Genomic DNA, 72,089 nt, shown 5'->3' with positions numbered 1-72,089 from the left:
ATAGCTTGTGGATGCATGTTGTACTTGCTTTTAGCTTTGTCATAGGACTCGTGACCTTCTCGACACTACTTGATGTTCTAAATATTTTTCCCTTGATGTTAGGTAGATGAGCATTTGATGGACTCACCCCATCTTCATAGGTATGTGTGGAATTGCACTTTAACTTTCCCTTTAACCACTTTCCCATAGTCAGACCCTTTGGAGAGCCTTTGGATTGGTCTATTAGGTGGGTACAAAATCTCTTAAAATTTTGTTTCTATGTGTGAAAGTAGTAGCCAAAGATGGCTCATTGTGCTCTATCTCTGCGTCACCATGTGTGTGTCTATACACCTTCTAAGTGAACTACATTCTCTTCTACAATTTGAAACACATGCCCTAGGCTTGCTCGATAGTCTTCTCATTCATGTTGCCAACAAAGGTGCAGTTCATTAGTGAACTTGAGTGTAGATTCACGTCTTTTGAGCTAATTTGATGACCACGCCTATAAATTATCACTATAGTCTACATCCACAAAAAGAAAATGAAGTGTCACCCTGGTCTTAGCTTGACAATCTTCTCATGTTGTGTGCTACCCAACAAAGTTGCAGGCTCTTCAGGAAAGAAAAAACGAAAAAGAAAAAAAAAACATAAACAAAGTTGCAGGCTCACCAGTAACATCTACGCAAGTTCACGCATTCCAAGCTTATCTAATGGCCCAACCTGCATATTATCGATAAAGACTGCATGCAAAGAAAAAACTTGTCAAATTTCAAATGGAGATTTAAGCTTGTATGTAAAAACACATACAAAGCAGTGCCAAAACACATAAAGTGGTCACGCAATGCTAAAACACATGCAAGCATTGAGAAAGCAATCATAACGCACATGCAAAGCAATCACAATGCAGTGGCATGCGACAAAGAAAAAAAAAACTATGATTAAGCAGTCAAATGCAGAGTTAAAGCAACAATTGTGAGCATAAAGTAATCATTTAATAATAATACAGTGACAAAACATTGCCAAAACACATACAAAGCACTACCAAAGCATTGACAAAGTAGTCACAAAGCACATGCAAGTAGTCACAAACAGAAAGCAATGATGAAGCAGTCAAAGCAGTCTCATTAAGCATAAAGTAGTCATGCAATGACAAAGCAGTGCCATAACATAAAGAAATGCCAAGCGTTGATAAATCAATCACAAACCACATGCCAAGCAGTCACAAAGAGGCAAAAAGTAGTCACAATGCAGTGGCATGTCACTAAGTAGTAGAAAGCAATCAAATGTAGAGTTGAAGCAGTCATTGATAATAAAGTAGCCATGCAGTGAAAATGCAATGATAAAGCTGGATCAAAACACATAATAAAGCACTACAAAAGTATTGACAAAGCAGTCCCAAAGCACATGCAAAGCAATTGCAAAGCACATGCAAAGTAGTGACTAAGTAGTCACAATACAGTGGCATGTGACAACACAACTATGTGAAAAGGCGATCAAATGCAAAGTTAAAGCAGCCATTGAGCGTAAAGTAACCAATGCCAAAGCATTGACAAAGTAGTCACAAAGCACATGCAAAGCACTTGTAAAGACAAAGCAATCACAATGCACTAGCACGTGATAGAGGAGATAGAAAGCAATGATAGTCAAAGAAGCCATCGAGCATAAAGTAGTCATGCAGTGGCAAAGCAATGCCATAATGCATACAAAGCATTCCCAAAGCACATGCAAACAACCACAAAGCACATGCAAAGAAGTCACAAAGCACATGCAAAAAAAACACAAAGCATATGTAAAGCAGACACATGTAGGGTCAAAGTAGTCATAAAATAATAACAAAGTAGTTTGATATTTTTTGGTTGTAAAACTTAGGGAACTCATTTCCCAAGCAGTCAATTTCAACAAAGCACATGCAAAGCAAACATATGCAGGGTCAAAGTAGTCATAAAGCAATAACAAAGTAGTTAAACGTTTCTTGGTTGTACTACTTAGGGAATTCATCCTTGAAATGTTAGCTTTATAAATCTTAAATCACTTGCAATAGATTCAAGGTATGGTTGGTGGCTTCTAGTTATTGAAAAATCATGGTCATGCATGGAGATATCAAACTGTCTAGGGGAGAAGAGACCTAATATTTAAGTGAAAACGTGGAGGAGATGGTATGGTAGCCTATAAGGATACCATGAAAAATAAAATTATGCATGTTCATAATGAAGGATATGTCGATCGCATGTATAATCTCAAAATCAAGAAAGGCTAAAGTATTCCTTCATCATGTTCATATCCCTGTGAAGATAAAAGAAATTATCTCGGTTGATTTTTACACATATTAATAGAAACACCTTTGTAAGTCTCTGAATGTATGGTGATTGTTTAAGCACAGTGCCTTCATTTGTTTGCATAAAATGAATGCCCAAATAATAGTGTAAATGTCCCGCATCAGACATCTTAAATGAAGCTTCAAGATCATTCTTGAATTCTCCAATTTTCTCTTCATTTGTGCCTGTAAGCAATATGTCATCCACATATAGGATGGCAATCAACAAATCCTTTTAGACCTTTTAAGGGTACTCTTAGTTGGACTATTTTATAGACCTTGATTGGTAAAAATGTATGAATTTTCTCATACCAAGCCTGCAAGGCTTGCTTTAGCTCATAAAGTGTCTTATGGCGTCTTACATACTTTATGCTCTTTACCAAGCATCGAAAAACCAACAGGTTGACTCCCATATACTTCTTTATACAAGTCCCCATTGAGAAAGCTTATATTTCTATCCAACTGATATACTTTCCAAGCCAATGAAACAACATACCTGACTGTAGTCATCCAATCTATCCCCTTTTGCTGAGAATAGACCTTGGCAACCAACCTTTCCTTGGAGCTGTCAATGATACCATCAAATCTCCTCTTGATCTTCTACACTCACTTTGTCCCAATAGATCTCTTACCTATGGGAAAATCCATTAGTTCTTGTTTACTGCTCTTCAAAATAGAATCCTCATCCCATGCTCATTATCTTGAGCATCCTCAAAACTGCTTGTATTGTATAGTGAACTCATTGAAGTTGAATCAACAAAGTTTGCTCCATCTGTTCTTCTTGAACCAGCCCTTGTTCAATTGGAGAGGGATTGAAAGTCTGCTATCCTGCAGAGTCCGTTAACAACCAACTAGAATTATTCTAGCTCTGTGTCTGGAAGATCAAGGCATCACTCACATTGAGTGAGGCAACCTCATGGTTGGCATCACACTTGGCATCATAGCTGCAAACCCAAAAAAAACCAGTCTTCAATAACAAAGTTTGCCGAGCACTCTCCTTGTTTGAATCTGATGCAATGGAATATGAAACTGTCATTCTTACTTCCTTCATTTTTCTTTGTTTCTCCAACCTGGTTTTGCATTCAATGATGTGTGTAGAGGCTTCTTGCATAATAGCATTTCACTCTTTTTCTTAGGTTGACCTGCATTTTAAAAATTTTTCTTTGATGACCAAGTTGAACCAATCCTGAATGAAGAGTCTTCAAACTGAGGCTTATTTTTGCCTTTAGATGACAAGGCTTGATTATCACACACATTAACAGACATATTTTTCTTTGTCTATGCTTCCTGCAACAATAGTCCCACAAGTTCCTGAAAAATACGCAGAACTATATTACCCCTCATGGACAAATTATAAAAGTATAAAAAGAAAATAGGTCTCTGACAAAGAATACAGAGTTGTAGACATAAGCTCACTATTACGCATAACTTGATCAATGTTCCATAGACGTTCTCTAAGATCTTAAATCTTAGTCAAATAATCTGACATGAGTCACTCTTTAGCAACTTCACATTACCAAGTTGTTCTTTTCAAGAAAGAGACCCTGGCCTCTTTCCTTGCCTAATACATTTTCTCTTAGGTATCCCAAGATTGCTTGGAAGTCTTGGAGGAGGGATGTGAGGTATGATGAACCTCTTAATAGACAAGACAATGAGTGACAAAGCCTAGGTCTCTTTCGCATCCCATCTCCTTTAATTTTGAGTAGGGACAATCAGTGCAACTCGTAAAACTGGCTCCACCTATGCTTTTTGTCTATCATGAGGATTAATTCGTTGCTGACAGTTTGAATTGTTCTACTGTTGTCTATGTCTTGAACTTGGAGCTTGTGAGTTCTTTAATTTTTGAATTAAAGCATTTCCTTCTCCTCTCTAATATTCTTCCATTGCACACACCTTATCCATTTCTATTTTTGTTGTGTGCGGAAACTAGCCAAGGGTCTAGGTTTTTCAAACATGCCCACCCTAAAATGCATCCATACAGCCCAACCGTTAATAAGCTCTCCCTAGTTAAAAAACCTAGGGCCAAGGTGAAACATAGTGAGATGTAGAGTCTCCAATCCATCCAACCACCAGTAACAAATCTCCGGGTTTCTCCCAATATTATGATCTATGAAATCTACAAATATATAACTAGTTGGGCATTGATCGTGTACAACTTATTAGTATTGCCATGTCCATGTGATGAATTGTATTATTGACATTATGATTATTGGGACAGCCTTATGTTAATCTCGATCCCAGCTCTTGTCAATACTAAGCCTTGCAGATGCTACCAACAAATGATCTAATACTAGCCAATATTTATTAATGAAGATATGCATTGACATATCTAGGTCCAAGGGTGTATAAGGGTACATAAAATGGTAGGTCAAGAGTCATAACTGAAGATAAATTTAAATGAAAATTGACTGACCTTAAGGGTCACGAATGAAGGGGTGTCCCTCTTCATGTATGAGTGTTCATTATTGCATTCATTCGTAACTTCTTTCAACGTAGAGACAAATTCTCGCACGAGGACACTCCTCCATTAGAGGGCCAATACTATGTCAAATTATGCATCATTGCACACATGAGCATGCATTGAACAATTTCCAATTCATAACACCCTAGAAGGAGATGCCCGTACCGGTGGTGAATATCTGATTGTGACAACATACACTTCTTTAACATAAGAACATGTAAGGGCCTCGGACCTCCCACTGAGACTACACTCTAACTCATGGGGAGGAAGAGGGTAGCGAATAGGGCCTTCCTACTACTCAAGGCCTATGTGGTGATAACTAAACGAGTGGACTTCACTCAAGGTTTGGAGGGTGACTAATCCAAAGCAAGGTGGTGGTGGCCTCACTTGCACAGTATACACATTTCATATACACATACACATACACATACACATACACATACACATACACATACACATATGCATATGCATATACTGCTGGGCTGTACGGAGAGGCTGACAGGCGCTGGAACTGCGTTGTACGGAAGGACTGACGAAAGGCGTTTGTACACACAGGAAAAAAGAATCATAAAATGATTGCTACAGAGATCGTTTGAAAAAGATAAAGGATGAAAAAAGAGGATCACCAAAGACTCTATGATTTCTGTCCATCCATAAAGTCCATAGTGCCCGGTAGCGTACCCATATAAAAAATAAATCAAAACCCTATCTCAGTGGATGAAAACCAAACAACCAGAAAAGCCTGCCAAAAGTAGCAGTAGGAAATCTCGCTCGAAGCCTCTATCGGATGAGAGCGATGAAGGTGCAAGTATGTGGACAGAACCAAAAAATGTGTAGCGTGCACACACACACACACACACACACACACACACACACACACACACACACACAGAGGCAGATGGGCTGGGCTGGTCCCAAGAAGAGGCACCTGATAGGATCTTAAATATACCAATGTACGTCAGGGAAGATCTGCCATAGATAGGGTTGGCCCAGTCTATGGGCTGGTCATCCAGCTCAGTCTGCTGGTGTATATATATATATATATGCAGACGGGGGCTGGGGCTGGTCCCAGCAAGAGGTGCCTGACAGCCTCAAGCCACAAGGACTTGTTCCCATAGACTCAAGTGGCAGTATGTTACCAGTATGTATTTTTTTTGGACGTTATGACCTGGCAAATCTAGAGGGGGTCTTCTAGTGTTCTGCTGTAGCTGTTGTATGATGAGCTACTGGAGATCCAGATGGGTTAGCAGATTGCCAGTGCGAGAATCCAGACACAATTGATTGATCCTTGTGAGCTGTTATATGGCCGACGTTATTGGAGCACTGAAGTTCATCGATCTGGCGACAGTGTCCTAGTTTGAACTTGCGAGGGGGCTATCTAATTCTGAGATACAGGTGCCCATGCAGGGAGCCCTTTATAGAGGGTAGAGAGGGGTCGGTCCCCTAACAGGTGAGTCGGCCAGGGAGAGCAGCTGAGTCAGCTCTCATATGGCTATATATGTAAACCGACTAGGGGGGAGCAAGGGCTATATAAAGGCCCCTCTCCTCCCCTTGTTTTTTATCTCTCGGTGGAGGTTGTTGAGCAGTTGTACCCAGCTCCTTGAGCAACCTGTTGTGTAGAGGTTTTTCCCCAATTGTAGAGGGGTTTTTGCCAAAGATCACTTGCATTTCTCCCCTGTTCCTTTCTCTCTCTCAGTGTGGTGTGTGTGAGGTTTTCTCTCTCTCTCTCTCTCTCTCTCTCTCTCTCTCTCTCTTTCTGCTCATTTCTGCTGCACTTCTCACAAGTCCGTGCCCTAGGAGGCCTATCAGATTGGGTTGAGAGCATGATCGGAGTGAAGCAGGGATGCCCCCTTTCACTGACTCTTTCCAGGCAGCCACTCAAGTCTCCTAGATGAGGGTGACATTGCTTCATTTCAATGCTTGAGAACTCCAGTATTAGAACATTGCGTTTGCATTATTGTTAGTCTTGGCCGAGCTAGAAGGAATGAAGCACATGACTTGATCTACAAAATGCATCTTGAATTTTAAGTAAAGGTGTGAACGGCTTTGCTTTGCGCCTATAAAATACCTGGAGATGTAGTGCAAGGTGAACATGCTAAAAAGCACTCTTTTGAATTGGATCCGGAGAGTGCTGCAACAATCATATTGCTTTCAAACATGTAGACTATAGATGAAGGCGGGATGCTGTAGAAAACCTTAAAGAAACAATGTTAAAGAGTGGGGTCTAAAGGCTGCAGCTGGCAGAACATGGATTTTATGTTTTGTCACTAGGTGCATAAACAGAGACAATGTAAGCGAATTGGACAGCGTGATTGTTATGCTCTAGCCGAGATAACATGACCTCGGATAGATCGGTGGGCATTTTCTCTTAGATGGCCAACTTTTGTAATAATTAATGTGCGTAATTAAATGGTCGAGAGAAGTAACTGCCAAGGTCCAAGGTGAGGGCGTAATGGCATTGACTAGATAGTTCTAATAGGGCTTGGGTCTAGGTGCATCTAATATGTGAATTGTCAAGGGGCAATTGTTTTGAAAGGGAACTCCAAGAGAGGGGTGAAAAAGGATGCATCTAAGTAAGGGCCTAGAATGAAGACATGTGGCCAGGAACTATCTAGGGAATTGGGGTCTCAAGGATAAGGATGTGGGATAATCTAGTTGAATTACGAAATAAGTCGAATCCTTCCTTGAGAGCTGGCTGGGAGGAAAAAACCAGAAGCCATCGCCCGTGACAAATATCAGCGATATTAGAGACTTATGGTATGAGCAGAAGAGATAACGGGAAGGTCGATAACACTTGGTATCAGAGCGCAAGGAATAGGAAGCGTTCGTGAGTTTTGAAGAGGGAAGCTACGGACGAACAGTAGAAGTTTAGTGGGAAGGTACGTCATCGAATATAGCAGTTGGAACTTCTCATACGGTGGCTGGATCTAGAGGGTCGCCGTGACGTTGAGAAGAGCCGTCGCTGACGAGTCGCCTATCGACGTGGTCTACGAAAGACTTTATACTTAGGCCAGCGCAATTACTTCGACGAGGAGCGAAGAAAAATTAATTGAATGGAACGTGAAGCGACGGCTTATACAGCGCAATATTTTGGTCGTGATAAAAAAGGAAGCAAGTGCGGCAGGTTATGACGTATTTCCCCTTTCAAGAGCCGACGGGCTGACCTGACGGAATACGAAACTAAGATCAGTTCCTTTATGCAACTTGGAACATGAACGGTGTGCAGGAGCAGCAGTAGCTCGTGAACGGTGTGCAAGCAGTGGGATTCGAAAAGCCCAGGGAGCAATTTTTTCCGTTCGCTGCAGTTTGTCGTTTTTCGCAGAAAAAAAAGAAAACCAGAAAAGGAAGCAGTATATATTTTCCTTTATATTTATATTAAAAAAAAAAAAAAAAAACCCCCTCTAATGAAATGGAACCAGAAGGGCAGAGTTCAAGGGTGAATCCTAGTGAGTCTAGAGCTCAATCTACACAACAGATGTCACATCACGCAACACCTACATTGATTGGTAGGATCTCAATATTAGAGGATGCTTTACAGCAGATTATGAACCAGCAGCTTCAGGTGAATGCTGGTCAAAATGAGATTAGGGAGATGGTGCAAGCCTTGTCGGCTAGACCGTCTAGGATTGACAAGGGCAAAGCTCCAGCAGAGCCAGAGCCCAGTGTACATTCCTTAGAGCGCGCTAGGGTCAAAGTGCCCAATATTGCTAATTATAGACCGGAGAAGTACGCTGGTCGGATGACCGAGCGCAGCTCTGATGTGATCGAGGTTTGGTTGCACAAGTGGGAAGAAGCCTTCGCCATTTGTGAGATTAAATCCGATCTAAAGAAAATCCGCGAGGCCACACACTTGTTTATTGAGGCAGCGGATAGATGGTGGATAAAGCAACAGAAGGATCAGGTTGCTCCAACCACCTGGGAAGGGTTCAAAGCTGAATTCAAGAAACACTTTCTCCCACCTGATGAAGAATCCCGAGCTTGGGATGCTTATAGGAATCTTCGTCAGCGGAGCTTGTCAGTGGCAGAGTACACTGACAAATTTAGGGAATGTGTTATGAAAATAACAGACCCTCTCCCTATGTCGGTTCAGTTAAAAGACTATATCTATGGACTGAACGACAAAATAAAAATGGAAGTTCGGGCTAAATATGTGACTACACTAGATGAATCTATAGCAGTAGCCCTGAACTATGAGGATGCCAGAGGCAGGTCTGGTGGATTTGTGCAGGCAGGGACTCAGTATGAGCACCCGAGGAAAGGGGGATTTCAGAGGAAATGGGTTTCAAAGACAAGTGTCTCGCAGCCAAGTGGCCAAACCAAGCAGGTGAAGCCGGTTGAGGGACCAACAAAAACAAGTACCACCGTTGGGGTGAAAAGGAAAATAACTCCAATGGCAGCCCGGGCTTGGTCAAAGTCCTCATTGACCCCTGAACAAAAAGAGAAAGCTAGGAAAGAAGGATTGTGCTTCGGCTGCCTTCAGCGACATCAGTGGAAGGATTGTCCACTGAACAAAGATCGTCGCACGGCTAGTATGATAATATCTGAATGCGACGTGGAAATGCAGGAGAGTCCCAGTGCGGAACATATGCAGATGCAACTGGCGGGACCTTCTCAGAGGTTAGTACCTTGTTTATTATGTGTATCTGTTGCTAAGTTAGTGACGAGTGCACCTGATAACATCCTATCTAAGCCCGCAGCAACGGGGTATACAGCCTTCAATGATACGGAGTTAATCAAGATGAAAGGGCAAGTGGCCAGTCATGATGTCATTGTGTTGTTTGACTCAGCGTCAACTCACAATGTGATTAACTCCAAGCTCGTGAAGAGGCTGAAATTAAAGACAAGTCCATCGGACTATGCGTATACAGTCAGGATGGCAGATGGAAGTTCAACTGAAGTATGGGACCAAAGGGTTACCCAGTTGGAGCTTCGGATTCAGGACTATGCTGAGAAGCTTGATTTTGAAATGACCAAGCTTGCTCATGCAGATATAGCCCTGGGAATGGCGTGGCATTCTAGAAAGAATCCAGCCATTGATTGGAAAAAGCACGTATATCAATTCAAGATGAATGATGTGCTTTATGTCTTGCGAGGTGAAAAAGATATACCTCAGGGACCGTTGGTTTCCGTGATGGAAATCAGAAAGGCTCAGGTAGAGTTTTTATACCTTTGCACAGCATCGGTAGAGTCAGCGGATCAGTCTTCGGCTAGCACTGATGTTACGCAAAGTGGTGAGATGGCCAAGTTGGCTAATCTTATAACAGAGGAGTTCTCTGAGTGTTTTAGGGATGAACTACCTTATGGGTTACCTCCAGAGCGGAAAGTTCAGCATAAGATTGAACTGATCCCGGGGGCAGAACCTGTAAATAGACCTCCCTATAGAATGAGTTTCACGGAAGAAGCGGAGGTGCGTAGACAACTGGAAGAATACCTCAAGTTGGGGCAGATTCAACCAAGTTTCTCACCTTTTGCTTCACCAGTGATATTAAAGAGGAAAAAGGATGATACGTTTCGCCTCTGTATAGATTACAGAGCATTGAATAATATCACTGTTAAGCACAGGTATCCGATGGCTCGGATTGATGATTTGCTAGATGCATTACATGGAGCCGTGATTTTCAGCAAGATAGATCTTAAGTGCGGCTATCATCAGATCCGGATTAGAGCCGAGGATGTGCATAAAACCGCTTTTAGAAGCAGGTTTGGTCATTATGAGTTTTTGGTAATGCCCTTCGGACTTACCAATGCTCCAGCGACCTTCGTCATGCTTATGAACGATTTACTACGTCCGTATATCGGAAAGTTCGTAGTACATTTTATTGACGATATCCTGATATTCAGTAAAAGTATTACTGAGCATCGTGAACACTTAAGGATAGTGTTCAGTACTTTGAGGAAAGCCAGTCTTTACGTGAATAAAAAGAAAACTATACTATGTATGGTTAGGCTTGAGTACTTAGGGTTCATAATTACTCCACAGGGGGTAGAAATGGATCCGAAGAAAGTGGCTGCGATACTAACTTGGCCAATCCCTCAGAGTCTGACCGCGTTGCGATCATTCTTGGGATTTGTCCAGTTTTATAGAAGGCATATCAAAGGATATTCCGAAATAGTATCGCCATTGACTGATCTGACCTCAGATAAAGTACCTTTTATTTGGGGACAGAATCAACAAGAAAGTTTTAACACCATAAAACAAGCTGTGGTCTCAGGACCGGTGTTAAAAATAGTTGATCCCCAGAAACCGTTGTTCCTAGAAACCGATGCAAGTGGCATTGCGGTAGGAGCAGTCCTCCTTCAAGAGGGAAGGCCAGTAGCCTTTGAAAGCAAGAAGCTTTCTCCCTCTCAAAGGAATTGGCCAACTCATGAATTGGAGTTGTATGCAGTTATCCATGCTTTGAAAACATGGAGGCATTATCTGTATGGTTCAGAGTTTTATGTGGATGTAGATCATGATACTCTGAAACATTTTTGTAAACAACCTGACTTGAGGGGCCGCCAAGCTAGGTGGGCAGAGCTCATGCAGGAGTTTAATCTAACGATTCGGTACCGAAGAGGAAAAGACAATAAGATAGCTGATGCGTTATCTCGCATTATGCACAACCTGAGTTTCACGGTATTAGAGAGTGCTCTAATGACCGAGATAAAAGAAACTCAGAAGGTGGACGAGTTTGTCCAGAGCTTATGGCCTAAGGCTCATGTGTTAAAACCCGGGGAAAATGAAAAGGATGACCTGGCATCCAGAAAGGGCCAAACTTATGCAAGATATACCATAAGGGATGGTATGCTAGTTAGAAATGGCAAGGTTGTAGTACCTGGTCAGAATGATCTCAGGCAGAGAGTCATTCGACAATGCCATGATAGCCCGTGTGCGGGACATCCAGGGGTCGAGAAGACATATGATCTCGTGAAGCGAGATTTCTTTTGGCCAAAGATGAAAAAGCATATTCATGAATATGTGACACGGTGTTTCTCGTGTCAGGTAAGTAAGGCCGAGCGGGTGAAGCCACCCGGACTTTTACAGCCCTTGGAAATACCACTAAGCAAGTGGGAGAGCATTTCCATGGATTTTATTGTAGGATTACCTGCAACACAAGGAGGGTATAATTCTATCCTTGTGGTGGTTGATCGTCTAACCAAGATGGCTCACTTCATTCCGACTAGAGAGTCTGTTAGTGCCCCGCAAGTAGCGGAGTTGTTTATTAGACATATATTTCGTCTGCATGGATTGCCTAGATCCATAGTGTCAGACAGAGATGTCAGGTTTACCGGTCACTTTTGGACAGCGGTATTCGAGACACTAAGGACTGAGTTGGGAATGAGTAGTGGGGATCATCCTGAGACGGATGGTCAGACGGAGAGAGTCAACCAGACTTTAGAGGATATGCTGAGAGCATATGTGTCATTGAGGCAACATACATGGGACAAGTGGTTGCCATTGTTGGAGTTTGCCTACAATGATCGAAAACATTCATCTACTGGGTTCAGTCCGTTTGAGCTGAACTATGGTTATAGGCCAGCCAATCCGACTATAGTTGGAGTACCTCAGAAAGTGCCTAGTGCCGCGAACTTTGTAGTTCAGATGCGGGAGATGCTAGCACTTGCGAGAGCTAACATCCGCCAGGCTATGGATAGAGCCAAGGTGTATGCGGATGAAAATCGGTCTATAAGAGTATTTGAAGAAGGAGAAAAAGTTTTTCTCAGAATTCCTTCGCACTCGAAGTCGTTGACTTCAGGAGAGTGTGCTAAGTTATCACCTCGATACTGTGGGCCGTGGTTAATTCTGAAGAGAATAGGCAGTGTAGCCTATAAATTAGAATTGCCACAGGGGTGTAAGGTGCACCCGGTTTTTCATGTTTCGCGTTTAAAGAAATTTTTACATACAGGTGACTCACTAATCGAAGGTGTGGTTTTGTTTCAGGAGATAGAGGATATTGCAAGGCGCAAACCAACAAGAATCCTGGATCGAGGAACAATGCAAATACGAAATCGAAAGATACCCACGGTGTTGGTTGCATGGCATGGTCAGCCTCTATCGGAAGCTACTTGGGAATCCGTGTACCAGTTACGGAGAGCATTCCCAGATTTCATCATCGAGGACGCTGATGCTTGAAGAGGGAAGGAATGTTATGCTCTAGCCGAGATAACATGACCTCGGATAGATCGGTGGGCATTTTCTCTTAGATGGCCAACTTTTGTAATAATTAATGTGCGTAATTAAATGGTCGAGAGAAGTAACTGCCAAGGTCCAAGGTGAGGGCGTAATGGCATTGACTAGATAGTTCTAATAGGGCTTGGGTCTAGGTGCATCTAATATGTGAATTGTCAAGGGGCAATTGTTTTGAAAGGGAACTCCAAGAGAGGGGTGAAAAAGGATGCATCTAAGTAAGGGCCTAGAATGAAGACATGTGGCCAGGAACTATCTAGGGAATTGGGGTCTCAAGGATAAGGATGTGGGATAATCTAGTTGAATTACGAAATAAGTCGAATCCTTCCTTGAGAGCTGGCTGGGAGGAAAAAACCAGAAGCCATCGCCCGTGACAAATATCAGCGATATTAGAGACTTATGGTATGAGCAGAAGAGATAACGGGAAGGTCGATAACAGTGATAAGGCAAGGGACAGTGGTTTTGTCCACAACGTCAAAACTTGTACCATGATAACACAAGGGTAGGGGCAACCTAACAAAGGCTTAGTGGTTATAGTGAGAAGCTGGACTTGCATTTGGGCTAATTAGGACTCCTCTTAGAAGATGAGATCGTGAAAAATTCTATGAGCTCACTTATACAGCTATACCTTATTAAAGCATGAGCCAAATTTTTACCACTATAAGAATGGATTGTGTTCCACTGAATATGATAACTAAGAATTGAGTGAACCGTGATACAACAAACACAACAGCTTAGTGTTCTGAGTATGACATCTAGAGAGTTTAGAGTTCACTGCATGCTGCTAATCTAAATGTGGTTTCACAGTCATTCCCTTCCATGGATTTTTTTTGACCTCCTGTAAAATAACATACTTGTGGGGTATGAGTGATCAAAGACTGAAAGATAACTCATATTCAAAGTAGAAAACATGATGTATTGTCTTTGTTTACACACCAACTGATTAAATGTAGGAACCATGTTTTCCAGTTGCAGCCTTGTTAATTTCTTTAAACCCCACGTTCTAACATCGTTACTCTGAGTTTTTCTACAGCATCCCACCTTCCATCTACACTGTACATATTTGAAAGCAATATGACTGCTGCAGCATTTTCTGGATCCAATTGAAATAGGTGCTTTGCCGCACGTTCACCTTGCATTACATCTCCATGTATTTTGCAAGCATGGAGCAACGATGTCCACATCTTCACATCAGGTTCAAGCCGCATTTTGTGGATCATGTCCTGTGCTTCGTTTAACCTCCCAGCTCGCCCAAGAAGATCGATCATGCAGCTGTAATGTTCTAATACTGGAGTGATATGATATTTCTCAAGCATTGAAACAAAGCAATCATGGCCCTCGTCCACAAGGCCTGAGTGACTGCAAGCGCAAAGGAGGCCAACAAACGTGACTTCATTGGGCTTCACACCTTCTCTCTCCATTTGTTTAAAAAAATGAAGAGCCTCCTTGCCATCCCCGTGTTGACAGTATGCTGCCATCATGGCATTCCACGAACACACATTTCGGTCGTGCATAGTATCAAATATTGAACGAGCATCTTCTAAAGCACTGCATTTTCCATATGCACTCACTAGAGCACTTCCTACAACCAAATCTGAATCAAATCCATTACCAATAATACAAGCATGGATAGCCTTACCCTCTGCCAGGGCTGCAGGGCTTGTGCAAGCACTCAACAAACTTGTAAAAGTAATCTGGGTTGGCTTGACACCTTGCTGCTGCATTCTTTGAAAGAGTTGAAGGGACTCCTTAGTACGCTCATGCTGAGAGTATGCTGTAATCATGGCATTCCAAGAGACAACAGTGCGCTCGTGTGTCTCATCAAACAGAGAGCGTGCATCCTCTAGCGCCCCACATCTGCCATACATATTGATAAGGGCATTCCTTAAGGTTACATCGTCTTCAAATCCACAGTCAGCAATTTGTGTGTGGATAGCCTTACCATCTTCTAGCGCTGGTACGTTAGCACATGCTCCAATTACGCTTATGAAAGTGATTTTGTCCTGACTAATGCCATGCTTCTGCATTTTTTTATAGAGATCAAGGGCTTTCTTGCCTTGCCCGTGCTGAGAGTAAGCCTCAATCATCGCAGTCCAGGAGACGACATCGTGTTGAAGCATTTTGTGAAATACAGCCCCAGCGTCCTGGACTGCCCCGCATCTGCAATACATGCTAATGAGGGCATTGCTTATAACAATATCTGATTGTAAACCCCTGCAAATTATGTGCGACTGGATCAATTTGCCCTCTGGTACAGCTTCTGGTGTACAAAAGGCACGTAATATGCTCATGAATGTAACCCTGTTCGGTTCCATGCGCTGCTCTTTCATTTCTGAAAACAGCGCAAGAGCTTCCTTCCAATGTCCGTGCTGAGAATAGGCAGTGATCATAGCATTCCAGGAAACAACATTCCGTTCCTGCATATTATCAAAAACCAAGCGTGCGTCTTCCAATGCGTGGCACTTTGCATACATATTGACGACATGATTCCAAATATAGAGGTCACAGGCAAAACTGACAGAGGCAATGTGGGCATGAAGGCGTTTTGCGAAAGGCAAAGAGAGATGGGTTTGTAAGAGAGAAGCAATGCGCTGACGATCAAGGCGATGGAAGTCAAGGTCGCTAAAGAGATTGGACGAGTGATTCGTGAGCTGTGGAGATGGGGAAGAGGACCCAAGAGGGTGAGGAGGTGCGGAAGGCGATGGAGAATTGCCATAGCTCAAATGAAAGTGGTGCAGGGCTGGGGAGGGGGAGAGAGAGAGGGAAGGGCTCAAGCAGGTGGGAGAAGAAGATGAGAAAAATTGGAGTTTGGAGTTTGGAGCTAAAATTGCACAAGGACAACAACAAGACATGGAGCTGCATAGAAAGAAGACGACCTTGCTTTTTTGCCTTAACGACCACATAGTCCCTTGGGACCTAACAACAACTCACATAGTCCCTTGGGACCAAACACAACTCAGTACAACCCGATGTCCCTTGTCTTTCGAGGGGGTGCTTGTTATATACTTTGATTTCTCTTCTATAGGAGTAAATGCCTGAAGCTCCATGTGAGATGGCTAGGAGACATGTACATTCTTGAAGCAGCTCTCTACGAAAAAGCAGTCCTTACATGTGTGTACCTTGGCCATACCAGTGCCAAGCATTCTTCTGTTTCAATGAGTGAGTGAGAGAGAGAGAGAGAGAGAGAGAGAGAGAGAGAGAGAGATGCACACATGTTTCGCTCTGAGCATGTGTGCACAAGTGTTTTTCTCAGAGCATGTGTAAACAAGTGTTTTGCTTAGGACGGGTACACACTGCTTGGTGCTCGCCCACACAAGAGAAGCGACAAGCATTGTGTGATTACACATTAAGTGTATACCACATTAAAAAAAAGGAGTAATAATGACAAGCAAGCATGATGGCCTGCTTCCTATTCACGGGTGCAGGGTCCAAATCCCTTTGTTAGCCCAACGCATGGGTAGGGGGTTGAGGCTATCCAAGCTCATGGGTGCTCCCCATTTTGTGCAACGAATCAAGTGGCTCCGAGCATGGATGTGTACACAAGTGTTTTGCTCACTGGAAAGAGGAAGAGTGCAAGCACACACTAGAGCACTGGGTACCTACTCACTCTAGAAAGAGAACATATGTGAGCGAGCGAGAGAGAGAGAGAGAGAGAGAGAGAGAGAGAGAGAGAGAGAGAGAGAGAGAGATCATACTCTCTCTCTGATTGATTCTTATAGACTCATGACCCCCGAAATCATGACTCCTGGGATTTGCATTTTAAAGTCTCCTAACCATACGAGATCATAAAATTGTGTCAAAAGCCTTCTAAAAGTATACAAAGCAAGCATAGACTTTTTGAGTTCTTGATCTTACCTCCTTGATGATAGCTCATAGAGTGAAGATGTGATCTAGAGTAGAGTGTCGTCATGAAAACCAAAGTTGTCCCAAAGCTTTGTTGCCCCCAACCTGTCCCAGAGCTGCCCCTCGTGCCTGTGTGAAGGTGTTGATCTCTCTTTTTAGTATAGACCCATATATCTTGGCTCAATTTGTGTTCAATCATGAGAGTGCGGTAGTTCCCAATATCCATGGGGCCCTTGCACTGTGCATTGGCTATGGTGGTGGTACTCCAAGTGAGGGGGAAGCCATGGCATTGTGGCATGATTGAACATTTGTGCTAGGGGAGACTGTAAAGTCGTGTACACATAACACAAAGTTTGGGGCCCATCAAGTAGTCCATTGTACTTGTCCCCTCACCATGTGGGAAACAAGTGAGTCCTCTAGATAATGGTCATCATTGAAGGTTATTATAGATGATCAAGTTGTGTACTGCCCCATCTCCAATAGATAGCATCCATACCCCATCACTTGTGGTGTGTCATTTGGCTCCCTCACTATCCCAAGCTCTGTTGGATCCATCTGTGGTACTCTAAGGGGGTCGGGTCCAAAATCTAGTAGCCCCACTTGTTTTCTTCCCATGGTGTGTTGAAGGCCCCTAGGACGAGGGTGTCCCCTTGCCTTGATAACACCAAGATGTCATTGTGTATTGTCTCATATGGGCCATGGCCCTTCGTGGTGGTGACCTCATTCACATAGGACCATGTATTTGATGGAAAGTAACATCTTGCGATGAAGATTGGATGTGCAGTCGCATCATGTGTGAGAACTTCTATCCACATGTGTCACACACGGTGGTCCTCCTTTTGCGTCAGAGATATGAGTCATCTCGGATGTGATCTGAAAGAACTGTTACATCCCTAGAGCCTTGTACTGTGCTCTCTCTCCTCATATCCTTCAATGCCTAACTCTCATGTGTATTCTATCATTATGGTAGTCCTCATCTCCTTTTGTGGCTAAATCCCACGTGTATCCTACCAATATGGTAGCCCTTGCTCCAAACTTTCATGTGTCTCAGCGTAGAAGAAAAATCTCCACCAATTAGGGCTCTCAAAACCCCCATCGATTGCTCAAAGGTCTCATGTGTCTTAGTGTAGAAGACAAATCTCCATCAATTAGGGCTCTGAGAACACCATGGATCACACCATAAAGTGCCATTATCGCTCCACACAGCCATGCATAATTTGCCTTGTACCCCTACCCCATAGGACTAATACCGCCATGTACTAGTTTTATCCCTTTGTCCTCTTTCTCCTTTTTCTCGAATGATCGCCTTATCCATCTCTTTATGTAGCCCCTTCCCTTCTCGGCTTGTTGCCATTACTTTGAATCATTCCCTTCGACAAAGGGGGGAGAGCAGGGAATCGGTTACTCCATCATCATTTTGTTTGAGAAGTCATTTAGATCCACCTCAATATATATGTATGTTAAATCATTACCGCCTTGGATTACTACTTGCATATTCTTACTCATCCCCTTAATGAGAATTTTGACATTTTTACACTCTAAGGGGTCTTATGAATGGTGGGAATATTTGGGAAATAAAGGAATGTTTTAGAAGTGTTGGAATCCATGCATGGGGTCCACTCTATTAGAAGTCTATTAAAAGGCTCCACTCTCCCATTCACTCTCTCCCTTCTCCTAATTAATGGTGGGCATTAATTAATTTATCACTCCTCATACTCCTTTCCTTAACATCAGGTCAACGAAGCAAATCCAACAAATCAAGGCCCATTCAACATGATCCATCAAACATCTTAGATGGAGTAACAATACCAAGAGGGTCTAGTTTGGCCTTTCATTATTATTGAAACCTCAACCGTTCCTTTGACTTTGCACCATCAGTAACATGCTAGCGTTAGTCAATATGATGCCTTCGTTCATCAATTATCAAAAGCCACAATTGGCATTACCACCAATTCTACGTGCAAGCTCATAGAGTAGACCCCCATAGCCTCCCCATCGCTATCTTTTTCTTCAAATACGTTGTGTTTGAGCCCAGTACATCACCAATTTTGAAGCTTCCCAAAAGATCTTCATGTGTCATGCTCATACTCCTAGTCTCCAGAATGATCCAATAAAAAGCAAATCATGAAATGCAACCTTGAGATAGAAGCAATAGAAAGAGGCAAAAGGAAGAATCACATTTAAGCAGTACACGAAAGAGAGACATTAGTTAAAATGAAAGCTCATTCTGGGGCCCTGAGAGAAATTGCTATATTTCTATTTTTTAAAGCTTAAAAAATGGATAATATCAAAAAGCAAATAGACAAAGTACGCGTTCTAGGAAGATGTGCATTCAATGAGGATGCATGAGCTATTTTATTATATTTGACATGGGGTGCAAAATTTGGTGTTTTTGACATCATCGGCACGTTCGAAGCAGGCCAAAACCTCCGAAACAGCTGCGAAAATGTTGAAAACGGACAATCGGAGGCCCAGAAGCAAAAAAGGCCCGGGAAAAAAAGTGTACAACAGAATGCGATTTGAGGGACCACTCAGCCTGTCAAATCGCATTTTGTTGTACACTTTTTTACCCAACCTGTCAAATCGCATTCTATTGTACACTTTTTTTTTTGGGCCTCCGGTTGTCCATTTTCAGCGCTTTAAAAGCCGTTTTTGAACGGGTTTTGTCTCGCTTCAGATATGTTGGTGAGGTCAAAAACACCAAATTCCACACCCTGTCAGATATAATAAAGTAGCTCAAATATCCTTATTAAATGCAAACTCGGCGGTCTTTCTTTTTTTGATTTTTTCCAACATTACGTTGGCCTTCGTTTAATTGGTGGAGGGTTATTTTCCTTTTGGGCTAAAAGGGCCTAAAATGAGCTCTAATTTTTCCATATGGAGAGAGAGAGAGAGAGAGAGAGAGAGAGAGAGAGAGAGAGAGAGAGAGAGAGAGAGAGAGAGAGAGAATCCCAATATGGCCAACGTTTTTCCCACTGCATTCATCCAGGAATTGTCATAGAATCAAAGGGGAGCAACATCTTGATTCATTTCATGCCGTCACTCTACTTTTGTTGCATGCATGTTTAGTGAAGGCATCCTTTGCCTTCAATTGCATGGCCTTTGATACACAAGGAGTAACCAAAATGCATGTTTAGTGAAGGCATCCTTTGCCTTCAATTGCATGGCCTTTGATACACAAGGAATAGCCAAAATGCATGTGCTTCAATTTGCTTTGCTAACAAGTGTCTTTGATTCACCCACGAGCTCCTATCGTTCTTCTCATTCATTTATTTACTTGATATCCATTTGCATGTGTAATTATTCCCTTTAAACATGGGTGCTTTGATATTTTTGCTTCGTATATATCCAATCATTGATGTTTCAACCATGCTTGCATGATGTTCATTGATTGAGCACTCAAAGGCATTAGAGAGAGGATTTCTCCCATTTTCACTCCCTTGACACCATCTTTAATCACCAAAGTTGACTTAAGAGTTCTTAGCTCCTCAAACATATCAACAAAGTCTTCAAAGGAAATAACCACCTCGATTCCTCCCCTTGGATACCGATTCCATAGAATTCAAGTACCTTTTTGGTTTCTTCTTTCATAGTACCGTTTTCTTGTGCCAATTCCTTTTCCAAGACCTATGAATCTCTAGGAATAGAAGGCCTTCCCATGCCTAACATATCATTACTAAAAATACATCCAATGGTGCAAACCATCCTTCCCACTTCTTCAATTTCTGCTAAGGGTAGATAATTTTAAAAGGATTGCAAATTCGAAGCCATATTTGATACACTGTTCTTTGCAATCCTGGCTAGGCAACGAGGGAATGAGTGAAAACACCTTCATAGAGAGAGAAAGATGCTACTTGTTGCAAAGAGAAATCAAGAACTATCCCTCAAAATGCTAAGGGAAAAATTAAGAGGAGAACTCCTTCATCTAGGGCAAGTAGTACTCCCATTTCAACAACCTCGTGTACACCTGCACTGCCTCTCATCTTAAAGAAACCACTAGCCCCAAAAATCTTGGAGGGCCGATGGAAGAGAGTGGACTACACAAGATAGGTTACTAGTATACATTGCATTATATTACTATTGTATTGATAATAAACATGAATATATACATGAGAACCCCTTAGTGTTAGGGTCATGGTTTTCCCCTTTGACCTTTATGGTATGCTACAATTTGCATCATCCTTAACACCCCCTCATAAATTGCATGGGTAAGTAGAGGGTGCTTGTATGACATCTTTTTTGGAATTTGTTTGGAAAAAGACTGCAAAAAATCAGAGTAGCATGTGCATGTGTGAGCATAATGACTACACAGATGAAGTTTGTATGATGATGAAAACTTATAAGATCATATACATAATGTGCATTTCCCCCACTTAATTTGTAGGTCCTTCATATTTGGGAACAGAACCTTAAAAAAAGGATGAATATTGCCAAAAAGTAGAAAGTCCGTTTGGATCAAAGACCGGTAAAAAATAAGAAATGGCTCACTTGGAGTTTAATCTCCTCTACAATTGTACTAGTCTATAGTTCGACTACACGTTGATACACCAAAATTCAATAAAATGAATTTACTTTGTTCATTTTATGTGTTGGGTGGCTATGATGGATCAGGATGTGTTGACGATGAGAATTGATTGATTTTAACTTACAAAAAGTCAAAATTCGATTTTAACTTGCAAAAAGTCAAAATTTGATTCTAATGTGCTCAGCGTGTAGAGCATGATTCACTGATCATGTTTTCTTTCTCAGCTCAGCAGGTTCATGCACATGCCCAGTTCACAGCATTGGCAGGTAGTGAAGAGATTCTTCAGATATCTCAAAGGCACTCAGGATTTAGCCCTCTTCTATGGTGATCAGGGTTCACTTACCATGCATGCTTACACGGATAGTGATTGGGCAGGTTGTTTTGACACCAGAATGTCACATATCGGCAATTTTTTTTTGCTTGGCAGTTCATGTATCTCTTGGCTCAGCAAGAAGCAACCAACAGTTGCCACATCTAGCTGTGAGGCTCTTAACTTTTATAATCTTCAATTCGTGATCTCTCATTGAGCTCTCATTATGATTAGATTTAAATGTATAGGATCAATGTTTGAGGGATACTTGACTCCTCAAATAAGAAGAGATCAAGAGAAAGACATTCATTTAGTAAGAGGTACGTAAGAGGTTGATCCAAATTGTATAATGGTGTATTTGTTTATTCTTTCTTCCTATAGGGCTTCTCTTTCAGTGGTGGTATAGTTGAGATCTCCGCATCATTGAGTTGTCGACTAGCAAAGTAGAATGGGTAGTCTTTCTTATGGTCACCGGCTTGATAAAGCACACTCCCAATGGCATACTTGGATCCATCAGTATGAACATGAAAATCAATATCCCAATTGGGAGATATAAGGATGGGTGCTGTGATTAAGCACCACTTTAAAAGCTCAAAGGCTTGGTCACACTCTTCTGTCCATAATAATTCCACTAATAATTTCTAAAGTGGTCTGGCTACCATGGCATACCACAATATAAATCTCCTATAATAGCTGGCATGTCCCATAAAGACTTGTACACTTTTGGAATTTGTAGGATGATTTTGATTTTGTCGAGTACAAGGTAGCCTTCACTACTATAGTAGAGTGTGTATGGCTTCGACAGTTACTTACAGGTCTTGGTATTCGCCAGACATCCTCCACTATGGTCTACATTGACAGCCAGAGTGCTTTGGCCATTGCGCGTAATCCAGTGTTTCATGTGCGTACCAAGCACATTGAAGTTCACTATCATTATGTTCGAGAGCGGTTGTCAGCAGGAGACATAGAGTTGTCCTACCTTCCCACAGAGGACAACATAGCAGATATGTTTACAAAGGCACTTCCTCGTCCAAAGTTTGAAGTCTTCCGACAAGCTTTACAGTTGGTTCCCTTTGTTACATGATTTGACATACCTTGTACATTCATAGGTGGCTATATCCTTTTGGATGAACATGTGCCACCATGACTAGAAAATACCATGTATTCTGAGACGTTTCCATAATACTTCAGCCCATATCATGGAGGGGGTTTGTAGGCGATCTTCTCCCGGTTCTAGTGATGCCTTATGGGCCTTGGTATGTGCCTTGTAGGCATAGTTATAGGCACTTAGTGTTTTAGTGCCTTTTATGCCACATAGGACACTTAGTCCTATGTGACACCTAGGACACTTAGTCCTAGGGTTTACCTTCAAGTACTATGTACTTTTCATTTTATCTTTTCTAGTTGACGTGACGGTTCATACCTTTCGACTCGTGTACTTGCTCTTTTGCTCATCGCCTCTACAGGAATGCTTTTTAAACCGAAGACAATAAGAAGAGCCGGGTTCTTGTAAGCCAAAGGTGGTGAGAACACCTTCGACCAATGAAGGCTCTCAGCACGCAAGGAGTTTCTTGCAAGAGAATCCTTGCCATTCCGTTTAAGGAGTTTCTTGCAAGAGAATCCGTGCCATCCCATTTAAGCAATTTCTTGCAAGAGAATCCCTACCATTTAAGGTGGATATTCTTGCCAGGTGGGAAAGTATGTGCTTCCAATCCGAAAGCAGGCGTGCACGTGCCCGTGCACACACACACATGTACAGAGTATGAGCTAATGAATAGGTGCCCCATTCGGGGCACCACCATTGCAGCCTTGCAGCACCAGACATGGAGAATCTCACTAGAATCCCATCTAAGGTCACTCTCAATCTCGAATGCACATTCTTGATCCTTGACTGAGCTTGCTTGCTCTATTGACTCCAGGTCCCTTGGTAGAGTAGATTGGTAGTGGCAAAGGATAGATGTAGATCTCAAATATGTTTCATTGACACTAGGGACCACAATAGCTCAATCTCCACCATCTCTAAGCTGTCTCTTACTAATTATATATGTTTCATTGATTTCCTTTCCATAAGCATTGTATTAGACACCTCTAGGTCCCCTATAGGGGGCTATGAGCATGATGTATCTTAGATCTTGCTCTTGTATGTCATTTGAACTTTTGTAGAGGGGGCATTCTCTCTCTCTTTCACACACACGCAAACGCACACACACGCACATGCACCTAACCATAGCCATCTACTCACACAAGAGACTTCAGAGATATGATGAGATTGCAAGGCTTACTGAGTTCACGTATGAGCACACATGATGCTTAGCTCTCAAGCAAAGTTTCTTGCCTTTTGCAATGCATTTTGGAGTGATGAAAAATTACATTGCCATAAGTCGTGCCCTTTCATGTTTTTTGGAGAAGTAATGAAAGCTTTTAGGATTAACAAAATTTGGTACCATAATAGTCTCTTTTGGTTGGTTTTCTTTGTGGCTAGGAGAGGTCTTGACCCTCCTCCTATATTGGCTCCTTCAATCTCACTACCTCTTTTTCCCCCTTCTATGTGATGTTACCTTTATTCCTCATTGGCTTTTACACCAAAATTCCTTACGAACAAAAGTTCTAGCCATATAAAATTAGTGACAAAATTTGTCCCACGGAGTGGTAAAAAATGATCACAATCATAACAAAGATTTTGAAACTTCGAGGTAGCCTCCTCAGTACCATCAAGGCCAACTTGCACGAGTCCACCTTCTGACCAACCGATGCTAGTTGATCCCTTACAACCTTGACCTTCGTTAAGTGGTCATGTACCACTTGATTGGGATTATGCTGAAGAAACAAGATCCAGGATGTGTAATTCGTCTCATACAGAATGGCCCATGCCTCTACGGATTATGGATGCGAGGAAGCACAGAGTCCGCTGTAGTCCCTATGATCAATGCCAGGGCATGGGCATCTCTATCTTCCCAAGCTTTGAGTTTATGTCCATCTATAGGTATGAGTATCCCCCCCTTATTGTCCACCATATCCTTCGGCTTCGCCTCAGATCCCGTTGTTAGTTTCCACAACTTCCGAGCCACTAAATGACTCTGGATCTTCACCTTCCAGATAGGGTAATTTGTCCCGTCTAGTTTCCCAAACTCTCCAAAGTTAGGGATGGTGAAAGAAAGAAATCGAGGGGAGGAGGAAGGGAGAGAATGGGCCGAAGAGGCTTCTGAAATCGACATCTCTGTTGCTAAACCACATAGCAAAGTCGAACAAACTCAACCTTCCGTAGATCAGAACTCTGTATGCACCTAATTGAACTCGAGTCACCCTCCTCGCAAGGGCACTGTCCTCCAATCGTGGAAGTCAATTCCCAAGAGCTTATGAATCAGGGTCGTCCTTCAGCGAGGTCCTTGCCTTCAGGCTCCCATACTTGTAAGCCTCCTATTTGGGCTTTGATACAATGTTAGAAATCGACCAACAAAGGTTACGTACAACTGAAGACTGATAGAATAGCCCAGGAGCTCATACAGTGTGTGGGGAGTGGAATCACAAACTTCTTAAACTTATGTGCATCAAATGAGCATCAAATAGATGTGCAGACTCATCAATAGACAATTATCCAGCTAGATATAGAAGCTACCAAAAGAATATATATTTCCGTCCGAAGCTATGGACACAATACGAAAGAAAGATAGATCCAAAGTCCCACGAGAGCATGGTCCTTTGATCCTACCACAAGGTACTTATACTATTTACCGGATATCTCTTGACTCGCGCCCGATTATAACATCTTGCTGTCCGGAAGCCAGCCTAGGTGGTCAACATTTACTAACTCAGTCTACAACTCCTCTAGATCTCCTTCATCCTCTGGAAATGGGCCTAAGGAATCCTTAAGTGTTGTTCTTGTCTGCCCTGTGTTGATTACTTCAGGTGATGAATGAATGAGACCCAATGGCTCTTTATACAGTTGCTCCAAAAAATCGACCAGTCAGACTGCCTCATGCCGACCCAATCAAGCCGACCAAGCCCTGACCTAGTCTTCCCTATAAATGCCCCTGTAGGGCTGCCTTTGACCCACACTTCTAGGACAGATGCCCTCTATATATGTAGGGTCTAGCCCCCCTTTTGTGCAGCCCTATTCCAGACCTGATAGGCTACCTGTGACCAGCCCTATTATCCTTCCAAACAACCGACCAAGGTGCTGGCTCCCTTCACCATATGTGTCGCATTCTGTCGTGGGATACCATGCCATTATTCCACCATCTTCTTGCTATGTTCTAGTCCTGATGCAAGCCATGTGCCTGCCCTCATACATGTCCATTGCAAGATGCCTTTGATCTCTCTGACTCTTGCCCCCATGACAGCCATCTTGTTTCCCATGTGGCCATCCATCAGATCCTGGGTCGACCCTCCCCCTCCCTCCCCCCCGCCCCCCCATGCTCTCCTTATATGGGTGCTTATAAATGGGGAGGTGACCTTTCCAACATTACCATCCAATCTCTCTTTCTTTCTAAACATGAACCCATAATAAACCATGAACTCCCTCTCTAGTATCTTATTTATCAATATGCATTCTCTCTTAGTCACATTTGCATTGTAGGTGATTGAAATATTGATACAAACATAGAGAGCGAGTACCTAGCAAAATATTTGTGTAACATGCTTTTCTATTGCATTGGGAATGGTTAAAAAATGATGATTCCCATGTACAAGAAAATATATACACATTTATATCAATATGCCAAGAGCTTTTTAGTATATTTATAACATAAATAACAAGATATTTATGAAAATGTTTCTAAAGAAGTTAAAATTACAATAAATAAATATGAACTTGGGCTTACACATCTACTCTTATAAAAATAAATATCAGATTTAAGACTATATGCAAGATTTTACAAAATATAACCCCATAGATGTGCTTGAATGACCTTTTCTGATCAATTTGAGTGGTTAAATGACTAAATATGTGAAAGTTAGGTTACTTTTAAAAGTGTTGTCCAAGGTAAATTCACCACTGAAACTCAATTGGAGGACCTACTTCAAAGGGGTTTCTACCTTTGATGGCTTGCTTTTCGCTCGAACGCTTGGAAGATTTCACTCGAAAAATGGTCATCCCCCAGACTGACTAGTGGAAAAGGACTTTAGTACAAGAGCTACATATGCAATCACAGAATGAAGCAAAACATAATGGATGTTATTTTTATCTTCCAAGACTAAAAATAGATGAGCCCCCTTGCAACAAACTGGGAAGAATTGATTGAACAGATATAGAGGGCTGTTACCATAACAATTTGCAAATCTCCAATAAAGTATAAATCTATTGAGATATTTATAATTGATTAACAAAGGGAAGGGGAGAGTACAAAGCATCACGAGCCGACAATTACAAGGCAATGTGACACTAAGGAGAAGAATTTAAGGAGATCCCACCAGCCAAGAGTCCCTCCTCATACCAGAACACTCAATGAGTGCCTCATTAAATCCAAAGTTCTGGCAAATCTGAGAAATATTAGACAAGGCTCCAGGACAATGGGTTTGCAAAGCTACAACAGGGCGAAATAATAGATCACGTGCCTCCAGAAGTGAATAATAGTCTCTACTTGGTACCCCTCCGTTAAGTGACAACAGCTCATTTGAAGCTTTTGTAAGGTGCAAAAATACGTGAGAAAGTTCCTCTCTCGTACTATAGATATATTTCAGTGCACCCTCCACATTCTCCTGAAGCTCCCTCTTATGCTTATCCTCTGTACTCAGAGCCGATTCCGTTTCCAAGTTGCAACTTCTAAAACCTCCTGTAACAGGTTGTGCATCTGCAAAATGCACCATGAAACCAGGTTACTCTGTCATCAAGTTTTGCAAGCCTAGGTTAGAGAGGGCACAAAAGCTTGTTAATTATTAGGTCAAACATATATGCCACTTCAAAGTTTATTTCTTTGCATGTATTACTGATTCAAGTACACCTCATGACAAACCCACAGAATTGCAAGAAAGATTGGAGAAATACCAAATTTTGACATCAAAGAAACATCTGTTCAAGACTTGCTACAGATATATGCACTAATGTTCCCATGATAATTTTAACCACTGCTTTGTCGTGCAACAGGAACTGCATGCTCTGATATCTTTATTGATGTAACCCCTGCCCCATCAGTGGTTGGTCAATATTATATTCAAGTAGCCATATCCTACACAGATTACTACATCAGCTGAAGGGAGCTTCAGCAGCTTTGTCCTCATACTACCCGCCTGCCACAGTCAGTGAGCTCATACCACCTGCCTGCCACTGCGTGCAAACTTTTAGGGGTGGTGTAGTTACGCGCCTCGAACACGGCTTTATGATTTAGAGGCATACCATTTGCACTATATATGTTTTTTCAAAGAAGCAGGGGCAAGGGAAGATTAAAAAATTATGAATGCTAAAGAAAACATAAACATCAAAAGATATGACCTCTTATAGCATAAAAACTTAAAAAACACCATGGACAATATAATGACATCAAATAATAAACATTATCGTCTTCAGATGACAGGAGTTACAAGAAACTTCACAGTGTAAGAGCATAGAGTTAGTCAATTTTTATTCCTTCTAACTTTTAAGATGACATGCCCTCTAGCAACAAATAAGGGGCATGATTGCTATTCAAACATCAGATAGGAGAGAGCAGGGTGGGGGCAAGGGCACGGATGCAAGAAGGGGCGGTAGAAAAAAAGAGGGGGGGGGGGTCACGAACAGCTGTAATGGTTAGGTGTGAACAGGATGCTATGCATGGGTGCCTGCGCACGTATGGATGTCCCTTTTATTTCAAATAAAAATGTCATACGTTTGGCAGCACTACAAAACATATTGAAATGGCTCACCACCTTTTGGCTGTGACTATGCCTGGTGTAATATATCAAATTCTTCCAGACACTCAAACATGAACGGACAAGTTCAAAGAAGCAACAACCCTCCCCACAAGATTGATGACAACGTGGAGAATATAAAGGCACAGATGGGATACAGACATTTTTTGCCGAAAAAACAGTGCTAATTATATTACTTCGAGAACAAGATACAAAAGGTCAGCTTGTAGCTGACGCGCTGCGTTCACAAATCGGACACAGCCCTAAAAGGTAACAGAATAAATCATACTCTCACGGAGGGATAAGACGAGTGTGAATGAACAGCCATCGGGGTGGTGAGTAGTGCCACCGAAGGCCCTGCGAAGTCTGCTCGAAGAAGAGGCCCTGTGTGTCCCAAGCCCGGAGGAAGCGTCTCCGCTTCTCCTGACCGGCCCGGGAATCTCCCTGAATCTGGTCCCACTGGCCTCAGAGGGTATGAATAATCTCGCTCCAAATCTCCGTCATGATCTGGGCAGTCGATAAGGAGGTGCCACCGAGGATCTGCGCGCAGCGCGAGGTCCAGATGTGCCACCCTGCAATGCTGCTAATAATCTCCCAGACTGGCTGTCTCTCCCGAACTCCTGTATCAACCTCTGCTAGGTGCTGCGGGATACCCTCGAGCGGCCCCCACGTCCCCTGTGTGATAAGGAAAGTGGGGTCCTGCTGGCATGCCTCGAATAAGTGTTGAAGACCAGGTGTGGTGCTGCACCAACAGAATGCGCCCCAAGTGATCAATCCTAGCTCTGGTGCTGCGCGAGTAAGAATCCCGAAAGTCCACCTCCACACTTCCTGGGCGCGAGTGCAGCTCCACACGCAGTGTTTTGGTGACTCCTCATCCTCATGGCAAATCTGGCAGCATCCGTCCTGGCCTATTTGCCGCAACCAGCTCCCCACTGGAAGACCTTTGTGGGCAAGAAGCCACAAGAAGTATGAGATCTTCCGTGGCCGCCAGCTCTCCCACAAGGCCTTCCAGAATGCCTGCAAAAAGAACCTGGAAATACCCTGTGCATACCAGCTGGGCCGCTGGGTGGGGGGGCGGTTCTGCATCCTCCCAAGAACTCGCCTGCCCAGAGTCGTGCTGTAGGCGAAGAAGGAAGTCGGCCCCTGTCCTGTCACAATCTCTGGCCACCACCACTCTCCTGGGTCCCAATCAAGCTTTGACAAGGCCCGCCCCTCCCAGAGCCAGAGACGCCAAAGCTGCATCTGGTCCTGCTCGATGCTAGGATCGGTACGCCAGACCTTCCCCAAAAGGCCTACGACCCGAACCCTCTGCCAAGGGAGTAGGGGGTCGATGAGCGCATCCTCTCTCCTGAGTCGTCCATCCCCAAAAACCGCGAAGGAGATAGAGGAGTCATCCATACGTCCTGCGATCACCAGTGGGATGCCACGGGGGGTGAACTGTCCCAGCCAGCGGGCGTCACCAGGCATGAGGACCTGAGGCTCAGGTGGAACCAACCAATCAGCTGGGATCGCGCCGTCGATCTCCGTGCGTCTCGCCTGGGCTCCACGTGCACCTCCAGCTGCGTCTGCAAGATCAGCCGTCTCCAGATGTCTGTACGTATCCCTCCAAACTCGAAGGGACCGGGCTGGCCCCCTCATCCAGCCATCCCACCTGATATGTGATCTCTCCCCCAACTGAAGGCCCTCGGCATCTCTGACCTCACCGTTCCAGATAAGCGGCTGGCGATCGATCTCCTCCTGACAGCTAGGAGGGGACTGAATGAGACTGAGGCGGAGCCGCCTCCAAACCATGAGGAGGCTACGAACGAGTGGGGAACGGGGCTGAGTGAGCGGGGCGGAAGTGAAGATCCACCTAAGGGACGGTAGCCACTCTCCACCTCGGCGCGGGACACAAGAACCGACTCCCTGCTGAAATAACATCTTCCACGTCTGCCCCCCCGGGGTCAAACCGCGGATGACAAGCTTGCCTAACAAGGCCTGACTCTGAAGCTCTGGATCGATGACCCCCAGGCCACCCTCAGCCTGCGGAAGAATGACTGTCTGCCAAGCAACCCTGGCTCTGGTATCTCTGAGACCATCCTCCCCGGACCAAAGGAAGTTCCGAACCAGCCTCCTGAGCTGTGCCACGCTGGATCTCGAGAAACACCAGCAGGAAGCCACATACCAAGCCGTGGCTAGGAGGACCTGGTTAACTACCAGGGCACGACCTGCAAGGGAAAGCTTAGCAGTGCTCCAGAAAGCCAGCTTCCGTCGGATGGAGTCTAGCACCGGGAGAAACTGCTGAGCTGGCGTGATGTCTAGGCCAACCTGAAAACCAAGGTATCTAGCTGTCTGTCCCCGTGGAATCCATCTGAAACCCAAAAACCTCCCCCACTGAGAACACGCCCCGGGGTCTGTGAGAAAACCAACTGATTTGTTCCAGTTGATTTTCGCACCAGCGGCCGAGCAGAAGACCTCCAGGGCCATCCGCACCCTCTCTAGCATCCTCTCATCGTCCTGGACATACAGGGCTGTATCATCTGCGTACTCCGAGTCCAAAAGCTCCGTGTCCTCCCGGAGTGGAAGGCGAACACCCCTGATCCCTGTAGACCTCGCCCGAAGGTAGTAAGTCATAGCCTCGGCGAAGAAGAGAAACAGGTAAGGAGCAAGGGGGCAGCCTTGACGCACTGATCTCTCCAAGCTAAAGCGCTCACCCATCCTGCCTCCAATGATGACCCTGCTAGAAGCTGTCCTGTACAAAGCTGAGATACCCTGAATCCAACCTGCTGGGAAACCTAGCCGCTCCAGAGTCCCCTCCAAAAAGGACCAGTCCACTCGATCGTAGGCCTTCTCAAAGTCGAGAAGTAGAATGGCAAGGTGTGATCCGCTGTGCTGAGCCCACTCCGCCGCCTCTGAAAAGGTGAAGACATTATCCAGGATACTGCGATCCTGGACAAAGCCTGTCTGAGTGTCATGGATGAGGTCTGGGAGTAGAGGCCGAACTCTGGCGCTGATCATCTTGGCGAGGATTTTGTAGGCAGTGGTAAGGAGAGTGATCGGGCGCCACTGACGGATCTCCTGTCTATCTCCTCCCTTTGGGATGAGGCAAATCAGTCCCGAGGAAAGGCTCTCTGGCATTTGACCGCTGCTGAAAATCCTCTGCAGAGCTGCAAGGAGGGGCCAGAAGGAGGTGAAGAATGCCCGGGATAGCCCATCCTCACCTGGGCATTTCTGTCCGTCGATGGCCATCAAGGCCTCCAACATCTCGTCCATGGTGAACGGTGCCAACAACGTCGCCTGCATGCTAGGCTGGACCAGGGATGGAGTGTGCCTCCACACCTCCTCACGGTCACGTCGAGTACGAGGGGCAAGCGGCTCCTGCTGGAAGAGGGTCCTGTAGAAGTCAGTGGCCAACCCCAAGACCTCCCCCGGATCCGTAACGATGTGACCATCCGCTGTCCTGAGACTCCGAAGCTGATCACCTGCAGCTCTCTGGCCATGCGTCCTGAAGAACTCCCTGCACATCCGGTCACCCTTCCGGGCCCAAAAGGAGAGAGAGGCGTGATAGGAAAACTCTGAGCGACGTTGGAGCGTCTCCTCCAGAAGGGATCTGGCTCGAAGGGCCTAGATCCGAAGCTCCTCCGAGCCCGGGGAAGCCTGCTGGAGTCGCTGAATGGAGGCGAGGTCCCTTCGAAGAGCTCTCTCTCTGCCCCACCAATCCTGTCGAACCTGTAGAGCTGCGAGCTGGTAGATTTGGCTGGACTCCTGCAAAGCCTGCGCCACCGAGCCAACCAGATCCACGCACTCGCCCCGGTCTCTGTCCCAAAGACTGCAAATACTGCTGCGCACATCCTCCCTCGAGAAAATGGAGTCAGGAATCCGGCATGAGCGGGGGGGAAGGGACTGAGCTGCCGAATCTAATGATAAGAACACACGCGCATGGTCGGACAGTGTCGTCCCTGGAACTATACCCGCCTGACCGCCTCTGCCGATGGCCCAATCACTAACATAAAATCTATCCAGCCTCTCCAGGAGTCTGCCTCCTTCCCTGCGGAAGCCCCACGAAAAGTCCAAGCTCCCGTGCCAGCGTCGGAAGGACGGGTCTCGCCAACTGTCCCTTCCTCCTGTCGCAAAGATAAAAGAGTCCCAAGCTGACTGCTCTGCCTGAGACATACCTGTAAACTCCGGTCCTCTGCCCTGCTGGTCCTCCAAGGTCTCCAGATTGTTGAAGTCACCTCCAACAATCCAGGAATCCATGTCTGGGAGAATCCCTGTAAGTGTCCTCCAGAAGGTGGCTCTACAACGGAGATCTGTGGGAGCATAAATGTTGAGGACTCCAACTCTGGATCCCTCCAGTTCCAGGCCTACCCAAAGGGCACGGCCTGGTATCAGCGTGCCATGACCGAAAACTCCCTGGGCTAGCTGCTCGCCCACGGAGATACAAACACCACCACTCCTCCCCAGTGCGCCGATCGAGGGCTCCCAATAAGTGTGAGAACGTCCAGGGAGAATCTTCCCGCATCTGCGGGAGTGAGCCGCAGAAAGCTTGTGCTCCTGGAGCAGAAGTACATCCAAACGACCTATCACTGATGGCTGAAGTTCCTGTCTCAAAATGAGCTTCCTAGGACCACGGGTTCCAGAAGAGTGAAACCCGTTCACATTCCAGGAAACGAGATGTAGGCTCATGGTGAGGACTGGGAGGCTGCGAACAGCTGTCTGCTCGCGGTCGAAGTCGAAGAAGAAGCTGACATCTCGGAGTGGAGGCGCTGACGCTTATGGGAAGGTTTGGAGGGGGAGGCGGGGTCATCCTGCCCGTCCTTCAACACCTTCAGCAAAGGCGAGAGGCCTTTGGTACCATGAACGAAAGCTTTCTCGAGCCAGCTCGAGATCTCTGAGGTGGTCATGCCGTAGAAAGCACGAAGTTTCTGAGGGGTCCAGGCTCTGACATCTTGGGGGAGGGGCCAAGACAGGGGAGGCCTGAGGATCACAATCAGTCTGAAGCGTTTGGCGGCGCAACGCCACCGAAGGCGCACGTCACCCTCGGACCACTGAGTCTCGAGAAGCTGCCCACCGGACGGGCCTATCCAGGAGCAAACCTGAGCAAGTGTCTGCTCCCTGAGAGCCTCCCATACCGAGTCGTCTGTCCAGGTCTCGGTGCCGTCGCTAAGGAACGTGAAAGCAAAGCTAGGGCCATCCCTGGGGGCCAAGGCGGTTATCTTCCCATCCGCCCCTTTGCGGAGCAGGAAGATACTGATGTCGAGGCAAGCAGGGAAAGTCCCGAGGTCGGCCACATCTAAGTAGTCCCAGGGGCCAGATCTGTAAAAGTCGCGGGGAGCTCTCTCTCCTGAAGCTGAGGCCCGTCGGAGTCTGCTACTGAGGGGCTAGCGGACAGAGAAGCCAACTCCGGTGAAGGTGTAGACTCAGGGTGTCCTGCCAGCGGAGGGGGAGGGGGAGGAGGCTGGGGAATAGGCAACACAGACTCCTCAGGGGCGACTAGTGGAGGAGGAGGAGGAGGGGGAGCGGGGGCTGCCCTCGGCTGAGGAACCGTCGGTGCAACTAGCTCTGCGGGAGAGCTGAAAGAGGCGGGGGGGGGGGAGATATGGGGATGTATCTGGAACTGGGACTGAGAAGGAGGGGGAGAAGACTGAGGAGGACGAGGAGGGGACTGAAGCTGCGGGTCGGGAGAAATGGGGTGCAGATGGGGGATGGCCTGGGGCTGAATGGGAAGAGGCTGGAGGAGAGGGGGACCTGAGTCTGTGGAGGGCAGGCTACCGTTGAAGAAGATGCTCTCCCAGGTCCCTGGGGCGGCTGCCTGTCAGGTCTCTGAGGTGCAGCTGCAGGTTGGGTAACCTCAGCCTCTTTGCCTTTATCAAAAATCTTCTTGTTCTTTCCCCTTTTCCTTCTAACCTCAGTCCAGCCGCCAGCTAACTCTGGTCCGGGCTCCGGCTGCCTCTGCTCCTCTTGGCGTGGCTACTCGGAGGGGGGGGGAGGGGGCGGAGAGGGGGGGAGCGGGGGGGGTCGAGAAGAGCTGGCGAAGCGTGGACAAACAGCCGCCAGGTGCCCGAAGCCGTGACACCTCAAACACTGCCCTGGCTGTCCGGTGACTACCATGCTCTGGGTGATGCTGCCGGCATCTGTCACGATCTCGATCACTGTCGGGAGAGTCGCAGGATCCGCCACAGCCACACGGACTCGGGGGGCTCCTGCCGTAGTCACCGCATCGGCGAAAGTATCGTGCATAACCCAGCCAAAGTGGGAGCCCAGGTCCCTGACAATCGGCCGTAGCTCAGCAGCAAGACCTGGAAAAACTAGCCTCACTGGATGACGAGGTATACGGAACTGAGCATCAAAATCCGCTGCGCTAAATCCGCGGTACCACGGGACTATCATGACAATCTTTCCATCCACAGTCGTGGGGGAGCCAGCAATCAGGTTGCTCGCCGCTTTCGCATTGGAGAGTTTGAGCCAGAAGATGCCCCTTCCCATAAGGACCACCTCCTCAATATGGCCGTCCTCTAGCATGAGGGTGGACTGGAGCCAGTCCCTGATGGCTGATCTGGAGGGGGAATGTCTAATGACTCTGCCATAAACAGAGGTAAGGGCAAAGTCATTGGCAACCTCCTGAACCGGAGATGATTGTTGCTCTGTCAGGATGACGCGGTAGGCATCTGGAGAGGGAGGGTCCGTCTGGGCCTCCGGTTCCGGGCAAGGGGCCGCCATACCGCCAAGACAAACTGCGAGGCTTCCGATGAGGAAAAGGCTGCCACCCAAAAAAGGGGGGGGTTAGATGCGGGAGGGTGGAGCCTGGGTGTGGCGGGAAGGATGGAGGGCGGGGGGCGGAGGAAGCGGGATGGGGGGGTAGGAAGCGGAGATGGCGCGGGGTGGAGGAGTGGGGGCGGGGATCGGGGGCGGTGGAGAGGAGGCGGGAACGGAAGCGGGGGCGGGGGAGAGGCGGAGTGGGGCGAGAGGCGGACGGGGGGCGAAAAAAAAAAAAAAACGGGAGGGGGGGGGGGCGGGGGGCGGAGAGCGGGAAGGGGAGACGGGGGTGAAATGGAGGGGGGGGCGGTGAGGCGAAAGGGGGCGAGGGCGAGGGGTGGATGGGCGGAGCGGGAGGCGGGGGGGGTGTGAGTGGAGCGGAAGCGGGGAGGGGTGGAGCGGAGGGGCAAGGGGGAGAGACAGAGCGGGGGGGGGTGTGCGTGGCGAGGGGGGGTGGAGCGAGGCGGGAGGGTGAGGCGAAAGGGGGCGAGGGCGGGGGACGAGGGGTGGGTGGGCGGAGGGGAGGCGGGGGGGGTGTGAGTGGAGCGGAAGCGGGGAGGGGTGGAGCGGAGGGGCAAGGGGGAGAGACGGAGCGGGGGGGGGGGGTGAGCGTGGCGAGGGTGAGCGGAGGTGCGAGGGGGGGTGAGGCGGAGGTGAGCGGGGATGGCGAGGGAGGGGGAGGTAGAGGTACGGAGGGGGAGGGGGAAGCTCGCAGGAGCTTACGGGTTCTGGGATACAGACATTAACGGCCCTTCAAATGGCAATCCAACTTTTCTTTCGACATATGTACCCATGTGTGTGCATGCACACGCCTGTACATACATGAACGCACACTGTGCACATGCGTACGGGGGGTGCATGCCGGACCCTGTGTGTGTGCGCATACATACAAGCCCTTGCATAAGCAATGAGCATGTGGGCAAAAGTGCCTTGGTGTGGGCGTGTCTAGCCATTATGTTTCCAAACAAAACCAACACTTCCATGGGACATATTGAGCTATCACACATCTGCAAACCCAGCAAATGTCTTCATTAGTATATGTCCACGAATTCTTTACAAATGAAGGTAAGAAAGAAATGCACAAAGACATGGCTGTAGAGAAGGACATTTGTTTTGGGATGCGGCCTGGGTGAGGGGGGGGGGGGGGTGATTTCAAAAGGTTCTGAGCTTACCAAAATTCATTTTCTTGCACATTTCCACAGAAATACAACTTGTGTTACCGGAACAATGAAGGGCACTCAAGAAAATTTGGATTTACATTTCAAGAGTCACGTGACATGCAGAGGAGGTTTCTTACAGAAAGTGAGGGGTAGTCAGACTGTAGAACATAAGCATGGATTCAGTCAAACAATAGTGATATCTATGATACTCGTTCTGCACTTAATAGATTTATACCCAAGCGAAAAAGCAGCAGTCATCCAGAGCATCCTCATTTCTAAATTAAAATAGTAAAGAAAGGTTAAAAGGTAGTCACCTGCAGTTAGTGAGGACTGTGGGAGCCAAGCTAGATGATCCAATGCACCATATGTTGGAGAAACTTCCCTGTAAGACAAAACCTTCAGCAACTTCTACAGTGCAAGGAAATCCAGATACTCAAATCCACTATGCCTCATGACCATCTATCCCAGTTTGTTGCCCTCTAAAAGCATTATTCAGTCTCTTACACCATAAAAATGCTAGATTACAAATGTTTCACATAATGTTTACTAATCTATTGTTAGCCTCCAAGCTTCAACATTAAGACAACTCTTCATGGAAGTAAAGCACCCAAGTAGGAATAGACAATATAAACACAAGGCAGAAAGTGATGACCTCTCACGGCGGGCGAAAAATGAAAACATTCTACAAACTATGAAATTTCTCTTCTAGTGGGTGTGCTCAGGATTGACCAACTACTATTTTTAAAAAGAGTCGTCTGATAGAGAATCAATCCAGAAATCCATTTGCCACAGAGGTATCTCAACACAATATAAGGATCATGACTTACCGCTGATTGTTTATTATTAAATTCAAGTAGGTCTCCTCTGAATTCCCTGGCGGAGCTTCACCTGTAGTCACCTTCTTGAGCTTCCCTTCCTCTATTGAGAAGCAAAAGCACCAGACTTCATCAGTCATGATGACAAGTAAAAAGAAACAAACAAGAAATTCAGAAAAAGATTGTTATTTGCAGAGATTTAGAAATAGTGCCCATCGAATAACTCCCCCCCAAAAAAAAAATCCTTTTTGTTTAAATGAGATGACAAGCCTGAACACTTTCATGCTAAAGTTCTGATACCCATCCCCATCCATAGGGTCTCCATACCCATTGATCTGGAGAGCCCAGATCAATCTCTAGACTCCAGTTGCCATCCTAGAAATCATTACCCTACTGGCTGAAATTGTCAGATTTGCTGTTTGGAACGGCAAACGAATTTCAGTAATTGACCCAAATTTGAGAGTTTCTGCTTGTAGCTTCACATTTTGGAGCAAATGCAGCCAAAATTGCTGCAATTTACTAATCATATTAGCAAATCGTTGACTTAATTTGGAACAGCACCTTTGTCAGCTTCTGTGTTAAGCGCTCCTCTTTTCAGGCAGCCAGCAGACCGTGAAAGGACATCTCTGTGCATGGGGCCTCAATAATAATAGGCCTCCCTTCAGCTGGTTAGACATGAAAGTATAACCTCCCATGAGATCCTGAAATTATCTTGAGATGATCAGGATAAGCAGGATGATCATTACAATCAGGAAGCACCAGCAGAGATGTAGATTAAGACAAATAATCAGGACATCAAGACAAATAATCTTAAAAGGTGTATGGACATCAAGACAAAAGGTGTATGCTGTTACGTACACATTCGATAAGCGAGCAGTATAAATCAGCTGGCTTTACAAGCTATAATTATTTTTGTATATGTATGATACATGAATTTATAGCATTAATTGTAGATTGTACTGTACAACATACTTTTTAGAAGTAAAACTATAATCTTCTCTCTCCACTAAATGGACGAGGAAATCCATGATTTTAAAAGGTGAAGAGAAAGATGTGAATATTGCTTGTAGCTTTAGTCTGCAGGGAATATGACTCCAAGAAGACATGTATTTGGTCGCCTGATATTGTAATAATCCAAGAAGACGCTTTTGGAATTAAAGGCAATCTAGGATGGCCTTGGTTGCATGAACATCATTGTTTGTGATATTCATGTATAACATTAAATCTCTCCACTAGAACTGATATTCATGTGTAACATCGAGTCTTTCCACACGTTTTTGTGGAGATGGAGATGTCAATTGATACACTGAGATAGGTAGATTCTTTTAATGTCATGATGATGAGAAGTTGTTTGTTGTTGACTAATTCAGGTAAATTTGTGGAAGTATGATCTTGGGTTCTATTTTGCTAATTGATCATGGTGATCGTGTATTGCTTTTCAACATCATTGAAAGATTCAGCAAAATTATTTCTCGTTTCGTTTAAAATTCCAAGCTAGAAAGTTTAAGTGGAGTAAACTGGAATTGTGATGTGCCTGTTAATCGCTTGCAAGATTTTAGATCCATTTTCCCACATATCGGTCACATGTTGAAACCCTTGTGAAGCCTCAATAGCACGTATAGCTCATGGAGATAGATAGTAACTGTGTGTTATAGTGGTTATGGGACACTATAGCATGTAGTTATGCCACTTGTGTCTATGCTCAAGTTGAGTCTATCGTTAGAGTTGAAGGAAAGAGGGAGAGAGCAAGAGAGTGCTGAAAGTAAGTTGCAATAGATGAAGCGAGTAATATAAAAGTAGGGGAAAGGTTTTGTCTAAGTGACAAAACCTTATCCTTCACTAACCGTAGTTAGTGAACTAACTGGGGTTAGGAAAAAAACCTCTACAGAGGGAAAAGTGCCCCTAACCTACTTATTACATTGCATTGGTTACTGCTAGAATATAATAATAATTCTAACACCCCCCTGCAGTGCCAATGTCATGTACAAGGAAATGATCAATCACCAAAAGGAGATAAGTTCAGGGCACTGCGAAATGCCTCAAACTTTTCACGTGGAAGTGCTTTGGTGAAGATGTCTGTAACATTGTCATGTGTTGACACATAGATCATACTGATCTCTCTTGCATGCAACTTCTCTCTAACATAGTGATAGTGAACCTCAATGTGCTTCGTGCGAGCATGAAACACAGGATTCTTTGCCACTGCTATAGCACTATGACTATCAATGAGAATTGGAGAAGGACCCTCCAATGAAAGACGAAGATCAGCAAACAAACGACGCAGCCAAACACATTCAACTGTCGCTATGAAAGCTGCCCTGTACTCAGCTTCACATGAGGAGGTAGCCACTGTAGATTGTTTCTTGCTCAACCAAGAAATGCAAGCATGTCCTAGAAAGAAACAATTCCCACTGGTGGACTGCCTAGTATCATAGTCTCCAGCCCAATTTGAGTCACTGTAAGCATGCATCTCCAAGTCACCCCCCCTGGGAAACATCAAGTCAAAAGACTTTGTACCTTGTAAGTAACGGAAGATGCATTTTACAGCCTGCCAATGCATAATCTTTGGGCTGTGCATATACCTGCTCACCTGAGAAACTGAAAACTGAATTGATATCAGGTCGTGTATTGCAGAGATAAATGAGGCATCCAACAGCCTCGCTATAGAGTGTGACATCAATTGATTCACCTGCATCATGCATTGTAAGCTTCAGCTCCGGCTCCATGGGAGTGGACATAGGCTTGCAATCATGCATGTTGAATATGTCCAAGAGCTTTTGAACATACTTGGACTGAGACATAACAATGCCACGTTTCTCTTGAACAAACTGAATCCCCAAAAAGAAATGTAACAAGCCCAAGTTTGACATATCAAATGTAGCTTTTAATTGGACTTTGAAATCTGCAATTACTTCCTCATTTGATCCGGTGAGCAGCATGTCATCTACATAAAGAATGATGACCAAAATATCCCGCCATCCTTCTTGATGTAGAGGGTGCTCTCAGTTGGACTATTGTGCAGCCCCTTGCTGGTTAGAAAGGCATCAATTCTTGCATACCATGCACGTGGGGCTTGTTTCAGCCCATACAAAGCCTTATTCAGTTTGCATACTTGATGTGCATTTCCTGAAATTTCAAAGCCCGGAGGTCGCTTGACATAAATCTCTTCCAACAAGTCTCCATTAAGGAAAGCTGTTCTAATGTCCAACTAATGAACATTCCATTCAAAATTTGCAGCCATTGCTATAACTAACATGATGGTGGTCATCCTGGATGTAGAAGCAAAAGTCTCCTCATAATCTATGCCCTTTTTCTGAGCATATCCTTTTGCAACCAGCCTTGCCTTGTACCGATCAATGGACCCATCTAGCTTTCTTTTAAGTTTGAAAACCCAACGTGTACCTATGGCATTCTTGCCTGGTGGCAAATCCACGACATCCCAAGTCTGATTTTTATGAATGGACTGCAATTCAACGTGCATGGCATTCATCCAATGCACATTATCCTTTGCTTCTTCAAATGTCTCAGGCTCCTCCTCATCAAAAAGAGTACCTGCATAAGCTGATTCAATTGAAAGAGCCCCCCCTGTGTTCCTTACCGCACTACGAGTCCTGCCAGGCAATGGAGCCTCAAGCTTACTCTCCCTGAGAGTCTGAAGCAACCAATTCGGGACTGTTTTGGCTGCGTGTATCTCTTAAATTTCTTGCCTGACAACTTCATCCACACCCTGAGGTTGTACTACATCAGCTGGGGGCTGAATCTGTATATGTGGATATGGCGGAGGGTGCTGCAAATTTTGAGTTTCAGCGGGGGAACCAAATGCTATAGGAAGCATCCCCTCAAACACATCATCTGAAGAGTCTGGAATCTGAAATTCAGCATGTGTATGTGCAGAATTTTCAGAGAATATAACATCTCTACTAACAAAAATCTTGCGTGTAGCACGATTGTAAAGACGATAGCCTTTCAGAGAATATAACATCTCTACTAACAAAAATCTTGCATGTAGCACGATTGTAAAGACGATAGCCTTTGCTTTGTGAACTATATCCCACAAAAATGCATTTGAGTGCCTTGTCTGACAACTTGTGTCTAACCTCCATAGGCACGTGGGCATATGCAACACAACCAAAAACTCTGAAATGGTCTATTGAAGGCTTTCTCCCATGCCATGCCTCATAGGGAGTGATTGTCTTCAAAGCCTTTGTAGGAACCCGATTTAAATTATAGTTGGCACACATGAGGCCTTCTAGCCAAAACCTGTAAGGCAACTTCTTACTTGTGGGCATGCATCTATCAATTTCCATGGCAGTGCGATTCTTCCGCTCAGCTTTGCCACTCTGTTGAGGTGTAAGCCTCCCTGTGAGTTGATGCATGATGCCTTTTTCTTTAAAAAATGTCTCAAATTCATGAGACATATACTCCCTCCCTCGATCTGTTCGAAGTGTCTGCACCTTGAGTCCTGTCTCATTCTCAACCATAGCCACAAAGTGTTTGAAATGCATAAACACTTCTGATTTTGCCTTGAGACCATAGACCCAAGTGTAGTTGGTAAAGTCATCTATGAATGTAACAAAATAGAGATAACCCCCAAAAGCAGATGTCCTCATGGGACCGCAGACATCACTGTGAATAAGCTGTAATTTTCGTGTAGCTTTCACTGCACCATCCTTTTTTAAGGGAAGTCTGCATTTTGCCAAGAATGCAGCCTTCACATGCATGAGGAGGAGGCGACTCCAAAGGAGGCAATGCATCAACCCTATCATGCCTCTGAAGTGTCATTAAGCTGCCATAGCTCATGTGCCCATACCTGGCATGCCATAACTCCGCATTCTGCATCGCAGCAGTGGGAGTGTTAACTGATAATGCAAGATGGGATCTTTTTTCATATAGATCAAGCTGAAAAAGATCCTGATACAAAGTGCCACACAACATCAAAGCATAGTCATTCTCTTTGTCTCTGACTGCACACTTGTCATCATAAAAAACAATATGAAATCCTCCTCTATTGAGTGAGGACACTGAAAGCAAATTCTTCTTTATCCCTGGCACATAGAGAACATCTGAAATTCTGAATTTATGTGCCATCAGTGGATGTGAGAATAATGTCTCCCACTCCACGCATTGAATAAGAAGAATTATTCGCACAAGTTACCTTCTTCTTGGTGGGTGGAGAATGCAGAGATACAAACAGACTCTTCTTGCAAGTGATGTGCTTTGAAGCACCATTGTCAAAATACCAAGTATGAAATGTCTCATCAACGCTAAAAGAGCATGCATCCTTTGAAGGATCATAACTGCAAGTCAAGAAAGCATATGGGTCATCATCATTAGTGGTTGTAATATCAGAACTACCCACTGAAAAATCTGAAGTGCAAGACAGAAAGGCATAGTGCTCTTCAACAAAGTTGGCTGCAACATCTCCTCCATCATGAGAATGTGGAACTGATGCATCTGACACAGCCATACCGGAATCCCTTTTCTTCTCTTTGGCTATGTGCTTCTTGCACTCTCCAATATAATGACCTGGGTTCTTGCAATAATAACAGATGCCCTTCTTTTTCTGCTTATTTGTATCACCCTTTGCCTTATAAGAAGGCTGTCTAGAATCAGCTTTATGCTCATGTATGGCTGATTGGCATGTGGCTTTTGCTGCCCTTTACCCTTGGGCTTGAACTTGGAGAGCATAGCATGCTCGCCAGCCCGGGTTGCCATATTTCTGCGAGTTTGTTCCTCCTGCAATAGATGTCCTACCAACTCGTGAAAGGAGAGAGGATTACTGCCTCCCCTCAATGACAAATTCAGCGAGGTGTGGAAACCGAGATAGGACTCAGGAAGAGAGTTCAGAGTGGTGGTGATCATCTCTGAATCCGGAATGACTTCCTGAGGTCCTGAAGCTTTGTAAGGTAAGAATTCATCGAATCTTCCTCCTCCATATGCGTATGGGAAAGTTCTCGCTTCAGAAAGGAAACCCTGGCACCATTTCTTGCTGCAAACATACTCTCTAGTATCTCCCAAGCTGCCATAGATGTCTTGCATGACCGAATATGAGGTATAATGAACCTCTTGACAGAAAGAGAAATTACTGAAAGAGCTTGTGCATCTCTAGACTCCCATCTTTTCTGCTCTGCTGTGGAAGCTCCTGGAGCAGCTGCTCCAACTACTTGTGCTGCATTTGTACATCTACCCCTGCTTCCAGTTGTAGGAGTGACAGGTGTAGTCGCTGTATCTGGTCTTGCTTCATCTCCATTGACATAATCCCAAAGATGTCTGCCAACCAAGGTATTGTGAACCATGAAACTCCACAAGGAGTAGTTGGTGCCATCCAACTTATCCTCCTGTGTGAGAACCCCGAACGGCTCATTGGAGTTGTTCTGAGCCATTTTCACCAAATAATCTCAAAAAAATACAGTAGACTGATCAAGTGAAATCCCTTCCTGGGATATAAAATGCACAAGTAAAATCTGCCCACAGTGACAAATACTGTTACAGCTTGTCAAAGGCTCAGAGTGCACTTCAACTATCCTGCAAATGCTCTCCAAAACTGCCTGCAAAACTCTCGAAATGCTTTTACATTGCCAAATTGCATTCGAATGCCAAAAGCCCCAATTTCTTTAGGGAAATTGCATCCACAAGAGGGCAAATTGCCTGAAAGCCCCAAAGATGCAAGAAATTGCAGTGCAAAACTAAAAGCCCCAAATTTTGAGCTGAAATTGGGCCAAATTTCACCCGAATAGTAAGCCCCAAATTCTTGGACAACTTGCAAACCAAATGCAATGTTTGTCCACAGATACAAAATGCCCCAAGTTTTCTGCAAGATCTGAGCCAAACAATGGCTATCTGCAATCAATGCCTGCCAAAAAAGAACCAATTGCTAGAGTATGCCTGTAGGAGTGAAACCTGCACAGAAGGCTTGAGGTGTACGGTCACTATACGGAATCCATACAATGTATGACTGACTATATTGGCCTCTAAAACATAAGGCCGGGTAGGATCGGGTAATGCAAGAACGGGTGCTTCCTTGATAGAAAACTTCAAGGTTTCAAAAGCATTGTTCATTGCATCATCCCAAGAGATACGGCTGGGTAGACTTGCGTCCACGACCTTTCAATATGTTGGTCAAGGGTGCCGTGATATGTGAATAATCACGCACAGATTTCCGAAGAAATACCGTAAATCCTAGGAAAGAACGAAGTTGTTTCACAGTCTGAGGGATAGGCCATTCTAAAACCTTCTGGATACGATCCAGATCAATGCTAATACCTTCAGAAGAAATCTTGTGTCCTAAGTAAATGATCTCCTTCATAAAGAAGTCACATTTACTCATCTTGGCATAAAGCTTATGCTGTCTTAGAACAACTAAGACAACCCGAAGGTGTCCTATGTGATCCTCAAGCGTTTTACTATATACCAAGATGTCATCTAAGAACACTACAACAAATTTGCCCAGAAAATCCCTGAACAAATCGTTCATCATCTGCTGAAAAGTAGCAGGAGCATTGGTCAAACCAAAAGGTAATACGAGGAACTCGTAATGACCATAACTTGTCCGGAATGCGGTCCTATCTATGTGTTTAGCATAGATACGGATTTAATGATAACCCGTACGCAAATGAATCTTAGTGAAATACTTCGCTCCGGCCAAACGGTCTATCAAATCATCGGAACGAGGTAAAGGATAGCGGTTCTTAATTGTGACTTTATTTAATCGTTTATAATCTATACACATTCTCCAGGAAGAATCTTTCTTCTTTTTTAAGAGGACAGGTGCACCCCAAGGTGATTTACTTGGGCGGATATAGCCCATATTCAGGTAATCCTGTAGCTGGGTAGCTAACTCATCCTCCTCTACCTGGCTCATCCTATAAGGTCGTACACTGATAGGTTGAGCCCCTGGGACTAAGTCTATGCGATGATCTACTGCCCGTTCTGGAGGTAAACCTTCCGGCACTTGAGCTGGGAATACGTCCTTAAAATTATCTAACAACATTCTCAATTCACGGTGTTCAAACACACTTAATTCATTTTTGTTAATTACAGAAACAACAAATGAAGAAAGTGGAATCAAAACACACTGATAGACATCATAATGAGAATTGTTTAATATATTCTGAAGCTGCATCGCAGATACAATAGGCCCCTGAGAAGAGGGAATTTTATCACACTGAATACAAAATTGGGTGTCCTTATCTACAAAAGAAAGCGTATGCTCCGTCCATCTGATCTGAATATTGTGGGTTTTAAACCACTCTATTCCGATCAACAAGTCTACATGCTCCAGATGCATAACATAACATGTAAGAGCTCCCGTGTAGGCCTGAATCCGGATAGGAAGCGCTTCAATCTTGCGATCCCAAAACTGCTTCCCAGCTGGAAGCTGCACCTCATAGGTGTGGTCGCTAGGTACTGTGGACAGCCCCATCTTCTGCACAAATTTGTAATTAACAAAATTGTGAGAGCTGCCCGGATCAAAGAGAATGTGAACCTATTGGTCCATAACTTCTCCATAAACTCGGAAAAGATCATGGAAACCAAACAACGAAGTATTGAAAGTACAATTACAAGAGAGTGGGCAGGTAATGACATTTACTGAAATACCTGTCATCGCGACTTGGTTCGCTCCCTTGGCTGCAGTACGTGGACCCGCCTGGAGCTTCGGTCCTAGCACCAACTTTTGGTTCTTGCGCTTAGGACACTCATTCTTTGTGTGGCCCCGCTCCTCGCAATAGAAGCATCGTCCTTCTTTCTTGAGCCTCAGAGTGCGAAGGAAACGGGCTTTACCATTCTTGGCTGGAGTCAAGTTTTTCTTGGAGGCGTTGTCCGTAGACTTCGTCGCCCCAATACCAGTCGTATGCTGAAAGAACTTGCGTTTGTTCTTTCCACTCGTGTCGAAAATTGTGGTTGCTTTGGTACCGGCCATGGTATCATCGTATATGCGCGCATAAGTCATGGCCTCCTGCACGTTGTGCATTTGTTGTTCTTTATCTGCGACTTGTAGGAGTCTGGCAAACCATCCACAAAGAAACCTAACAAGGTCACTGGATCCATCTTAGTGGCCCTGGTTTGCAGATCCCGAAATCTTTGAAGATAAACTTCAAAGGTCAAGTTTAATTTTGACATATCGAGGGCTTTGAGCTTGCCAACGATATCGTAATCATCCTCCTTCTTCAGGAACTCCTTCCTGAAGACCCCTTCAAAATCTGTCCATGTATTGGGCTTAGGCTGGAGTTCCTTCCACCATAGCAATGCTTTACCTGACATGAACGCCGCTGCAAGCTGGATCTTCTTCTCATCTGGGTATGGGTGGAACTGGAAGTGTACCTGCCACTTGTGTAACCAAGTGTCAACTACTTCCTTCGTTCTAGACTTTTGGTCGCCCGGAAAAGGGTCTGGAGTTATATTCGGGCCTAGCACTGAAGCCATAGCATCCACATGTGTGAGTGCCTGCACAGTGCTAGCCAGAAGGGTGAGAGTAGCTTGAATCCCCTGGAGTTGCTGTGTCAACCCCGTTTGATTAGCATTGACCTGCTCGAATTTTCCATTTAGAGCAGTCGTAAATTCACTGAAGGCCTTTTTGGTTATCAGGTCATCATAGAGACCCTGATCCTCCTCTCCCACAGGAGTATAATCCAAATCCTGCTCTCCCATGGTGAACTCGGGATTTGCAGCATCAAACATAACTGAAATCTGATTTGAATACGAACTGAGAGAAATAACTGACTGAACCGAAGCGAAAAGGAGAATGGAGCAGAGGAAAACCGTCCCAAGAGATGCCGACGGAAAGAGATGCTGGAAACTGGCGAACCGGAAGCCCACGAATTCCGAGACCTCGCTGAACCCGCTACCGGATGCACGTGCGAAATCCTGCAGCAAACGTGCTGCTGACGTGGCTGTACGGTCTGCTGATGCAGGCCGTACAGGTGCTGACGGAGGCCGTACAGGTGCTGACGTGGCTGTACGGCGTCCATACGGTCTGCAGGTACATGCACAAAGCAGGAGGTGCTGACGCAGGCAGGGTTCGCTGCTGCAGGTACCGTACGGATGGCGATGGCTGACGCAAGCAGTGTACGACTGCTGACGCAGGCTGGCGCAGATTGTACGGTGCAGTTGCAGGGCTGGCGCAGGTACGGACAGGCTGAAGCAGGCTGGCGCAGGCAGGCACGCGACTCGAGGAGCAGCTTCAAGGCACTAGGCGAGGCTGTGGGTAGGCTGGTACCCTGTCCCATCTATATAGGGAGCAGGGCAGCCTTATTTGGAAGCCCTGCTTCCAAAAAAGGCCAAGCTCCCCCAGCTTTGGAGGGGGTGCTTTTTTTTAAAAAAACACCCTCTACACAGGCTGTTCACAGCCTGTTCGCTGCCCTACAGCGCCTCTTCCTGCACCCGCCGCCTGATTCCGTACAGCCTAGGCGTCACCTCTTTGCCTCCCTCGCAGCCTTTTCGCCTCTCTCTCCTACTTCTCTGCTCTCTCTCCAGCTTCCTACAGCCTTCTCTCACAGGCTCCTTCAGGAATCTCGAAATCTCTCCCTCCTTTCTTCTACCTTTTCCCTCACATCTGTCCACCCTTGCTAACCCAGGTACCCAGCAGAAAACGCAGCAACAGATTTCGAATTTTGGGCATACCTGGAGGAAAAATTCGTCAAAAATTCCTGCATCAGAAGTTCCTACCTCAGGAGCTGGCTCTGATACCAACTGACACGTCCCAGCACTCCTGAAACCCCTGATCTGCAAAACAACCACACACAACATCAAATCTGAGCAGGCTGCTCACCACCCAATCATGACATCTACGGGATGTGATCCCGAATCAGAAGATGTCCCCTCCGAGCCACGAGCTGAGCTACTGGCACGAACTCCCAATCAGATCCAAACCAGCCTGGTGTCCCATACCACCAGGTGGCACTGTGAAGCCCTGGATCTGCCACTGGGCCTTGGGCTACGCTAAGATGCAGGCGCGCGTCCGCAACTCAATCCAGGATTAGACCTGGCACCTGGGAACGAGACTTGCTCCCAACTGCACATTGAGAACTGAACCCCCTGGGCCCCTTTTATAGACTCGGGCCCCGAGCGCCAAAAATAGCGAAGACCTATAAATAGTTCGTACCCTTGCCACTCAACCCGAGAATCAAGCCTGCCTAGCTCTAAGCCTCCCCAGGCTAACCTGAGCTAGTCCTGTGTACCTAGTACACGTCAGATACCAATCCGTGCACATGACACGATCCATGCTGCTCGCATGTCTGCTAACTCCTCCGAGAGAGAGAGAAGCCAAGGATTGATCACAAGAGAGGAGAGTCATGGAGGAAGAGGGAAACATCGTATTCCAAAATGCCTATAGAATGTGGTGGATCTAACATAATACCACCTGTATTAGATGAACAATGACTAGCACCAAATTAAATGACATGTACATAACAATCCCCATTGTTGCATTCCCTCATTACAAAGTGACCTCTAAGCAAGGAATTAGAATACTCTTTGGCTTACCCTGTCGCATGTGAGTCCAAGATCTGTCTTATCTAAAATGTGACCCTGCATTAAGCTGGTATCCCCATAGTTGCTCGAGATTTATGCAGCCAACGAGGATGAATTTTGTATTCTAAAAACAGAATTTGATGTCAGCCATGTGGCATATTGACTGCAACATCAGGAAGGTTAGTTTACTTCATGGGCGAGTTACTCTAAAGAGAGAGCGCAGTTTTTATTAGAAAGGTCCACATAAGCTGAGTAAAAGTTGAGGAAATTAAGGAATTTAGCCTTAAGCCATCTCCACATTTGTAATTTTGTATGTAAAATAAGTGCAACCTTGGTATGTGCACAATTTGATCTCATAGGAGTCGCGCATAGTGTGTTGCTGCATGTGTTCTCTTTTTCCTAGGACCTATTCTCAGTTGTAAATCTATATGCTTTTAAAATGCACACCTCTATACTTCCTGTGACAAAATTCAAAAAGCATTTTCTTCATTAGAAGGAAAAACCCCTCCCCCAACCAAGAAATGTGCAGAATCTCCCAATCTTAGGAAGAGCAAAGGGGTGAAAGGCAAGGGAAGGAAGAATAACAAGAAGAAGAGTGTGGAAAGGAAAAGGAATGAAGAGAAAGAATGGCAGAAGGACAATACTTCATCCTCATTTTATGGTTTTCTTTTCCTCTTTCGACAAAGGTGGGGTGGGGGCTTACCTTTCTCTTGTTCGTGTGCAAGTAGTATTGAATCAGGAATGCCTGCCATTCCATAAACCTCTATTTCTGTGGTCTCCCTTCCAGGCTTCGCATTTGGCACCCTATAAAATACAATACCATGGGCACAACTTAAAGTTTGAAACATAAAGCTGCATGTGTAAAAAGCTAACTTCCAGAGAAAAACCACCATAAGTTTATGCGAAATTTCTAAATTCAAACAAAAATCCTTACCAATCCATAGACCAATTCATATTATTTCTAGAATGACTGTGAGTCTTCAAAATGACCAGTTCACAATATGACTCGTGAGTCTTCAGAATGAAGATATCCATGTGCCCTACAAGTTTTAGATATGAACTGACTGACATCTCTTTATAAGAGTATAAAAGTTGCATTAATGACACCCACCTACAAAAATCATTGTCCTCTTAGAATATTACTTTCACCTTCAACCAGATTGGTCAAAAAACCGGTACAAGAAAGTTACTATGTTCTGAACAGGAGAAACTACCGATCAAACATGCTGACTTCTTTACACTGTACAATTATATAACAACAGGGATCTATTGTGAAATAATTAGATTCTTTTTAAAATTCCTTGAAATAGATAAAAACCCTCACAGTCGGGTGCTAGTCCTTGAAATTTCTATAAGGCCCATAACCTCTGAAACAGAATAGACCCTCAAATGCCAGACCCTTAACAACTAGTACCTGTATACACAACAAGGAAACCTTTGCATACAAAATTTGCAATCAAGTCTAATCTAATCTGACAACATATAACTGGGGGGCCCTATTCTAATCTGACAACATATAACTAAAGATTGAACAGATTGTCAAGCAAGTGGATACATGCTAAGAAGATGTGATGTTCCCCCGTCTTCTATTTCATTGACCTCAATTGACATTACTCTTTTGTTTCAAGTATGCAGCCTTTTATTTCTTTTTCTCGAGACTCAGGGGTTAAGTTCTTCAAGCTGCAATTGTACTGAGCTCCTTCCTCATAAGCATCAAGGATGTCTGGGTACTCCTAAATCATAGCTTTATCCACCCATCGAAAACCTTCTGTAGAAAATATTTCTTATTCCTCTTTCCTTATCATGTGACCTATAATTGATTTTCTTATTGCAACCTTGCCAAGAAAGACATGTTGAGGTACTCTGAGACGTGTCTCACTCACAACTTTGTCATGTTCTCCTAGAGGTAAAAACAGCCTTAAGACAATCTGCAAAGGAATGCAAGTCTACGTGTTTATTGGGAGAATGTTAATCATGTGCTTGAAATAGTAATGCCTATTATCATATTCATGAGGCTTATGGACAGTGATGAGCCTTGCATTGGCAAGGTTTACAAAGGGATGGGCAAAATGATTGAAAAAGTGAAGCTGGCAACAGATCTATATATATATATACCTTTGTAAGACTAGAATAAGTTCAATCATACAAATTTAGAAGTTTTGTTGTTCTAAAGATCAAAAATCTACACAGAAAATAAAAGAGAAATGAAAGAGAAGAAAAAAGAGGTAAACAAAAACTTTTATGAAAAACAAAAGGAAGACATACTTAGCAAGCAAAGAAACACTTATGTCATCATCAGTGCCCAAGCATAACAGCTATACTGGGTTTCTAAAGACCCGCCGAGTCTCTTGGGCAAACCCAGTGCTTACTAAAATACGTCAAATAAACAAAAGAGAAAGAAAACAAGAAATAAAGAAGAAAGGAAGCAGGTGACTAAGCAAAAATAAACAAGCAAGTCAAGAAACAAAATCTTCCAAAAAACTGGAATCTCTCTCTCTCTCTCTCTCTCTCTAATGTGGATGTCTCATATGTGTTTAATAGCTTGCTGCCCCTCTTTCACTCTATTGCAGATTCAGACCAGATTTTGCAGGGTCAAACTCCACATGCTTGTAGCAGCTCTCAGCCTCCTCAGGTTCCACATGCTCAGCCTGATTTGCAGCCACATGATGATCAAGCAGTTGAAGAGGAGAGGGCCAAGCAGAAAAAAGTTCCAAGGTGGCTCTTGGATACTCTATGGGACAGCAAGCAAGCTGAGCCCCTGGCTGAAGGCTATGCCCTGCAACATGGCATTGACTTTGAGGAGACATTCGCTCCAATGTCACGCATTCGGACCATTCGGTGCGTCATTGCTCTTGCATCCCACGAGCATTGGGAGGTACAAAAAATGGACATTAAGACCCCTTTCCTTCATGAAGATTTACTAGAAGAGGCCTATGCCACCCAACCTCCAAGATTTGAAGTTGAAGGTTCTGAAAATCAGGTATGCCGGCTGAAAAAGGCCCTCTATAGTTTGAAGCAGGCGCTACCGAGCATGGTTTTTTCCTATGCGTTGGATATTAGAACACCATACAAAGGCAATTCTTTATGGCCCGAAGAGTGAATCGAAATTTCTGAATTTAATTCTATGTGGATGAGATGCCTATCACTAGGCCGGATACACAGAAAATTGCAGATTTCAAGGCAGATTGAAGATATAATTTGCAATGTCAGATATGGGCATCTCCTGTCTGTAGTTGAGAGAGGGCTTCTTTGTGGGTGTGGTGGGGATTAGAGAGATAGAGGGGGTGCGGGACTGTTTCACCCGCACTCTGGACCTGCCCCTGGAGGCGCCATGCTGGCGCACTGTTTTCGCCTTGATTCAGGGCTGTGTGCACAGGGCGCGGGGCTGATCACATCTGCCCCTAGGCCCGCTAGAGAGGCGCCATGTAGGTGCCATGCTGGCACCTAGGTTGGAGGGCAAACCAGGTCAGTGACCCGATCTGCTGGTCGGATTACACGCAACCCTAGGTCAGCCAAGCCTAGTTGGCTGGTCCCTAGTTGGCTGGTAGGGGCTCGGGGGGCCCCTATATATAGGGACTCCTCCCCTTTGTTGTACCATTTCACTGTGGAGGTTTTAGCTAGAGTTAAGGGCCTTTTCCAGAGATCCCTTGCAGTCTCTCTCAGTCTCCCTTTGTGCAGTTTAGTTCTTGTGGTGTGTGCTCTCCCTTTTGTTGTTCAGTTTTTGATGCACTCTCACATGGTATCAGAGCCAAAGGTTGGCTAAAGAGCTAATACATGGAGGGCACTTGGAGCCAGCAAATTGCGTGGACAGATCATAAGGTTTGACAGAGCTAAAGGTTGGCTGAGATACTCGAGAAGTAGATGCTAGAGCAATACATTGCATGGAGGTTGGTAGCAATGATGTCTAGTCCGTAGTGCTCGTCAAGGTCACGAAAAAGCTAAGACTCAGGTGTGCAGGCAAGGTTGGACATTGATGGCAAAGCATGCACAATGCTGGTGACGTTCTTTGCAGATTTGATGGGTTTACTAGGGGCAGAGTTTGTGGGCATGTATTCGGGCAATCCATTGATGAGCAGCATGGCTTGACGCCGGGCTAGATTGGACGAAGCTATGTGGTACCAACAGAAATTGCATGGTTATGGCACCTTTAGACATTTGCTAAGGCAGGTGCTAGGTGAAAGGTCTGTAGGTCGACGATATCAGCTGGGCTAGAGCAATCAGGATGGTAGTTAAAGTTCGAGCCTTAAAGATGTTGTATAAAGTTTCAAGCAGATCTTGCTACTATCTTTCGAAACGGCTCATGAGGAAGAGCACAATGAAGGGTGTGTCGTGGATGTGAGTGCACAATCACTTGACATGACCACTCAGCCGACACAAAGTTTGCACGTCATGATAGATCGTAGCAGACTACATCAACAAATGAGCAAGTTAGTTCTGAGTTGGAGGTCTGGGGATGCTGCTCGACGACTTGTGTGATGGCTTTGTCGTTTGTCAAAGAGCTCTACAGGATGCTCGAACCCTAGAGCTCTTGGAGCACGGTGAAGGCTTGGCCAAGTTGACAGGCAAAGCTTCCGATTTGAACATGATCAATGAATGTCTGGGTGTTAGCACACGAGCTGAAGCGCTTGACGGAGATCACGATTTCCAGAGGAGCACGCATGTGAGGTTGGCAAAGTGACAACGTGCAATGTCGTAGAGTTGGGGCCAAAGATTTGCAACATCGGTGCCGAATTCAGATACGTGTGTCAAGCTTTTGATGTGTGTTTCAGATGGGGGATTGCTTATAGCATATTGGCAATGGGTATGGTAAAAGGTAGTGGCATAGGAGTTTTGTTCGATGTAGGCTGCCAGGTAGGACCTCGTGCCACGAGGATTTGCTCGCTAGCTCAGGTGGCCCTATGCATACCAGTTTGTATTTGTTTGGATGTTATGACCTGGCAGACCTAGAGGGGGTTTCCTGTTGTTTTATTGCAGCTATTGGTCAGTATAGGATCTCAGCCACCGCAAATTTTGATCCTAGTGAGCAGTTGGATGCCTCGTTGTTTGCTCCAGTGGTTGATTGATTTGGTCTCAGTCTACCATATTGGACCTCAAGGGCGGCTTCGGAGGGTGGTATCTAGCTCAGCGATACCATAGCCATGCAGGAGAGCAAATCTTGTAGCAATGGTAGTATGTGATATCAATAAAGGACCAGACAAGAGAAGTATGCCATGTACCCGTTGTCCTAGGAGCTTGCAATTCCAAGTTCCACTCATCGTGATGAGATGGTTCGAGATGGTTCGTTCTACGAGGGGGCCTTCTTCCAATAGCACTTGCTCTACAGCAATCTTCAGTGACGGTGGTTCCCATAATGGAGTCCTCCAGATGCTCCAGCGACACACCTAGCTCCCTAAAGATGATGCTACATTTAGGAGTTGAGAGGGGGTGTTGGAACTTGGAGTTCAATGCATCTCGTCTATACCTTAGAGAGGGCTTCTTTGAGGTGTGTCCACCCGTGGTGAGGACTAGAGAGATAGGGGATGCGGGACTGTTTCCCCCACCCCTGGACCTGCTAGTGCAATGTTTTCGCCTTGATTTAGGATTGTGTGTAAAGGGTGTGGTGTACCACCACCTTTAGCCACATTCCCGCCTTCGAACTCGAGCAATCCATATGCCACGATCTTCTAGTTATCCCCCTCATAATGAGTGAACAACCTGGAGTCTTCCAGGCAACATGCTCTGAGGGTCTATCTCAACCCGCCCTTCCTTTGGCAAGATCCACAACAAAAGAGCCACCTAGAGAAATGAAATACCAAGAAAATCTCCGGATAACCTGGACCACGAATTCTCATTGAGCTCTCAAGCAGGTACTCTTCTAGCTTCAGTACACCTTGTCCATCACCTTCCAACAATCTATGTCTGAGATATGAAGAAGCAGCCACGCTTCCCCTTCTGCCTTCGAAGAAGGCCCATTACTTCCAATCTCGCATTACCTGAGACATATGGAGAGCAGATTCACTCCACAGCATGCTATAAAGGTGCAAATTAAGGACATTAAGTACATACCAGTTCGTCGTACTACCTGTGTGCTTGCTGTGAAAGCAAACCATGCACCTCATCGAGGCACATACCAAAAACCTGTACTGTCTCCTTTTGAATTACAGCAACCATCTAAACATGAAACCCTAGGGCACTCCATGGAATCCATCCTCGGTCAGTATCAACAGCCACACACTTGGAAGATTCCAAGCACTCCATGCTGTCCTTCACCTTCACAAAGGGTTCTGACTCCCCATCGGCCCACATCTCAATGTTAGACGTCATCACTGTGGCTTCTAGGTCGGCATATCTGACCTTAGTAACACACAGAGTTGTCACCAAGAATAGTTCTTTAATTCCCACATTATCTTTGGATTTGTGTCACCCTCTGAATCTGAGTCGGACTCCTCCTTGTTTTTCTGATCCGCCTTCTTCTTTCTGCAATCCTTCACAAAATGGCTTGACATGTCACAATAGAAGCGCTTCTTTTGCTGCTTCCTTTTCTTGGAAGTGTCCTTGTCATCAAAGTCATCCTTCTTGGACTTGCCGCCATTAGGCTTGCCCTTTCCTTTGCCAGCGTAACCCTTTCTCACCAATGCCTTGTCATCTTTGTCGTTGTTATACTAAGATCAATGCCAAAGCGTGGGCATCTCTATCTTCCCAAGCTTCGAGCTCCTCTCCATCTACTGGTATGAGTATCTCCCCCTTGTTGTCCACCATATCCTCCGGCTTCGCCTCTGCTCCCATTGTCAGTTTCCACAGTTTCTGAGCCACTAAATGACTCCGGATCTTCACCTTCCAAATAGGGTAATTTGACCCATCTACTTTCCCAGACTCTCCAAAGTTAGGGATGGTGAAAGAAAGAAATCAGGGAGAGGAGGAAGGGAGAGAAGGGGCTGAAGAAGCTTCTGAAATTGACATCTCTGCTGCTAAACCACACAGCAAAGTCGAACAAACTAAACCTTCCGTAAACCAGAACTCCGTATGCACCTGACTGAACCTGAGCCACCCTCCTTCTCGAAAGGGCACTGTCCTCTAGTCGTGGAAGTCGATTCCCAAGAGGTTCTGAATCAGGGTTGTCCTTCAATAAGGTCCCCCTGCCTTCAGGCTCTCACACTTGTGAGCCTCCTACTTGGGCTCTGATACCAACTTAGAAATCGACCAACACAGGATATGCACAGCCGACGACTGATAAAATAGCCCAGGAGCTCACACAGTGTGTGTGGGGAGTGGAATCACAAACTTCTTAAACTTATGTGCATCAAATAGATGTGCAGACTCATCTACCAAAAGAATATATATTTCCGTCCAAAGCTATGGATACAATACAAAAGAGAGAGAGATCCAAAGTCCCACCAAAGTGTGGTCCTTTGATCTACTTTCTATTTTTCGGATATCTCTAGACTTGAGCCCACGTGCGTAAGCAGACTCTCTGTCCAGATCTCAGCACCTTACTGCCCTCGTAGACAGCCTAGGTCTCAGCCAATGTAGCTCTGCAGCACTCTTGATCCTCTTTGACCTCCCTGAAGTAGGCCCAAGTACAGGTCTGCTGCTGCTCCTTACTGCTCCTGGAAAGCTGCATTGCTGCATGATTGCATGCCCCCCAAGGGGGCCCTTTTATAGGCCTCTAGGGACCTCAAAATAGCTGACTGGTCAGCCCTTTTGGCTGACTCAGTCTGGCTGAAAACCGACCTGGTTGGCTGCCCCTACCAGCCCAACCAGGGCCCTATATAAGGGTCTTTATGAGGCCCTTTGCAGCCATTGTTCCAGGCAGGGAACCAGCCCTCTTGACCAGCCTAGCCAAGACCTGGTTGGCTGGCTCAATCAGCCCTATTGTTGGCCGACCTATTTGCTGATCTGTCCCACCATATTCCTGCGCCATCTTTAGGGTATGTTGCAGGCCATGTGCCTACCCACACGCCTCACCAAATAGCTCGCCATGTAGGCGCCTGTACCCTGGGATGTCCCCCCATCTTGTGCTGCTCCAGATCTGCCTCTTCCAGGCCAGATCTATCCCCTCCATGGTATGGCTGAAGTATCTTGGATACATCTCAAGTATACCTGGAAACTATATCATGGTTGCACATGTTTGTCCAAGATGGAATATAGCAACCTATGATTGCACAGGGAGATCAACATCACGTAATAAATGGTACTAAGTGAAAGGCAAGTCGAAAAGCCTCAAATTTGGGTAGTGGAAGAGCCTTCATGAAGAGACCTGCTAAGTTATCTACCGTTGAACATAGGACAACTGTATATCTCCAGCTGACAGTCGCTCTCAAACATAATGATGGTGAACCTCGATGTGCTTTGTATGCATATGAAAAAAGGGATTACGTGCAAAAGCCAAAGCACTCTGGCTGTCAATGTAGATGATAGTAGAAGTGTTCTGGCTTGTCATGAAGATCTGAAAGTAACTTGCATAGCCAAACACACTCTACTATAGCTGTGACCATATATTGGCCACTCTTGTACTTTCATTTGCAAGTAACTTGAGTTCCCTCAGCTTGCTCCCTTGGAGATTGAAAGAAGGAGACTGATACTCATAGATGTAAGCTGGAATCTCAAACACGTGATTGGGAAAAAACGTATAGATATAAGCTGGAAACTCAAACACGTGAATAGAAAATTTTCTCTGCAGAAAAAAAAAACACATGGAAAAAAATTTGCTGAACTTTAATGAAAAATTTGCATGTACAAACGGGAGACCATATGATGGAAGAGTCTTGTAGAGGAAGATAATGAAGTTTCTTCTCCTTGAGAAAGACGTCTAAATTGTACGTTTTGAAAACCGTAAAGAGGCTTCCTGAATGTCTACTAACAACTCCTGCTGAAACTGCAAATCACCCTTGCAAATGCATTGTGCAATACTTAACCCTGCTCAACTAGTATTGAAACGGTCCGTAAGCTAGAGACAATAGTGAAGCAAACCAGATTATTGAAACGGTCCGTAAGCTACAATAGTGAAGAAGCAAACCAGATTATCTGTTCGTGCCTAAGGGTTCTAAGGGTTCGCTTCTTTCCGCATGTGTTGCTATTTGAATTACTGTCATCGGCAGCAAGCCGTTCCATATTCTTAAAGCCTCTCTCTCTCTCTCTCTCTCTCTCTCTCTCTCTCTGTTGTTAAAAAGAGTAGGAGCTTACGCGGTGACGTTATATTTGTGAACTTGGAGACAATGGGTCACCATGCCCCCTGCAGTGTTGAGCTTCTTGGGGCAGGAAGGGCATTTGAAGTGCTTGGCTTTTTGGTGTCCAATCAGGACCTTGTCGTCGTCAAATTCTCTGTCGCAGTAGTAGCACCAAACCTTGGGAGGGGGGGACGCCTTTCTCTTCTTCTTCCCCATCGTGTTCTCTCTGTCTCATACAGCAGAAATCACAAAACCCACAAAAGATAAACTGCTGATTCTTGAGGAAGAAGAGAAGCAGATCCGAATGGCAAGGGGTATGTCAAAGCTCATTGCAGAGGAAGACCATCTTGAACAAATTTTGGACTATTTTACGTTGCCACTGAAGACCCAAACTGTCTGTGTGTGTGTGTGTGTGTGTGTATCGATGAACATTCCAAGATTTTATCGTAGCAGAATGTCCCCCTAGATTCTTGGGAGTTTAGGGGGGTATGGCTTCTCTCACTCTTGTAGGCCCTATCAATGGCCTTGGTGGAGCAGCTCGGTCGCCAGCGCAATGCTTTGCAAGTTACCCAACTAGCAACAAGTTAGCAGAGGGGAATATCACGTGCACCAATGCCTACATAGGTGGCAGTGACACCTCAAGCACTAGCAACAAGTTTAGCAGCGGGGAACATCACATGCACCAATGCCTACATAGGTGGCCGTGACACCTCAAGCACTAGCGCAAGTGACACCTCAGCATGCACAAGCATCAATCAGAGGCACTTTTGGTAGTTACATTGTTAGTGTATAGGTTATTCCAATCATGCCCAAATGGACAATTTGGGAGTTTGGGAGTTTGTGGTCATGGTGAGGAATGGATATGCAATAAGTAGTCTTGAATGCGTGGGGAGCTTGTGTTGCGATCCAATAATCTTTCCAAGCTTCACAAAACAATTTGTTTGTCATCATCATCAAGTTACCTTCTCTTGCCTTATTGGCATGGGATAATTGATACCTTCAACGCAAGGAAAATAACATGTTTGTATTTCTCCACATTTGCTTGGATATTGAAGTAGATATTTTGGCAATGATCTCATTGAGGACTCAAATCGAGCCATAGCCCATCATTGTATCATCCAAATTTCTTATATATTGGGAAAACTATTTAATATATTGTCTCATTCTCCTCACCTCACTTAATTTTTGTATATGTGCATTTGGCAAAAATCATATTATCGTGTGTGACACGTGCATAGCATTGATATTTTTATTAAATTATGTGGTTTGGTAATCATGGGCAATGTTTGGAAGGCAAGGATGCACATCTATCAGCATGCAGCACAATTTCAAACTTTGCTGCATGTTTATAAACATGTTTATTATACAATGTAGATGCACTATTAAACACATGTATAACCGCGCTTATAGACACATTAATAACCACACTGATAGATGTACCCATATCATAAGTTTATCAGTGCTTATAGATGTGCCCACTATTTTGCGCGTCTATCAAGCATGTCTATGAATGCTTTGTGTTGCTGTGAGAGGAGGGGGGGGGGGCGGAGGGCAAGAGTCACTACTATCAGAGAGACATGCATAACTATGCTTTTAAGGATAACACCAAGGACTTTAGGTGAAATGACCTACAACATAGATATAAGCATATATTTAGCATATAGTAAAGTAATCCTCTAAACATGTAATCTAATTATGTTTAACACCTATTTCATTAATTTTGGACTTTTTCTGTTGTTTTTGGACGAAGCCCAAAAATCCTTCCCAAATGAAAAGTTTACTTTGTGAAAATATCCTTCCCAAATCAAAATTTTACTTTCTGAAAATATTCTTCCCGAATCAAAAGTTCACTTTGTGGCACTATCATATTCACATAAAAATATTATTATTTCAATCTATACTTTTGCACCAACATGCAAGAATTTGAAATAATCCTATATTAGAAATTCTAGCTATACCTAAGTTATTTGTTAATTTAATTATTTTTAATATTTTTCCTTGACGTGATAAATTTATAAATCCATGAAAGGAGACTTAAATATTTCATGAAAATAACATTGTCACTCGCAATATGCACAAAATTTTTAAAACTTTTAATAAATAGAAAAAAGATATGATGCCATAAGACCCAAGTTTTGTATTGAACCAAAGAATTATAATAGCAATTATAGCTATTATTATATGATTACATTGAGAGACTTTGCTCTCAGCTAGAGTCTTTATATCCAAAATGATATAGATTGATTATATGTTTACAATTTAAATTGTTGCTCTTAAAGAGCCTCAATTCATGCCATCTGCATAATTTGAGTCCCCATTGTCTTATTGCTCAATGTCATGACAGTCCCTTGCCAGGTGCCATCTCCATTAACTCCCACTTGTCTTGCCAAGCCTTGCCCCTTGGGTGCATTGACTCCCCATTGTCTTATTGCTCAATGTGATAGTCCCTTGCCAGGTGCCATCTGCATTAACTCCTTATTGTCTTGCCAAGCCTTGACCCTTGGGTGACATCTAGTGCAAAATACAGGTGCCATCTGCATTAACTCCCACTTGTCTTGCCAAGCCTTGCCCCTTGGGTGCATTGACTTCCCATTGTCTTATTGCTCAATGTGATAGTCCCTTGCCAGGTGCCATCTGCATTAACTCCCTATTGTCTTGCCAAGCCTTGACCCTTGGGTGACATCCAGTGCATATTTTGACTCTCATTTGACATAGGAGGTGATGACTCTGATTATAATTGTCTTGAATTGGCTTCTTGCCTAGTACCCAAATAAAATCCTTCAATGGACTTCAATACAAAGCTTTAATCATGGACATTCTTCATTTGTGCTGTCTCCTTCTACTTCCTCCATGGCGAGCATCCTTAAAAATTCGTGTATATGCAAAATACTTTGCTGTGGTATTTTTATTTTTCCTTCTACCTCATATCCCATGCGCTTCTTTGATTTCTTTGCCCTTGAATGCCAAGACACTATGATTGTCTCTGTCGAAACTTGAGAGACCGCTTCATCATTTGGGACCCACTCCTTCATTATACAATTAGTATACAATGTGTTATTATCCATATTCTCCTTCCTGCCCTTTGGCTCATACCATACCGCTGTAAATGTTGTAGCTCTCCCTTCGTCATCTCTTTGCACATCTCTTTGCACATCAACTACTTTTGCAACCCAAAACTTCACATTCTCATATTCATCATCCGATGGCCAAACCACAACAAAACAATCGACCTCTATATCTACTTGTGGCATAAACTCTCTCTTCTTCGGTCCACAATATGGACGTGGGAGTAATGATACAAATTCATTTTCAAAGACTGGAGCTGGGCGCAAATCGTTATGAACATTTGGCCAAAACATATTGCATTCTTCCTTGACATCCTTTGAGCCTCGCATTCTCTCAAGGTCCTTTATTAAATTTCGTGTCTTGTTAATTATAGTGGTAGTATGTTCTCTCCAAGTAGGCTTCGAATCAGGATATCTCCGAAGCATTTCCTCTTTGTATGTAATAAATGCTTTTCATGACCTCATTGAAGATTTGATGAGCAACTAGCATGGAGCAGAATGCAAACAAAACAGTCTAGTCAAAGACCGTGAGCTGCTCCTGCTCCTGTGAGCTCCCCTTCCTCCCCCGCCGTACCTCTACCTCCCCCTCCGCCGTTACTCCCTCCGCTCACCCCCGCCCCCGCTATCCCCTTCGCTCACCCCCGCCCCGCTATCCCGCCCCGCTACCCCCTCCTTTCACCCTCGCTATCCCGCCCGCTACCCCCTGCTATTCCGTCGCTATCCCGCCCCGCTACCCCGCTTCACTATCCCTTCGCTCACCCCCGCCCCGCTACCCCCCTCCGCCCCAGCTCGCTACCCCCCCGCCCCGCTACGTCCGCCACACTACCCCCCGTCCCGCTACCGTCCTACCGCCCGCTACGCTACCGTCCTACCGCCCTACCCGCTACCGCCCCATCCCGCCCCGCTACCCCCGCCCCGTTACCGCCCCACCCCAGCCCGCCACCCCCTTGCTCCTCTCCGCTCACCCCCCCGTCCACTTACTCTTTTTTTTTTTCACTCGCCCCACCTCGCCCCCTCCGCCTCTCCATTCCTCCCCACCCCCCGTCTGCCACCTCGTGCGCCACCTCCGTTCCCGTCACACCCAGGCTCCACCCTCCCGCTTCTACCCCCCCTGTTTTTAGGGTGACAGCCTCTTCCTCATCGGAAGCCTCGCAGTTTGTCTTGGCGGTATGGCGGCTCCCTGCCCGGAACCGGAGGCCCAGACGGTCCCTCCCTCTCCAGATGCCTACCGCGTCATCCTGACTGAGCAACAGTCATCTCGGGTTCAGGAGGTGGCCAATGACTTTGCTCTTACATCAGTCTACGGCAGAGTCATTGGACATTCCCCCTCCAGATCAGCCATCAGGGACTGGCTCCAGTCCACTCTCATGTTAGAGGACGGCCATATTGTGGAGGTGGCCCTTATGGGAAGGGGCATCTTCTGGCTCAAACTCTCCAGTGCGAAAGCTGCGAGCAACCTGATTGCTGGCTCCCCCACGTCAGTGGACGGGAAGATTATCATGATAGTCCCGTGGTACCGTGGGTTCAGCGCAGCAGATTTTGATGCCCGATTCCGTATACCTCGCCATCCAGTGACGCTGGTTTTTCCTGGTCTTGCTGCTGAGCTGTGGCCGATTGTTAGGGACCTTGGTTCCCACTTCGGCTGGGTTATGCACGATACCTTCGCCGATGCAGTGACTACGGCAGGAGCCCCCCGAGTTCGTGTGGCTGTGGCGGATCCTGCGACTCTCCCGGCAGTGATCGAGATAGTGACAGGTGCCGGCAGCATCACCCAGAGCATGGTAGTCACCGGACAGCCAGGACAGTGTCTGAGGTGTCACGGCTTTGGACACCTGGCGGCTGCCTGCCCACGTTTCGCCAGCTCTTCTCGGCCCTCCCCGCCTCCCCCCGCTCTGCCCCCTCCTCCCCCCTCCGGACAGCCACGCCAGGAGGAGCAGAGGCAGCTGGAGCCCGGACCAGAGCTTGCTGGCGGCTGGACTGAGGTTAGAAGAAAAAAAGGGAAAGAACAAGAAGATTTCTGACAAAGGCAAGGAGGCAGAGGTTACCCCACTTGTAGCTGCACCCCAGAGACCCGATAAGCAGCCGCCCCAGGGACTTGGGAGAGCATCTTCCTCGACGGTAGCCCGCCCTCCACAGCCTCAGGTCCCCCTTTCTCCCTCTCCCCAGCCTCCCCCCTCCCGTCCCCCAACGGCACCCCTTGCCTCTCGACCCGCAGTTTCAGCCCCCGCATCCTCCTCAGTCTTCTTCCCCTCCTTTTCAGCCCCAGTTTCAGTTGCAGCCCCATCCCTCCCCCCCCCGCCTCTTTCAGTTCTCCCGCAGAGCAAGCTGCTCCGTCGGTTCCCTAGCCGAGGGCAGTTCCCGCTCCCCCTCCTCCTTCTCCACCGCCAGCCGCCCCTGAGGAGTCTGAGCTGCTTTTTCCCCAGCCTCCTCCCCCTCCCCCTCCCCCTCTGCTGATAGGACACCCGGAGTCTCCACCACCTCCGGTGCAGGCTTCTCCGTCCGCTAGCCCCTCAGTGGCAGACTCTGATGGGCCTCAGCCTCAGGAGAGAGAGCTCCCCCGCGACTTTTACAGATCTGGCCCCTTGGACTACTTGGACGTGGCCGACCTCGGGACCTTCCCTGCTTGCCTCGACATCAGTATATTCTTGCTCCGCAAAGGGGCGGATGGGAAGATAGCCGCCTTGGCCCCTAGGGATGGCCCTAGTTTTGCTTTCACGTTCCTCAGTGACGGCTCCGAGACCTGGACAGACGACTTGGTTTGGGAGGCTCTCAAGGAGCAGACGCATGCTCAGATTTGTTCCTGGATAGGCCTGTCCGGTGGGCAGCTTCTCGAGACTCAGTGGTCTGAGGGTGACGTGCGCCTGCGGTGGCGTTGCGCCGCCAAACGATTCAGACTGATTGTGATCCTCAGGCCCCCCCTGTCTTGGCCCCTTCCCCAAGATGTCAGAGCCTGGACGCCTCAGAAACTCCGTGCTTTCTACGGGATGTCCACCTCAAAGATCTCGAGCTGGCTCGAGAAAGCCTTTGTTCATGGTACCAAAGGCCTCTCGCCTTTGCTGAAGGTGTTGAAGGACGGGCAGGACGACCTCGCCTCCCCCTCCAAACCTTCCCATAAGCGCCAACGCCTCTCCTCCGAAGTGTCAGCTTCTTCTTCGACCTCGACCGCGAGCAGACCGCGAGCAGACACCGCGAGCAGACAGTTGTTCGCTGCCTCCCAGTCCTCACCATGAGCCTACACCTCGTAACCTGGAATGTGAACGGGTTTCACTCTTCTGGCACCCGTGGTCCCAGGAAGCTCATTCTGAGACAGGAACTTCAGCCAGCAGTGATAGGACGTGTGGATGTACTTCTGCTACAGGAAGATAAGCTTTTGGCGGCTCACTCCCGTAGATGTGGGAAGATCCTCACTGGTCGCTCTCACACTTATTGGGAGCCCTCGATCGGCGCACTGGGGAGGAGTGGTGGTGTCTGTACTTCCGTGGGAGAGCAGCTAGCCCAGGGAGTTTTCGATCATGGCACGTTGATTCCAGGTCGTGCCCTTTGGGTAGGCCTGGAATTAGAGGGCTCCAGAGTTGGAATCCTCAACATTTATGCCCCCACAGATCTCCATTGTAGAGCCACCTTCTGGAGGACACTTACAGGGATTCTCCCAGACATGGATTCCTGGATTGTTGGAGGTGACTTCAACAATTTGGAGACCTTGGAAGACCAGCAGGGCAGAGGACCGGAGTTTACAGGTATGGCTCAAGCAGAGCAGTCCGCTTGGGACTCTTTTATCTTTGCGACAGGAGGAAGGGACTGTTGGCGAGACCCATCCTTCCGGCGTTGGCACGGGAGCTTGGACTTCTCGTGGGGTTTCCGCAGGGAAGGAGGCAGACTCCTGGAGAGGCTGGACAGATTCTATGTTAGTGATTGGGCCATCAGCAGAGGCGGTCAGGCCGGTATAGTTCCAGGGACGACACTCTCCGACCATGTGCCGGTGCTCTTATCATTAGATTCGGCAGCTCAGACCCTTCCCCCCCGCTCATGCCGGATTCCCGATTCCATTTTCTCGAGGGAGGACGTGCGCAGCAGTATTTGCGATCTTTGGGACAGAGACTGGGGTGAGTGCGAGGACTTGGTTGATTCGGTGGCGCAGGCGTTGCAGGAGTCCAGCCAGGTCTGCCAGCTCGCAGCCCTACAGGTTCGACATGAGTGGTGGGGTAGAGAGAGAGCCTTTCGGAGAGACCTCGCCTCCATTCAGCGGCTCCAGCAGGCATCCCCGGGCTCGGCGGAGCTTCGGATCCAGGCCCTTCGAGCCAGAGCCCTTCTTGAGGAGACACTCCAGTGTCGCTCAGAGTTTTCCTATCACGCCTCTCTCTCCTTCTGGGCTCGGAAGGGTGACCGGATGTGCAGGGAGTTCTTCAGGACACATGGCCAGAGAGCTGCAGGTGATCAGCTTCGGAGTCTCAGGACAGCGTCGGGACACACTATCACGGATCCGGGAGAGGTCTTGGGACTGGCCACCGACTTTTATAGGACCCTTTTTCAGCAGGAGCCACTTGCTCCTCGCACTCATCGTGCCCGCGAGGAGGTGTGGAGACACACTCCTTCCTTGGTCCAGCCTAGCATGCAGGCGACGCTGTTGGCACCGTTTACCACGGATGAGATGCTGGAGGCCTTGATGGCCATCGATGGACAGAGATGCCCAGGTGAGGATGGGCTATCCCGGCATTCTTCACCTCCTTCTGGGACCAGATCCATCAGCCCCTCTTAGCAGCTTTTCAGAGGATTTTCAGCAGCGGTTATATGCCAGAGAGCCTCTCCTCGGGACTGATTTGCCTCATCCCGAAGGGAGGAGATAGACAGGAGATCCGTCAGTGGCGCCCGATCACTCTCCTTACCACTGCCTACAAAATCCTAGCCAAGATCATCAGCGCCAGAGTCCGGCCTCTACTTCTAGACATCATTCACGACACTCAGACAGGCTTTGTTCAGGATCGCAGTATTCTGGACAATGTCTTCACCTTTTCAGAGGCGGCAGAGTGGGCTCAGCATAGCGGATCACATCTAGCCATCCTACTTCTCGACTTTGAGAAGGCCTACGATCGGGTGGACTGGTCCTTTCTGGAGGGGACTCTGGAGCGGCTAGGTTTCCCAGCAGGTTGGATTCAGGGCATTTCAGCTTTGTACAGGACAGCCTCTAGCAGAGTCATCATTGGCAGGTTGGGAGAGCGTTTTGGCTTGGAGAGATCAGTGCGTCAAGGCTGCCCCCTTGCCCCTTACCTGTTTCTCTTCTTCGCCGAGGCTATGACTTACTATCTTCGGGCGAGGTCTACAGGGATCAGGGGTGTTCGCCTCCCCCTCCGGGAGGACACGAAGCTCTTGGACTCGGAGTACGCGGATGACACAGCCCTGTATGTCCAGGACGACGAGTTGATGTTGGAGAGGGTGAGGTTGGCCCTGGAGGTCTTATGTTCGGCTGCTGGTGCGAAAATCAACTGGAACAAATCAGTTGGTTTCCTCACAGACCCCGGGGCGCGTTCTCAGTGGGCGAGGTTTTTGGGTTTCAGGTGGATCCCGCGGGGACAGACAGCTAGATACTTGGGTTTTCAGGTCGGCCTGGACATCACGCCAGCTCAGCAGTTTCTCCCGGTGCTAGATTCCATCCGACGGAAGTTGGCTTTCTGGAGTACTGCTAAGCTTTCCCTTGCAGGTCGTGCCTTGGTAGTCAACCAAGTCCTCCTTGCCACAACTTGGTATGTGGCTTCCTGTTGGTGTTTCTCGAGATCCAGTGTGGCACAGCTTAGGAGGCTGGTTCGGAACTTCCTTTGGTCGGGGAGGATGGCCTCAGAGATACCAGAGCCAGGGTTGCTTGGCAGACAGTTATTCTTCCGCAGGCTGAGGGAGGCCTGGGAGTCATCGATCCAGAGCTGCAGAGTCAGGCCTTGCTAGGCAAGTTAGTCATCCGCGGTTTGACCTCGGGGGGGCAGACGTGGAAGATGCTACTTCAGCAGGGAGTCGGTTCTTGTGTCCCGCGACGAGGTGGAGAGTGGCTCCCGTCCCTCAGGTGGATCTTCACTTCCGCCCCACTTACTCAGCCCCGTTCCCCACTCGTTCGTAGCCTCCTCATGGTTTGGAGGCGGCTCCGCCTCAGCCTCATTCAGTCCCCTCCCCGCTGTCAGGAGGAGATTGATCGCCAGCCGCTCATCTGGAACGATCAGGTCAGAGATGCCGAGGGCCTTCAGTTGGGGGAGAGATCACACATCAGGTGGGATGGTTGGATGAGGGGGCCAGCCCGGTCCCTTCGAGTTTGGAGGGACACGTACAGATATTTGGAGACGACTGATCTAGCAGACGCCGCTGGAGGTGTTCGTGGAGCCCAGGCGAGATGCACGGAGATCGACGGCGCGATCCCAGCTGTTTGGTTGGTTCCACCGGAGCCTCAGATCCTCACGCCTGGTGACGACCGTTGGCTGGGACAGTTCACCCCTCGCGGCATCCCACTGGTGGTCGCAGGACGTATGGTCGACTCCTCTATTTCTTTCTTCGCGGTTATGGGGGATGGACGACTCAGGAGAGAGGATGCACTAATCGACCCCCTACTCCCATGGCAGAGGGTTCGGATCGTAGGCCTTTTAGGGAAGGTCTGGCGTACCGACCCTAGCATTGAGCAAGATCAGCTGCAGCTTTGGCGACTTTGGCTCTGGGAGGGGCGGGCCTTGTCAGAGCTTGAGTGGGACCCAGGAGAGTGGAGCTGGCCAGAGGTTGTGACAGGACAGGGACCGACCTCCTTCTTCGCCTATAGCACGACTTTGGGTAGGCGAGTTCTTGGGAGGATGCAGAGTCGTCGCCTCCCCACCCAGCGGCCTAGCTGGTATGCACAGGGTATCTCCGGATTCTTTTTGCAGGCCTTTTGGAAGACCTTGTGGGAGAGCTGGCGGCCGCGGAAGATCTCCTACTTCTTGTGGCTTCTCGCCCACAAAGGTCTTCCGGTGGGGAGCTGGTTGAGACAGATAGGCCAGGACGGATGATGTCAGATCTGTCGTGTGGTTGAGGAGTCACCAAAGCACTGCCTGTGGAGCTGCACTCGTGCCCAGGAAGTGTGGAGGTGGACTCTCGGGATTCTCACTCGCGCAGCACCAGAGCTAGGCTTGATCACGTGGGGCACGTTCTGTTGGTGCAGCACCGCACCTGGTCTACATCACTTCTTCGAGACATGCCAGTAGGACCCCACTTTCCTTATCACGCAGGGTACTTGGGGGCTGCTCGAGGGTATCCCGCAGCACCTAGCAGAGGCGGATACAGGAGTTCAGGAGAGGCAGCCAGTCTGGGAGATTATCAGCAGCATAGCAGGGTGGCACATTTGGACCTCGCGTTGCGCGCAGATCCTCGGTGGCACCTCCTTATCGATTGTCCAGGTCATGACTGATATTTGGTGCGAGATTATTCATACCCTCAGAGGCCAGTGGGACCAGATTCAGGGAGATTCCCGGTCCGGTCAAGAGAAGCAAAGACGCTTCCTTCGGGCTTGGAACACTCAGGGCCTCTTCTTCGAGCAGACCTCGCAGGGCCTTCGGTGGTGCTACTCCCCACCCCGATGGCTGTTCATTCACACTCGCTTTATCCCGACGTGAGAGAGTGATTTATTGTGTTACCTTTTAGGGCTGTGTCTGATTTGTGTACGCAGCCCATCAGCTACAAGCTGACTTTTTGTATCTTGTTCTCGAAGTAATATAATTAGCACTGTTTTTTCGGCAAAAAAGAATGCAAACATGAGTACATTCTTATTTTCTTGCCAGCAATTATCAGCTTGTATTCTCAAAGTTGGTGGTAGGCGACCTTTTTTTGCATGTACATTGCAAATTGCCTTCATAATAGATGTTACAACTTGATTGCTATCATGTAGATGAGAGTGCTCTCAACGGAAGCAAGAACAGAAGAAGGAGAGAGAGAGAGACAGAGAGCCACACAAGTTTTGGTGGGTGCAGAACCACCCTAATCTTCTTTTTCATTCATTTATATATGTGTTTGAGTATTGTACATAACCGGGGTAAAGGCACAGTGACCTTTAACCCCCACAACCTCCCACTTAAAGGACAATGTGCCTTTAAGGGAGAACAACCAGTGAGCATACTATCCAATGCCCATCAATACACGATAATACTCAAACCGCTGACTAGGTAGACTCTTCGTCAGCATATCTGCAGGGTTATCATCTGTATGAACCTTGACAAGCTCTATGCGCTTGTCCTCAAGTACCTCCCTGATGAAATGGTACCTGACCTCAATGTGTTTGGTCTTTGCATGAAAGACTGGATTCCGTGCTAGCTGAATAGCACTCATGGAATCACTATGCAATGTCAGTACACCTGTATGAATCCCCAAATCTCCCACTAGCCGATCAAGCCATATAGCCTCCTTGCAACCCTCTGTGGCTGCAACATACTCAGCCTCTGTGGTAGACAAAGCAACACACTTCTGTGCGCGAGACATCCACGACAGTGCACCACCTGCAAAGGTGAACACATAACCAGAAGTGGATCTCCTACTATCCACATGCCCTGCATAGTCTGAATCTGTGTACCCAAGTACACGCATGTCTCCTTTACCAAAGTAGATGCACATCTCCTTGGTACCCTTCATGTACCTCATGATGCACTTAACTGCCTCCCAATGCCTCTTTCCTGGATTAGCCATATACCGGCTAACAACTCCCACTGCAAATGCAATGTCTGGTCTAGTAGCTATCATAGCATACATAAGACTCCCAACTGCTGATGCATAAGGAACCTTGGCCATCATGACCCTCTCCTCTTCTGATTTGGGACTATCTGTATGACTCAGTCTCACATATGGAGGCAATGGAGTACTCACTGCCTTCCCCCCCTCCATATTGAAACGCTGCAATACTTTTGTAACATACTCTTTTTGTGAAAGCCAAAGGAGTTTCCTACTCCGATCACGCGTGATGCGCATACCAAGAATATGACTTGCAAGTCCCAAATCCTTCATATCAAAGGCCTCATGCAACTTGGCCTTTAATGCATCTAGCTCATAAGTATTCTTGCTAGCCAGTAGCATATCATCCACATATAGTGCCAAGATTATCAGGCTATTATCCTTAGCCCTTTTAGTGTAGAGGCAGTGATCAATTTCACTTCTTCTAAGACCCTGGGACCGAATGAAAGCATCAAACTTCTGATACCATTCTCTAGGTGCTTGCTTAAGACCATAGAGACTCTTCTTTAGCTTGCAAACTAAATTCTCTTTGCCCTTTTCTTCAAAGCCTTCCGGTTGCACCATGTAAATTTCCTCATGCAAATCCCCATGCAAGAAAGCTGTCTTGACATCCATTTGCATAAGCTCCATATCCTCTAATGCCACTAGTCCAAGCATGCATCTAAGTGTGGTCATCTTCACAACTGGAGAGAATATCTCATCAAAGTCCACACCCTTCTCTTGCTTGAATCCTTTAGCAACCAAACGGGCCTTGTACCTAGGCACGTCATCACCTGTGACCTTCATTTTGTAGACCCATTTACATGGCAATGCTTTCTTTCCATGTGGCAAAGAAACCAAGTCCCAAGTCTTATTCTTCATAAGTAAACTCATCTCTGATTGCATAGCATACTCCCACTTGCGTTGATCTTCACGCATCATAGCCTCTCTGTAGCAAGAAGGCTCCCCGCAATCAGTAAGCATCACATAGTCTACCCTTGGAACAAACTTATCAGGCGGCCTAGACACTCTAGATGATCTTCTCAAGGGCATTTCAGCTTGCTATCCCATTTGCATATCAGCCACATTTGGCTCATTATTTCCACCAATAGATGATTCGTCATCTACCCTTGATTGTATACTTGTGGGAGTACTTGGTGGCACCATTTCTTGCACATTTGGTGCATGGACAGCTTGCTGTCTATCAACATATGCAGGTGGATTCACATCCTGGAAAGTGATTCTCCTCATTTTCACATCCCTCATGGGTGTCTTATGCATCTTCTTCTCATTGAAGACTACATCATGGCTGTGTATGATCTTCTTTGCTTCTGGATCCCAGAGACGATAGCCCATCTCTCCACTTTCACCATAACCCAGAAAGATGCATTTCTTAGACTTAGGATCTAGCTTCTTTCGAAGCTCTTTTGGCACATGTGCATATGCCTCACACCCAAATATACACAAATGAGAGTAAGAGGGCTTCTTGCCACTCCATGCCTCTTCAGGAATACCACCATCCAAACTCTTACTAGGTGATATATTGATCACATTGCCTCAGCCCAAAAACCACCAGAAAGACTTGCATTGGAAAGCATGCATTGCAACCTTTCTTGAATGGTATGATTCATCTTTTCTGCAACTGGATTTTGCTCTGGAGTACGAGGGGATGTGAGCTCCCTCTTAATCCCATGTGTATCACAGAAATGCTGAAAGTCATGAGAGAGATACTCTCCACCATTGTCAGTCCGTAGGCATTTAAGCGTTCTACCTGACTGATTCTCAACCAAGGCCAGCCATTTCTGAAATACCTTGAACACATCACTCTTCCGAGCTATAGCATAAGCCCACACTTTCCTAGTTGCATCATCAATGAATGTCACATAGTATTCAGCCCTGCCTAATGATCGTGTAGGCATGGGACCACATACGTCTAAATGCACCAAATCAAGCATTTCAAACTCTTTCTTTCCCCTTCTTTTATGGGCTGATTTAGTCTGCTTTCCATAGAGACAATGCTCACAAAGTTCAAAATCAGAGAAACTCAAATGCGGTACATAACCCAAATAGCATAAGAGTTTCATTCCATTCTGGCTCATGTGCCCCAACCTGCAATGCCACAAAGAAGTGCTTGGCTGCTCGGTTATTGCAACCACATGATCAAATACCCCTGATACATGTAAGGGATACAAAGTCCCACACTTGGCACCCCTGGCCAAAAGCATAGAGCCCTTCTGAATTTTCCAACTCTGAAAGCCAAAAGTGGTGTGAAAACCAGCATCATCTAGCTGACCCACTGAAATAAGACTCTTGGTCAGCTTAGGCACATGTCTCACATGTTTCAAAACAAATGCAGACCCATTTGCAAAAGAAAACTTTATGTCACCTGCTCCCACTATGTCACATGCATAGTCATTTCCAAGATGCACACAACCTGTCTTTCCACTATCATAAGTGGAGAACCATTCCCTATGGGGAGTAACATGGAATGAAGCACCAGAATCCAAAATCCAATCCTGGAAATATGCATCATCTGAAGTGGTAAGCAACTCTGCAGATAAACTAGACATGAAGAGAA

The 72,089-nt window shown here is 46.1% G+C and overlaps 1 protein-coding gene and 1 pseudogene across 1 annotated transcript; both read right to left on the bottom strand.

Annotated features, from left to right (window-relative positions):
• Window positions 1–13,839: 13,839 nt before the first annotated feature.
• Window positions 13,840–15,796, bottom strand: LOC147888570 (pentatricopeptide repeat-containing protein At1g11290, chloroplastic pseudogene; annotated as a pseudogene).
• Window positions 15,797–26,885: 11,089 nt separating this feature from the next.
• Window positions 26,886–58,287, bottom strand: LOC147888569 (uncharacterized). Its single transcript, XM_087392851.1, has 5 exons — window positions 57,763–58,287; window positions 49,304–49,404; window positions 37,144–37,234; window positions 36,631–36,698; window positions 26,886–27,388 (listed from the first exon to the last, which is right to left on the bottom strand). The coding sequence occupies exons 1-5, from the start codon at window positions 57,960–57,962 to the stop codon at window positions 26,994–26,996; spliced, it is 855 nt and encodes a 284-aa protein (XP_087248977.1). The 5' UTR covers window positions 57,963–58,287; the 3' UTR covers window positions 26,886–26,993.
• Window positions 58,288–72,089: the final 13,802 nt, after the last annotated feature.

The sequence above is a fragment of the Dipteris shenzhenensis genome, chromosome 21 (genome assembly GCF_047967505.1).
Source record: "Dipteris shenzhenensis isolate YYH24624 ecotype China chromosome 21, Dip_SZ_1.0, whole genome shotgun sequence".
NCBI lineage: Eukaryota > Viridiplantae > Streptophyta > Polypodiopsida > Gleicheniales > Dipteridaceae > Dipteris > Dipteris shenzhenensis.
The sequence above is the reverse complement of the archived record's forward strand: the minus strand, read 5'-3'. Positions and strand labels throughout refer to the sequence as shown.

What these genes read in the sequence shown, in the direction of transcription:
- LOC147888569 (XM_087392851.1), bottom strand. Translation starts at nt 57,962, where the DNA reads ATGGGGAAGAAGAAGAGAAAGGCGTCCCCCCCTCCCAAGGTTTGGTGC. An exon ending in CACAAATATAACGTCACCGC is followed by an intron (nt 49,405 to 57,762) that starts GTAAGCTCCTAC and finishes TGTATTTTATAG; the next exon opens with GGTGCCAAATGCGAAGCCTG. An exon ending in TGCACACGAACAAGAGAAAG is followed by an intron (nt 37,235 to 49,303) that starts GTAAGCCCCCAC and finishes GCTTCTCAATAG; the next exon opens with AGGAAGGGAAGCTCAAGAAG.